At 35.3% G+C, this 62,841-nt stretch overlaps 3 protein-coding genes across 8 annotated transcripts in view; 2 read left to right on the forward strand and 1 right to left on the reverse strand.

Moving 5' to 3' along the window:
• Nucleotides 1–350: 350 nt before the first annotated feature.
• exoc5 (exocyst complex component 5) lies at nt 351–27,320 on the reverse strand. The gene is given in 18 exon segments (NM_001113796.1): nt 351–766; nt 4,623–4,838; nt 6,764–6,872; nt 6,955–7,041; nt 7,133–7,253; nt 9,010–9,118; nt 9,199–9,346; nt 9,432–9,641; nt 9,780–9,862; nt 12,251–12,391; nt 12,504–12,548; nt 12,653–12,762; nt 12,857–12,885; nt 14,842–14,906; nt 17,071–17,265; nt 19,573–19,720; nt 26,791–26,885; nt 27,260–27,320. Coding segments are annotated over 18 exon segments (2,127 nt in total). The 5' UTR covers nt 27,287–27,320; the 3' UTR covers nt 351–577.
• A 295-nt stretch (nt 27,321–27,615) lies between these two features.
• Nucleotides 27,616–45,995, forward strand: ap5m1 (adaptor related protein complex 5 subunit mu 1). 5 transcript variants are annotated; one of them, XM_073927286.1, is made up of 9 exons: nt 27,616–27,902; nt 30,328–30,991; nt 32,928–33,155; nt 35,245–35,384; nt 37,069–37,154; nt 37,610–37,722; nt 37,812–37,908; nt 40,303–40,428; nt 45,095–45,995. In XM_073927286.1, exons 1-8 carry the CDS (start codon nt 27,835–27,837, stop codon nt 40,383–40,385), a joined length of 1,479 nt encoding a protein of 492 aa, XP_073783387.1. In that variant the 5' UTR covers nt 27,616–27,834; the 3' UTR covers nt 40,386–40,428; nt 45,095–45,995.
• Nucleotides 45,996–49,771: 3,776 nt separating this feature from the next.
• Nucleotides 49,772–62,841, forward strand: part of naa30 (N-alpha-acetyltransferase 30, NatC catalytic subunit) — a 13,517-nt gene continuing 447 nt past the window's right edge. Inside the window, exons 1-4 of one of the 2 annotated variants that reach the window (NM_001136249.2) lie at nt 49,772–50,738; nt 55,319–55,442; nt 55,703–55,758; nt 60,383–62,841. The exon at nt 60,383–62,841 is cut by the window's right edge and continues 447 nt beyond it. In NM_001136249.2, coding sequence (NP_001129721.2) covers nt 49,965–50,738; nt 55,319–55,442; nt 55,703–55,758; nt 60,383–60,520 — 1,092 coding nt within the window. In that variant the 5' untranslated portion in view covers nt 49,772–49,964 and the 3' untranslated portion in view covers nt 60,521–62,841. Of the gene's footprint in view, nt 50,931–53,167; nt 54,069–55,318; nt 55,443–55,702; nt 55,759–60,382 lie in introns of those variants that run through there. The other variant, XR_012392616.1, reaches the window with a different exon arrangement.

The raw sequence follows: 62,841 nt of genomic DNA on the forward strand, positions 1-62,841 counted from the left end.
AAATGAATAAAGGACAAAAGTTTCTTCTACAGCATGGCAACATTTGTTAAACACCTGCACTGTTCAGCTGCAAACAGTAACTGTCCTCTCTGTAAAGCCCTGTGTGCACAAGAGCCTGAGTAAGACGAGCTGGACAAACCCATTTTTATCCCAGAAGAGCCACACAGGATGAATTTGGCACCAACAAAATCAAAGTATATAAGTCTCTTGACCACCCAACCCCTTTCAAGTGGTCTACCTCAGTTCATCTAATATCATCCTCTCTATATTAGAAGACAAAAACATAGGGGAAATGTACAAAACACCTCTCAATCCTACGCTGTATCTTCTTTCCAGAAAAAAGGAGTAAATTGAGATAGAACACAATGCTTGTATTAAAATGTGCACGTTGAACAAAATGAGTAATTTAAAATGGAGCAATTTGAGAAGTGTTGCTCTTTTGTTCTTTAAACACAAAGTGTAATTTCCACACTGAATCATAGACAAAGACAGTTCAAACGCCACTCCAGATTGGCCTCTTGTGATTCTTGCAGCTCTGAATGGACGGCAGTGCGGCAGGCGGGGAATTGGGCGGTCATTAGCTGAAATGCCGGCCGAGTCGGGCTGAGCGATAGTCTACTCTGAGCTGAACGAAAGCGTGGAGGAGGTTCCGGTCCAGGTTGGTGAGCTGCTCTCCAGAGCACACCTGTTTGAGGTTGTCTGGTGCAACGACCAGAAGGTTACAGAGAGCGTGAAGTGTGTCGAAGAGTTGGAGTACCAGTGGAACCTGTGGAGGATTTTAATGCAGCTGTTAGTATAACAATTTAGTGCATTGATGTGGGAAAAAAACTGTTGAATTTATTTAAAGCAACACTATGCAAGTTTCTCTCACGGTTCCCCTTGTGGTTGTTCAATGCAATTGCCTGTTTTCAGTGTTGTAAAAATTGTTCCTGTGCATTTGTTGGCTATCCTGAGAGAACTGACATAAGCCGACTCAATCTCGTTTGGAAATCATCTCCACCAACCAGGTACTGTAAAACAGTCTGGCTGTGTCTGAAACTGCCTACTAATAGGGAGCTTTCACACTAGCACTTTTGGTCCACACTCAGGTTCGTTTAACATCAGAGTATACATTTAGCTAGTGTGAATGTGTCTTCTGAACTTGGGTGCGCACCCGTGATTCGTACCCAAGTCTGCCTGAAAGAGGTGGTCTGGGGTACCGTTTACGCAAACTCTGGTCCGGTTCACTTCTAGTATGAATGCAATCATACCAAGTAACGGAAGTGAACTGCCAACAGTACAACAAACTATCGTTTTCACAACGTTCATATTTGTGTGTGTGTGTGTCTCTGTATCACGTACTGTACCAGGGGAAGCACAGTGATAATGTCTGCTTGCCTCCTCCAAAAAAAGCTTCTGCAGACATTGCGTGATGTTCTGAACATTTATAATATTTTTGTGGCAGACGGATACAAGTCGCTTTCTAGATGTCCAAAACCAAACGATTCAGTAAAAGCAGAATGACCAGGATGTGCTTATGTTTTTCCATTTTGGCGCTTTGCTTTCAGGACCGTCACCTAGCAGCAGCCATAAACAAAACAGCAGCTCAATGACGCAAGCATACCGGGATATAGAAGGAAAAAAGAGTGTGAACACAAACCAACCGAGAAGGTGGCAAGGAGGGACAATCGAATGTGGGTATGGTCTAGACAATTAAACCAAGTGTAAAAGCACCCTTAGTGTAGGCACTACCTTTGACTTTGAATTTACCACAAAACCTTTAGAAAAGTATGTTCTATACCAGGTATGTCCAAATTTTAGCTCCAACTTGCCCCAAAAAACCCTCAAGAATGTTTCTAGAAAGCCTGGTAAGAGCTTGATTAGCCAGCACAGGTGTGTCTAATTGGGGTTGGAACTAAACTTTGCAGGACACTGGCCTTCCAGGACCAAGTTTGGGCACCCATGTTCTATAAAGTGTGAATAGAAATTTGGATGAACTACATCCACCATTTGTCATTATCACATGACCTATCCGCGTCATTTGCCTCACTTCATGAGATGGTGTAACATCGATTGAATTATCACTTTAGAATCTTCCTGGAAGTATTTGGTCATTCTTGTATACTTTTTTTAGGCATACTACTCGGCTTGTATAAGGTGCATGCCAAATCTCATACTCATGTCGTACTTTTATCCATTTTGTAGTATGAATAGTATGAGCAGTGCATTCACATTGAACAAGACAAAAATGGAATGCATCTATACTGCTTTTTACATAAATAGTAGGGAAGTATGCCATTTCGGACACAGCTTCTATGTTACACAAATGGCAGCCAGTTGCCTCTACGTTCAAGCCATCAAATGTAAGCCTGTGGGTGTTCAGCTCAGCCCAATCAGTCTCTCTATAAATGGCTGTGTGTACCGGGTCGCTCATCCAAAGTTGAATGCATGATTTCAGGTGTCAGGCAGATTTTTTTATTTAATTAATCTAGTCACTTTAGGGCCAAAAACTTGCACAGTGCTGCTTTAAAGGAGCTTTGTGAACAGAAAATGTTTCAGAAAATGTTCAGAAAACATTGTTATCATGATTGACACTGATGGTTGTTAAGTGAACTGCAGCCAGCAACGTCTGCTACCACAGGTATGCATATTACTTATGAGATACCATATTTACCACATTTAACGTACACTTTTCGAATTCACCAGCACCATGTTGAAAGATGAGGCAAAAAGTCCATCACAGAAATCAGTAATGTAATTATAATTATGTACGTTTCATCACAAGCAAGGGCAATAAAAAAAGATATTACATTTTTACATACAGACCCTTTAAAGACATTGATAACCATGAAAATAATTTAATTTACAATATAGCTGTTTACAATCGTCACACATTTCTGTGCTTGGAAGTTTAATTTAGCTCTGTTTGCTAATGAAGTAGTGAATAGGGGAGAACCATTTTAAACTTTAAATTCTTAGCCTATTTATATCTTCTTAAAAAAACTAATTTCCAGCTTGTTTCGATCACACTTAGCAGATATAAAAGACTGTAATTATTACAACTTACAGTAAATTAGTAATATTATTCAATTGTATTACGACAAAAAGAAAATACTATTTTAAATGCAATTTATTTTGAGGAGCCAGAAAATCAGCAAATTGGAATGATTTGTGAAGGACCATGTGTCACTGAAGACTGGAGTGATGATGATGATAAAAACTCTATTACAAGAATAAGCAACAATTTTAAATATACTAAACCAGAAAGCTCCTAAAAGTGAGAAATCTGGTGAGACATCTTTTTCAAGTAAAACCTTCCCAGAAATGACTTGGTTGTACCCTGATCTCACGAGGAAACTGAACTATTTTATGTTTTGTCAGTTTAGTGACTAATTTGTTCGAATTCAGTTGTACAAAAATGTAAGATTTTAAAAAGAAGGTGTGGCACCCAAACCCCACCTCTTAACCCAACCGTCATTGGGGATGTGAAAATCATACTAAATAGTACTAATAAGATTGTATGAATTCATAAGAATCAGCCACTACATCAAAATGTTATGAATTGTCGTGAGATTGTCTTACAGGTTCTGATTCAATCTCTTCTCTCAAGTTAAAACATATACAGTTGAAGTCAGAATTATAACCCCCCCTGAACTATTACTCCCCTGTTTATTTTTTTCCCCAATTTCTATTTAACAGAGATAAAAATAAAATAAAAATCCAACACATTTCTAAACATAATAGTTTTATATAATAACTCCTTTCTAATTGATTTACTTTAACTTTGCCATGATGACAGTAAATTATATTTTACTCAATATTTTTCAAGACACTTCTATACAGCTTAAAGTGACATTTAAAGGCTTAACTAGGTTAATTAGGTTAACTAGGGAGGTTAGGGTAATTAAGCAAGTTATTGTATAACAATGGTTTGTTCTGTAGACTATCGAAAACAAATTGAGCTTAAAGGGGCCAATTATTTTGACCTTAAATTGTTTTTTTAAAAATTAAAAACTGCTTTTATTGAAGCCGAAATAAAACAAACAAGACTTTCTCCAGAAGAAAAAATATTATCAGACATAATGTGAAAATTTCCTTGCTCTGTTAAACATCATTTGGCAAATATTTAAAAAATTGTAAATTATTTTTATTAAATTTTGGGTAATAATTCTGACTTCAACTTTACGTAGCTCTACAAAATATAGTCTTTACAGTATGGATCATTTTTGAATGTTTATTAGATCTTACTTTTAGTGAATAAATCTTCTTTATTGGCATTAATGGTCCAGAACACGCTCTACAATTCAAAGGACTCCACAAAATTTATTTAAAAAATTCTATATTCTATATGTTCTTAACACTAAAAAAATGATAATTTCAAAAAATGTTCTGAAATGTTCTGTGGGGCCACAAATGTGGTTCTTCTAAGAGTCTATTTAAAGAGTCAAAGTTTAGAAGGAACTTCTTTCAATTCAAATAATTAAAAATGTAATCATTCTTGTTTTAAAGATTAGCAAAAGTCTTATAAACCAACATAAGATTAAGTTAATAATGACTGAATTAATATTTTGGGGTAAACTCATTATTTAAAATCATAAAAGGGTCAAATTTACACAATGGCATGACCTTTGACCGGTCCTTACCCGGAAATCTTTGGCAGAGCGGCGGTATTCTGCCACATCACAGATGGCCAGCATGCCACCCATGGAGCTGTAGCTGAACTGCTGCAGGTGCTCATGGATGAGCCTGTGGAAGCGCACTCCCAGCTCCGTCAAAACAGTGTCTACATTCTTACCATCCATGGACCTCCGCACACGCTCCACCTGCTTCCCCACATAGGCGCACACCTTTGAGCATGCCTTGAAAAAGAGCACAGAAAAGATGGTGTATTAAACACAGGATAATCAGGCATGACCTTCATCCCTAGGTCTGAACAATTTTCTCAGCCCTGATTTCATATTTTTAAAATGGTTTTGTACAGAAATATTAATCAAACATTATAATTAGACATGTTGTTGACAATACACCAAAATGAGGTTATGTGACACCAGTTTAACCTTTTTTTAACATGTAGTTTTAGTTATTTTGACACACAGGATTTGCAATTTATAGTTATGCGTTTGAGTAAAATCTAATTTTTGCATTTATTTGCAATTCAAAAGAAATCGATGAAAAACATTTACACATGTTTGTATTTATTTTTAGACCAATTCTTTAACTGCACAAGTGTTAGGAAAGTACTATTTGATGGAACAGATCCTTTGGTGGAAAAAAAATAATAAAAACATGTAGTTTTTCAAGCTCTAAAATGGCCATTATGATTTATTTTAATTTTAAATTTGTGACCTGACCTTTACAGAATAAAATATTGGCATTTTAATACATGTCAGATTGTCTCTTCTTTTTATTTATTTTTTTTAAATAAATTCAATAAAGGTTTATTGACCTTCTTTTAAGTGTGCTCGTTTTTGCTATTGTTTTAGAACTTCTGATTTAGTTTCATTTGGGAGAGATGACTACGAATAATAAACGGCTGAAAACAGTCAAACTAATTACTCTACAAACAAGTGTTTGCATGACTATACCGACAGAATAATATGATAGGAAATTATCAGTTTGCAACATCAAGTAGTATAACGAGCAGTTTTCAACAAATAAAATGAATGGAAGTGATTGAGACCGGAAGTCTCAAGAAAAAAAAGATTCAAATGGCTGCACTCACTCATATGCAAAGAATAAGGTGAATAGCTTGTCCCTCAAATACTCTACCATGTTATATCAAAATGTCCACCCTGTTAAGTAAGAAAATTATATAATAATAATAATATTAATAATAATAATAATAATAAAAGTTATTTGCAATCATTCATAATACAATAGAAAATTTATAAGGAGTCTAACAGTATTCAGATACAGAAATAATTAGTTTTTACAGCAAAAATGTTATAATTCCCAAATGCTTTCAAACAAATGCTCACGCCTTCCCAGGTCTTAAAAACACACACAATTGATAGACTTTCACTTTTTATGGGTTAACTGAAATGACTCCACATTTTACGTTGTGCAATGTGACTATTGTGGATTCACACATTGAGATATTGATGCTAAAATGATCAACTGTACAGCCCTGGGACAGAATAATTGAATTTGGTTCAGAAACGCTTCAATTTAAGGACCCAAGTTTTATTTAACTTTGTGTTAATAAATACACACAAAGTGCATTCCTTCCTAAGGAAATTCAAAAATGTTGCTTGATTAAGTCAACAAACATTATGCAGATACTATATAAATAATCCAATTCCATATCGCTCAGCTCTGAACAATAATCTGAAAGGGTTAGTTCACCCAACTATGAAAAATGACTCTGTTTGAAACAAAGCACAGACGCTGACATGAACGTGCACAATAAACCGACACCAAAGAGAAAAAAAACATCTACTACAGTAATTATTTTTTTTGTTTTATGTGCACAAAAAAGTATTCTTGTAGCTTGATAATATTCTGATTGAAACACCAAAGTCATATGATCTGTCTTTAGGATGTTTTTGATATTTTTCTGGAGTCTGAATGAGTCCTGCCATCTATGGAAGATTAGAGAGCTCAGATTTCACCTAAAATATCTTCATTTGTGTTCTGAAGATAAATAAAGGTCTCAGGGGTTTGGAAAGACATGAAGGTAAGCAATAATAACATGATTTTTGGTTGAACCGTCCCTTTAAGTCTTAATTTCCCTGCCTGTTCTTCAGAGTAAATTACTATACAGAACAAGATTTTAAGATCTTACTGTAGTGTACTGTATCATGACATTGTTCTCATCTTCTGGCTTGAAGTCGGTTTTCTTCTGTTCAGTGGTCAGGATGTACTTCATTTGGCCAATCATGCAATTCAGTGTCCTGAAAGCAAAGAAACTTGAGTAAAATTCACTAAAATTTCATTCAGTGCCACCAATGAAGTCAAGGATTACTCTGAACCAACCGATCAATCCCAGTGTCCAGCTTGACTTCCATTTGTTCGATCACCTCTTTCTTCTTATGCAAGCACTCCGTCAACTTAGGAGAGGAGCTATAGGAGTCAAAGTTCAGACAAATGTCAAAAAGAAAGTCACAGGGAAAAAAATGATAGAAGCTAGTGAAACAAAGAGGGACAAACTGACCTAATAAGAGGCATAAGATGATCGTTAAACTGCTTATCGAAGAGGTGAAAGATTGTGTTGGCCTGCTGAACCACATCCAGAAAGTAGAGGTTGGCATTTTTGGCATCTGCAGATGGGATGGCTGTGCAAGTCAGAACACAAATCACACAGAATAATAAGTCCACTTTAAATATGTTCTTCTGATTTGTTGGTTAAGAAAAAAGAAAATAGGTCAGGTAAAGTAAACTGGTGAAGTACTATTGAAGTACTTTTAGCGAAAATTATTATGAGGCTGAAGAAGTTTGCAAATATGTATAAAATAAACAGGTTGTGGATACATTTGGAGGGTGACGTAGTGGCACAGTAGGTAGTGCTGTCGCCTCACAGCAAGAAGGTCGCTGGTTCGAGCTTCAGCTGGGTCAGTTGGCATTTCTGTGTGGAGTTTGCATGTTCTCCTCCGGGTGCTCCGGTTTCCCCCACAAGTCCAAAGACATGTGGTATAGATGAATTGGGTAAGCTGGGTTGTCTATAGTTTATGTGTGTGAGTGTTTCCCAGTAATGGGTTGCAGCTGGACAGGCATTCACTGTGTAAAACATATGCTGGATAAGTTGGTGGTTCATTCTGCTGTGGCGACCCCAGATTAATACAGAGACTAAGCCGAAAAGAAAATGAATGAATGAATACATTTGCAAGACACTCATGGATATGTTTGCATTTAGAAGAAGTAAAGTTCTTTTTAAAAATGCATTGCACACTGCCCGACGAAATGAATTCATATTTGGTGCAAGTCTTATTTGGTTGAACTTGTGGATACATCAAGTTTAAAATCAAGCTTGGTGGCATAAAAGGTTAATTAGGTTGGCGTATCCATTTCACTCCAATGGTTATAATTTGACATTTTTGATTGAAATTTTTATTAAAGCATCATTTTTACAATAACCCTTGGTTTTTAGCTTTGTTCATTATATTTGCGAGAATAGAATTACTTTAGTTTTTAGGATTTTAGACATTTTAATTGAGGTTGATATTAATGATCAAATGGATTACGATGCCAAATGTATTGTCTACTGTATACAGTATTTAATTAAGTTTCAGAGTTATGCCATGAAAATCACTAAAAGTCTTGACCCAAAAAAATAAAAATATATAAATAATAATAATAATAATAAAATACCAGATGTAATATGCGCAAAAAAACATTTTTTTTTCTACAGAAAGAAAACAAAAAATAAGGAAGTCAGACAACACAATACTTGTTAGTATGGAAGTATGGAGACATGACTGCATTGTAATTTAAAAGAAGCAGGACTGACTGCTATTTCAAGTACATGCGATTATGACCGTTTCCCTGGTCATTGTTTGTATGCATCACTTCAAACAAACTACACTTTCAAGCCACATCTTATCACAATCAAACCACTCCAGAGTTTGTTTTAAAGAGTATCGAGACCACCTCTTCTAGCAGGTCTCAGTACACTTGTTTGGTCTGCTTTTAGCGCACACTTGAATGCGATTGCTGCATTCCCGCCTGTATCCTTATCCTGAAATGTTCGTTAAAATGTATATTATGCTGAAATGTTTGGCTTAGTAAACAGGTACAGTCTGCTCACTGCATTTAATCTAAGTGGATATATGTTGATTAACATAAAATTAATAAAATGGAGCTGAAAAATAGCTTTAACAACCATAATCAACCATAACAATAGGTCTGAAATAACAAAAAAAAAAAACCACAATTATTAATAAATGTAAACTAAAATTTGACACAAAAATCCCATATTTCATGACTTAGACAAAAAATCCTGATTTTAAATCCCTGCAATAGATCTTTTAAAATTCCATGATAATCCAGAAAATCCATGGTTGTGTGAACCCTGCAATAAACATTATACTGTACCTGACAGCCCAATCTCAAGGGCGTAGTCTATATGGTCCACACACAGGTACTCCACCAAAATCAGGAAAATGGAGAAGGCATTCTTTGGCAGATCTGCTGGGTCTGACAACTGCAACAAAGACAGTCCAATGTTTAAGGCCCACAACTTCTAAATTCAGGTATCATAAGCAGTGATGAAAATTCCTATACCTTGTTGCATCTCTCAAAGGCATGCCTTGTTTCTTGCAAAAGGTTGACCACAACTTCTTGTGAGAGCAAAGTCTCTCCATGTGTGTCAATACTGGGTCCCAGAGGCAAGTTCGTGCGTTGTCTGATTCTCTCTTTTAGCTCCTGGATACTGTTGACATGAGAAGAGAAGATGGAAAATAAAGGTAAGAGAAATATAAGAAAAAAAGAAACCAAAGAAACCAACAATTCCTCACCTTCCAGTGCCTACAGGTCGTTTTTGGTGGTTCTTGGAATCATAATAGCGCTGAAGAATCATGCCGCTGCGGTTCTGCAGATATTGCCGCTCCATGTCTATATAGCTCTCCAGATAACAGGAGAAGATATTCTTTATCAGCTTAGATAGAAATGTGTGCTTGTCTGAGCCCAAGTTATAGTCTGTGAGTTTAGCAGCCAGTGCTGTCGTCCTAAAAAAAAAAAAAAACGGTTCAAAACGGGTTAAGCAAATAAATGACACATTAAAGCTTTCTAGGCAGAGGAAGCTGATGATAGCAGACTGAACAATTGCAGTAATTGTGAAATTAAAAAGAAATATACATTGATACCTTGTGTAGAGGTCATAGAGGTTCTTGAGGTATTGCTCCACATCAGAGTTGCGCGTCTCATCTAGTCTTTCTTTCACATGAGCCTGAAGTTATGAAATATGTTAATAGGGTTATTTAAATAACAGATAAATAACAGTTCAAGCATGGGTAATCTATTTCTTCATAATGGAATTTCAGCTGTCAGAAAGGCAGCCAGCCCTCAGCAGTAGTTGGTTTTTGCTCTGTGAGCGTTAACTAGAGCAGGGGTCACCAATCTTAGTCCTGGAGGGCCGGTGTCCCTGTAGGGTTTAGCTCCAACTTGCCTCAACTCACCTGCCTGGGTGTTTCAAGTATACCTAGTAGGACCTTGATTAGCTTGTTCAGGTGTGTTTGATTAGGGTTGGAGCGAAAAACTGCAGGACACCGGTCCTACAGGAACAAGTTTGGTGACCACTGAACTAGAGCATCTGAAAGCTGCGTCAATTAGTGGATTATTCATATATGCACGGTCCAGCTGATAAGACATTGCTTTTAAAGATTGCATCTGTGTCACTCAACAGAGAGCATGAATCAATGATCATTTTAGTCAATCACAGACATTTCTTTAGAGCGAGTGAACTCAACAGTCAACTCATCACTTGTTCTTTGACAGCTGACCGGTCCAGATATTTGCCATTCTAGACATTTGTTTTTTGCGTCAGTGAGCCTCTTTGATACGTCATTAGGTGGTTCACACATAGACAGCAGAGGGCTGACTATTCTCTGATTTTTCAAATCAAACCTAAAATTCTGTAGTTGAAACTAGCCGTAAGGTGGGATGTTGTTTCCTATTAAGATTTATAAATAATTTGCTTATGAAGAAAAAAAAAAAAAAACGTATGTAAAAAAAGTATGATTTTCAGTGGGGTTTCTAATTGGCCAAAGTCAAAAGAGCCTGCCCTGACTCTTTAGAATGTTCTGATTCCTAGATATGGCTAATTTGCCTCTTATAAATCCAGCATGAAATGAAAATTCTCACCAGGAGTTTATTAAAGTTTCACTGCATATTAAATATCTGCATATTCAATCCATATTAAAGTCCATGGCCTACATTTTTTTCATTTGAAATAATCTGCTACACTCAGATCAGATATACGTCACAATATGGAAGAAAATGTTCTTGCTAATTCAGTTTCATGGTGGTTTTACTTTTTTTTTTTTTAAATTGGCCACCAGGCAAAACTAATTTGTTAAGTGATACCATCATTTCTGGTAACACTTTATAATAACTACACACTATGAATCATTTACTAAGCATTAGCATCTAGTGAATTCATAATTTGTTAAGCATTAACTCTACATTAATAAACGTCACTAAGCAGTTTATAACTGCAGCTACAAATGCTGTGTTCTTGACTTATAAGCATCTATATAAAGTGCTTAATAATTGTATTTTCATACTTAATTTAGTAATGAAATGGAAATCCTTAACTAAGTATTGCATTATTCACAAACCAGCTGTATTTACGAGTAGTTGAGGGTTTTTAGGATAATTCAAAATGAGTTAGTAAATGGTTAATAAACTATTGAAATCAACATTTATAAATCTTATTATTCAGGCATACACTAATAGTTAACTAATTTGTTAATAAATGCTTTATTAACTCAACCTCATGCAGTTTTGTGACCCAATCTGTGGTGAGGACTATTTGTGCTTTATAAATACCTTATAAATGACTATTAAAGGCTCAGAAGCAATTGAACAATAATCTTTGCAATCTTATCTAAAAAACTAAAAATTACTGTAAAGTTTAAACATTGCTAAATAAACAGGAGTGTCAAAATATGACATAAAACTGGATAAAACAACATCAATATAATAATTTAATAATAATATAAGATGCAATGTTTAAACTCTACAGTGTTTTTATTTTAATAAGGTTGCAAAGATTTATTTTTCATTTGAAGTACAGTTTCATTTGTGTATCTTTAAATGAATAGAAATGAATAATTTCATTTGTCCTGTTTAGAATTTAACTGAGCCTTTATTTGTCATTTATAAGGAATTTATAAAGCATAAATAGTCCTCACTTTAGATTAGGTCCCAAAACTAGATGAAGTTGAATTAATAAAGCATTTATTAACATACATAGCAACCATTAATATATGCCTGAATAATAAGACATATAAACGTTGATTTCAATAGTTTATTAATCATTTACTAACTCATTCTGAAAGATCCTAAAAAACCTCAACTACTCTTAAATACAAATGGTTTGTAAATAATGCAATGCTTAATTTAGTAATGAAAAATAAATCATTAACAAACTATGGAACTAAAATTATTAGTTATAAAGTTATAAAATGCTTACAAACGCTTATTATTGTAGCGTTAATGCATAACAGATAATGAATTCACTATTTGCTAATGCTTAATAAATGATTTATAGTTTGTTGTTATTATAAAGTGTTACCTCATTTCTTAATAGGTTAATTTATCTGACTGTACATACCTGTATCTTATTCTCAAAGATGCTTTGAATGAGTTTAGCCATGACCGTTTCTGGACTGCAGAAGACTTCTCCAACCTGCTTATTAACCCGTTGACACAGAATAGCAATGTCTTCAAACACATCATTCCGCATGTATGCTCCCTACAAACCAAAACACAATAGAGATGCAATAAATCAAATATCAGACCTAAAACGTAATTCTCTTGATAGATGAGAAGCAGCAAAACACAGCATAGTTGCAGTTAAAACACACCTCTTGACACTGCTTGATGTAGACATCAACACAGTGGGCATATCCCTGTGACAAATCAAATAAGAAATGTTCATTTTTGATTATACTAGCAACAAATTTCCAATGAAACTATAAGGATAATGAGGGCGCTCACTATATTCCCAACAAACCTTAAAATGTAGCAGGACTGCTGCTACTTCACGCATGCGTCCAATCTCTCCTCTTCTCTGAGCTGCTGTGAATTCCTGAATCAACTGACGCTCAAGGTCATGATATTTACCTTTCAAACAATCACAGGGATTATGTTAAACACTGCATATTTTGCAGATCGGTAAATAACAAATATCTTTCTTGTTTAGTCTATAACTGCTTACTTGCTATCTTGGCTTTGACATCAGAAAATCTGAGTATGGATGTAACAAGGAAAATAAACATTGGAAAGAGAGAAGAAAAGAAAATTTAGAACAAAGGTTCATGAGAGTCAAAATAATATTCATGAACACTGAGAGAACACAATAAACATGTTTGATCTTTTGCTTGGATCCCAGACGCAGTCACAATAAACAATGTGCACGGAGCATGTTTTATTTTGGCCAAAGCATTTTCACTCTTTGAAGTGTGTTCTGTTATATTTCCTTAAAAGGAAAATTAAGGAGACTTTTAACAACTCTTTAATTAGAACAGTTCAAAAACTGTATTTAATTGTAAAACAATTTCAGCTAATTACAAAAAAATGTATATACACACAAAAAAAATAATAATCAATAACACACAAAATAAATAATAATAAAACAATGATAAAAAAAAACTAATACCACCAAATTTACAGCAATATATCACAACCTCCTACTTCATTAGGTTGACATAAAATATTTTCAACACCCCATACAAGAAAGAAAGAATCAACATCATTTACCAATTCATAATATTTATACTCCATTACTAGCCTGCTTTTTACCAAAGTTCTGAACAAGTTCAAAGCATCAGTGTTGCTGTCAAACAGCATTTTATTTTTTCTTGTCAACCATACTGCCAGTTTTGCCTTACCTAATAGAAAATGTGTTAAAACAATTTTTTTCTTATTTAAAGCATTGTATTTTGGTCCAAAGATAAAAAGACTATTTGTAAAAATGAATCCAAATTTCTGACACAAGTCTCTCAACATGTCAAACAATCTAAAAAGCCTTGAACATCCAATAAATAGGTGAGCCATTGTTTCTGAAAGGCCACAAAATATACATTCATCTCCTTGTACCGGATTTAAATGATTCTTATAACGATTTGTTGCCAATACCCAATCAGATATCCGCCATTGTAAATCTCCGCTTCTTTTTTCAATTGGTACTTTATATAATGACCTCCAACATCCATTTGGAGTGGTGCTAATTTCGACAAAATATCTCAAAGATTTTAAATTAAAAAATTTAACACAAAGACAATAGAATGACTTTTTAGGTATTTCGTCAAAGAAACCAAGTTGCGGTGTTTTAAATGAAAGTAATCTAGCATCATCCTCCTGCCAATCTTCTAAATTTACTTTTACACTAATCCTGGGATATTGCAGTCTTAATTAATTCTGTTTGCAATGGTACTACAGGAAACAATTTTTGAAGAGAGAGAGGGAGAGAGAAAAAAATCAAGTAAAAAAATACTGATAGGAACTATTTTGACATTGGCAAGTGACAATGCTAACTGCACAGAATTTACAAGTGAAAAACTTTACATGTATGCAATAGCATTAATGTAGAGCAGTGTTTCTGAACCATGTTCCTAGAGGACCACCAGCTCTGCACATTTTCAATGTCTCCTAAACTAAACACCCCTAATTCACATCATTAGCCGAAACTGGAAAAGGTGTAATGGGTGTGACAGACAAAGGAGACATCCAAAACATGCAGTGATGGTGGTCCACCAGAAACGTGGTTGAGAAACACAGATGTTGAGCATGGCATGACATAAATTTTGTTGTACTTAGCCCAATTTTTATACTCTACATGCTCAGTTTACACACACTGATTTTTTTCCATCACTTTTTTCACAAGCTACTGAAGATACAGTAGCAACACTAGCCCAGACCATTGATTCACAGTTAAAACAGACTGAAATTATACTGAAATCTGCAACAATAAATACCCAACAATATTTTAGTGCTTTCATACGCACATACACTAACCATATAGTGTATACTTTGAAAAATAAATATTGCTTAAAGCTGCACAAATATGCTAATCAGCATGTGTATTAAAAACTGAGTTATACTTTGGCCATAAACATGTGTTGACAGTCACTGATGACTTCTTATGTGATAACTTTAACAACACACCAATCCTCCAATAAGGCCCATCTGCAGGTGACTTGCCTGTCAAATGGCAGCTCCTGAGCGATCAGGTGCAACTTCTGAATGATGTCTGCAGCTTCTTTTATCTGTGTAGGATGAGAACAGACTGTGGTGAGAGACAGAAAATGGTCACTACAGGACAGACATCTCAAAATATAAACAGGAGCCAGAGGCAGCACCCTTAAATCTGGCGATCAGCTTACGGTAAATCTGTCCCTCACCCTTCTCGTCCACTACAAGGATGATAAGAGTTCGGCTCAGCCTGGCACACCTGAACCTCATCAAACCTTAACTCCTGTCAGTCAGTCGCGGCCCAGCCAACACCTTACGCTCACTCTTGACTATTAAGAATTGACTATAGATAATCCCTCAGTAAATCACCTCCCATAATCTGTCCCCATAGGCAGGTAGGAGGTCTAGGCCAAAACAGAACCCCGACAAGATCCCCCCCAACCTCTCCCTTCAAGCCAGATGGACGAAGAGAAGAAAAAGGTGATGCGAAAGGCCCTGCCGTCCACATATCCTCTGTTCCCACTCTCCTTTTCCTGCCTGCCTCAGCTAACATCATTATTGTGCTCCCGTGAGGTGGATCCATCCCTTTTCCACTCTTCTCGCCGAGGTTTTCTAAGTATCTGTCCCCCAGCTAAGATTAGCTAAATCCCATGTAAGTGATGTAGCCGTCTCCCAGCAGTAGGGGGTTTTACCGGCGCTTGTCTCCTCGCTGCCTGGGCCCGGCCCTCCCTTTCACAGGGATTAACCCAGCCTTCGTTCCTTCCATTTCCCTTCCCTCCATTCCCCCCTCTCAGCTATTCACCGGCAGCTCCTCTCACTTCCCCTCTTTTCTCTTCTGGAGGCGTGCGCGTCTTGAGAAATATTGAAAAGTCTGGCGGGTATATTCCCACATGGCTCTCTGGAAGCATGTTGGTGGCCTTGTGCTAATAGCATCAGAAGATGTAAGACTTGCCACCCAGGGTTGGCCACATCATTACCGAGTAACTTGAGAGATTAACTTATAAAGTGGCATTTCCAATTAAGTTGGCGTACATCAACATCTAAGCAGGGCACATATATTAGCCTAAGGCATCCATTATATCACTGCTGCAAACTAAATTTCAGTAGCTTTGGCGGCAACTGTCGCACCCTTTACAACTTCACATTGGACAGCTGCCGGTAAAGTCCTGCTTTCACAAAATATCTGAACCCTGTGGATACATAGTCACAGTTACTCAACCGGATCTGGCCTATAATGTAATGTTTACTCGAGGTGCTTGATAACAAATAGTTGGTTACTGAACTAGTAAAGCTGCATTCACACTTCATAGGTGCCTATTGACTGGGGGCAAAACTGAAGTGGCTAGTGGGCTTTCTAATGGAACTGCTTGGGTAACGTTTGTGTGATAAACACTGTTTTCTTGATGCTAAAAATAAAAATTGTGGATGGGAAAGCACTAAATATGAATGGAATTACTACATAAAATGTTCAATTACAAATGTGAGCAAAAAACAGGTGCTCTGTAATTTCGCCTATTTATTTGCAGATCTAGTGATTGCTCCTACTGTATTAGCTGTTGCTCAAGAAAGTCGCTCTTCATTTGCATAAAATTAAGAGATTCTCAACGTTGTGTTGCCAACAGATGCTATAGCGTATGCAGCTGGAGATCGCCAGGAGTCACTAGCTGTCCACTGAAATGAATGGTAGCTGCTTTTTCACTGCATGTTGCTGGTAGTTTGAATGAGGCTTAAGGCAGATCATACCTAGTCAATTGTAAACTCTTTCTAAAAGTATTCAATAGTTGCAGTGTTGTTTTCAATTATATATTATTATAATGCATAAATTATGCTACAACAGGCCTCAAATGCACCATCACAAACATTCATGCTAAACAGCCACTAACAAGTCATTTTTTCACAATTTGCTGAATGTTAAATATGTATGCACATAGGTGTCAGCATCATCTGTCAGCAAATCTATCAGGTAAAGCATTAGCAATATGACACATTATCTTCAATCTCTTAATCAATACATCAGAGGTCTCTGTAAATATATATTCATGATATACAGAGTTTCATTTAAAGATTTTAACCTTAATCATGCAAATAGTTAGTACAGAATAGAATGTTTAACATTGTGTCCTTGCCCCCGTTTTTGAAATTAAACTGACTGCAACACTTTTTTTTTAACAAAAAAGGTTTTTTTGAATGTGTTTCTTGTTTGATATAGTAAAACTAGGCAGTCTGTCTGAATCTGACCTTTTCAGGATTGTTGAATACATCACTGCGCAGCTCTCCATCCAGGAACTCGTTAAAGTATGTCATAAGTCTCTGAGCCTCCACTGCCCTCTGTCTCGGGGTATTGACTCCTTCTAGCTGATCTCCCAGATGGCACACCTTAGTAGCCACATAGCTGATATGCTCATCCAACTCCTGGAAGTGCTGGAAGGCTACCTTTGAATCACAAGAAAGTGGAGGTTATACAGTGTACATGTACAGACACATTTACCTTTAGCCCTTTCACTTTCCCCTACACCTCAATACACACGTTCACTTGAAGGAGTGTCCAAATATCTCTTTTGCTTGGATGTATAGGGGTAGGGGTATGTGATATATAGCCCTGCAAATTGAGATTTCTCAGAACCGCATTACAAGCTACACCAGAAAAACATGCTGGAAAAGAGAGCAAGGAGACCAATAAATGTAAAAAGAAATTTTCAAAATGTCAAGTTATTTTTACTGCAAACAAGTATCTGACACACAACATATACAGTCATAATGGTGTTAATGTGCTACGGTCATGATCTTATGTAAAAAAAAAAAAAAAACAACAAAATTAAAAAGGGATCGACTCTTTTAATAACTGTTGCAATTTTAAAATGCATTTAGCAGATGCTTTTATCCAAAGCGACTTACACCCATAAACACATACCAGGGGAGCAGTTGGGGGTTCGGTGCCTTGCTCAAAGGGAATCCCCTCAACCATGGTATTGAGGTGGAGTTTAACACCAACAATCCCTGCTGGTACCGGGACTTGAACCTGCGACTTTTGAATCGCAAGTCCAACTCTCTAACCATTAGACCATGGCTGCCCAGAAAAGTCTGGTGGCAGGAAATTAGCTTTTCTACAGCATGTACGGTACAACATTAATGTTGGTTTTTTTTTGTGGTTAGATCCATACGAGCACTGTGACAATACACACAATACAGTTTTGTGCTTCTTCCAACACGACCCAAGTAACAGGAAAGCCTGAAGTAACCCTGAGGCTCATACACTTTAGAGCTGAAAATGAACAGCTTACTTCCAAACACAATGCAAAAAACTTTTAAGAAAGTCATCTCTTAAACATTACTGTGCTTACACTTCTAAAATGACTACTGCAGACAATAGCTCATGTGATGTATGAGCTAGTGAAGACATACATGTGTGTGTAGTAATAGTAGTAGTAATAGTCGTGTCCCATTTTGTATGGCCCATTTCCACTCAGTGGTGTGGTACGGTACACTATTTCCACAGTCAAAAGGTACCTAAAAGCAAACCGTACCACTTTTTGGGTATTTTTTCAGAAGGGTACCTAGCACAACAAAAGGATCCAGTAGGAGGAACAAGACGTGCACTACCTCGTGGACAAGCAGAAGAATGAAAACAAAGGAAACAAAATTTTTAAATACACAGCTGAGATAATACACCGTAATAATAAAATACATATAATCATGAGCCATGGTTGACCCGAGCTCAAACAAACCTTGTCATCATCTTGATAAACAGCGACATAGCTAAAAGAGCAGAATCCACCCTTTGCCCTGTGGTCGTTTACAAGGCCGTCTAAAATGCGATCGGTTTTGCTTTCTCGATTATTAAAGTGCTTCTGACACCCAATCCTTTCAGGAACAGACAAACGTAAGAGTGATGTGCGAAAAAACAGGAGAAGCCAGAAAAAAATACAAAGAAGCAAATGCTTCTTTCAGCGAACTAAAACATAAACAAACTGCCATGTTTAACTATTATCATCGGCTTTTGGACTATTATGAACTGGAAATGACGAAATTAAATGTGCTGGTAAAGAATAAAGATACAGATGAGAGGTTTGCACTGACTGTGGGCTGTATGTTGTGTGTTGTTTTTGAACCCAAATGAGGACTAAACAATTGTGTGTAGCTTTTCTGTATTTGGTAATATACTGTATCAGAGATTATAAGTGGCTGTATGTGTTCAAATATGTTGCATTTATTTAAATTTTTTTTAATAATTGCAGACATTAAAGTAGGCTATTTTGCCTTATCATTGATATGCAGTTATAATCAAATCATATTCATATTAAGGTTAAGTAATGAACATTTCTACACAAGTATTTATCTGTATAAAGCATCTGTTTTGTGAGATGTGTTTCTTGTATGATATGTGAATGACCCGTACAGCTTTAGTTTGAAATCTCCTAGAGCGAGAATGACATTGAAACTTTCTGTCTTACACCATACCCACCAAATTGGTATTGGTACCCTTTTGGCAGTGGATATGCAAGCCTAATTAAGATGACTGGTCCCATACCATACTGTACCACTCAGTGGAAACGAACCATTAGGGGAATATTTTCATCCCAACCCTTTTACATTCTATTTTAAGGGCCAAGGGGAAGGCGTAGAGGTATAAATCTGAATTAGGCCTTAACGTCATTCATGATAACGTAACACATAGTTACTCAAACACCTATTGACAGGTTAAAAAATAAACAAATGCAAACAAATGTAAAGACGACTGACTTGGTTGCTCCTTTGAAGGTCTTGAACCTTGTGAGCAAACTCCTTGGCTTCACGGTGGCACTGCTGTTCTAACTTCTCCACTTTCCTCTGGATCCTTTCATCCAGCAGTTTTAGTTCCTCAATGTGGTTCACAAACTCTTCCAGCAACCTGGAACAAAAGATTTGACATTAAAGAGCTGCAGGCAGCAAAAGACAATTTCTGACTTAACAAGCATTTATATTACTTTAAACACTTTAAAGCAAATATGAACCTACAGTTCAATTTGTGGCATTACGTTTTTTCCCCTGAAGTCCATTTACAATGTCATATTTGCAGCAAAAACCTAATTATGTGTCACAACACTTCTATATTCTAAAACGTAAAAGTGTGCCAACAGACACAAAGTACATGAATGCAATATTACCACTATCATTTATTATTACATACATGTCCCATAAGCCTTACAAGTTGGCTTAAACATAACATTTAGGTTTGCTTTGTAACTAATGAACATGGGTGAAAAGGGATTTAGTAAATCTGGTTGGTCAGTGCAATTTTTTTTGGAACATTTTTTGTGGTTTAGACTCATGATGTAAAAGAAGAATGTTTTGGAAGGTTTAGTAAGATTTTGTTAAGAAATAATTATATTTAAACAAGACACATTAAATAAAGTCTTTGATAAACAAAATACTATTAAATACTATATGGATTTGGTCACACTATTAATAGGATGAGCAAAATGTAACATTATTAATTTGAGACAATACAAAAAACATTTAATTGATTTAAACAGTCAGATTTTCTTTAAGAAAATGTACACTTTTTTCAAAATTTTAAACAGTTTTAGTAACCAATTACAAAATGCATTTCTTCAGTTGTTACAATGATGATAGTAGATAATATTTTACTATACATGTTGCAAGACATTAGTATACTGCAGAGATGCCCCAAGTAGGGCCCGCAGAACAAAGTTGGCCCATGCTATCTTTTTTTTTTTATACTTTAATTTTATTTCTTTTAAGGAGATACAAAAAGTAGGTTAAAAAATAAAAATAAAATTAAGTAAATAATACAATAAAGCACCAGAACTTAAATGAACGGTTGACAGGTCACATATTTCCTTACAGGTCACATGAACAAATACATATATAAATCAGATTATACTGTGTAAAGGCATAAGTACAATCCATTTCTCCCAATATTGCAGGTATTTATCCATTTGTAGTTTTAAAGAAAAAGTAATCCGTTCCATATTTTGAACAATAGATATGGTATCCAACCATTCAGATTTTGTAGGGGGTTCCAATTGTAGCCACTTTCGAGTCACAGTTTTCTTACTGGTTGCTAGGAGTATTTTTAATAAGTACTTGTCTTTTGGCCCATGCTATCATTTGATTTGACCCACCGTCCCATCTGAGAAGAGAGGGAGAATGATGGAGAGGTGGTCGGGGCAAATATTTTGAACAGAGATCATCATTTTAAATTTAATGCAACCTTCTGTTTGTTCTGTAATCTGTTTTGTTTCTGATTTTTTTAATGTAAATACGGTCACTCGATGGAAGGTGGAAATTGCACAAGATATCGTCAAAAAACTCAAGGCAAAGGCATGTGCAGCTTAGTTTATTCAGTGTTATAATTGGGATTGTTGATGTTTTTACTGTAATAAATTCATTATAATTGATTTTTATGACACTGTATTAGTTAATACAATTTTAAAGCAATGTTTTCTAGTTATTTTTAAAAACTAGGAAATTACTCATGAAAACTTTGATGTAATACAGTTTGGTATATTTACCTTCGGACCACAGACCTCTGTCAAGTTCAGTTTTTGGCCTTTTATAAGAAAAAAGTTTGGGCACTCCTGGTATAGAGCTTTAAGTGCAATTTAAAGGCTTAACCACGTTAATTAATTTAATTTAACTAGGCAAGTTCAGGTAATTAGGAAGTCAATAGATTACAGCAGTTTGTTCTGTAGCCAAACAAACTTTGCCGACTTTGATCAGACTTTGAAGAAGGAAATATTATAGGAAATACTGTGAGAAATTGCATTGCTCTTTTAAACTTCACTTGGCAAATATTTTTTTAAAGAATTAAAACTTTATAGGAGTGCTAATCACATTGTCTTTAGCTGTATGTGGTGTCAAATGCATTTCCAAATAAGTATAAAATTATAATATTGTAATAGCTAATGAAACTTCAAGCAAACTGCAAGTAGAAAAACACATAATCATAAAAACTATGTATTTTCACAGTGTTCAGATACTTTTAGATGCCTCTATAAGCTGAAAATGGCTCAGATGGGCTATAGGGATAGCTATAGCCAAAATAAAAGGAGAACTGCTGACAAAGTAGATTTGAACCAGAACTCTGAAGTCATTTTTATACATGAGTGGAGGCTACGGCGAGCGTTCCAAAGAACACTCTTTGTGCCCACAGAACACTGAAAAAGGATCCATTTCACAGTTTGATTTGCGAGATGTAGGCTTACGTCCCAAATTAAGTTAGCTTGGCTAGCATGTAATCTGTGAGGAAACGTTCTATAAAACCTGACCAATCACATGAAAACGCCTGAAGCTGTTCCCAGCTCCTGAAACCAGCTCAACGGCAGGGATCAGAATATACTGGGCTGAGATTCATTTATCTTTCATGAATACTTCTCCAAATAGACTCTGAAAAAATCTGAGACTGATCTCAAACTGTGAAGTGAAAAAAAGCATCCAGGGAGAGCATCTTGTTTGTCGAGATCGCATAAGCACTTACCTCGGCAGCAAATCAGCTAATGGCCTGTTACTATAAATTGTGGTTCTTCATAAAAAAGCGGTGCTGTGCGCGTATATTTAGGAAACCTCACGCATACAACCAAAAGCTTCGTCAGCTGCATTTCAAAGAACTTGTAGGACAGCAAAGTAAAAAGCTCCAACTCAGCAAGTTTGGATTCTCTGGGTGGTAGCAAAACATTCTGAAGTGATGAGTATATAATCTCATATCACCGTAATTCCCTAAACGCTGCTGGCAGCTTAAGTTCTTTTTCCTCTCCATCTTTTCCCCTCAAATTTGTTCTCTTCCATCATTTGTAAGTCAATGGTTTGCCCAGCTCACAACAGCCTCTTCATGGTCGGTTATTTGAGAGCTGGGTGTAAAATTTGGGGCGATGTTTCTGCTCTGGCAGTCAAAAGCACTTTCGCTGTGTCTGTGTGTGTTGAAGTAAACTTCTTGTCTTTTTAATGTTTTTTTTTTTTCTGAAATTGACTCGTCAAACTTAAAAAATATATTAAATATTTTGCAGATTACAAGATTGACAATTGTTCTAAAATGCATTGAGAGTCATCTTTCATATTTTTAATGTTTACTCGCCCTCAATTTTTCCAAAACTTTGAATTTAATTACCCTGTTAACAGAGTATATACATTAATCAGAACCCTATAGATTTTAAGACCTTACAACCACTTTAGGTTTCAACCAGAAACACTAGCGAGATTTTAACTTACAGTATATTAACTAAACTTTATTGTAAGAAACTAATACAAAACTAAAACATTATTCATATACTGAATAAAAATCTATTAAATCTAGTTAATTCAGCAGGGTGGCACCTATAGAGCTGCAGAAATAACAGTGTTCCCTTGGTTACTGCAGTAAACAAAGCAGCATGATGTCAAATCTGGCATGATTTTAATGATTTTATAAAATACACAGCATATTAATATTCGCAGTTTTAATTCAGGCAAACTATACCATTCAACCATTCATTGCATAATCAAAAATTATATCAAAATTAATACCTTGCAAAATAGCATTTAAGACTTTTTAAAAACTAAATCATATGGTAATAAATATATCATTGAAGAACTATATCATGCATGCCAGGGCAGTAAGGTCTCTCTCTATTTTTTTTTAAAGAAACACTAATCATGTTTGACCAGGACTACACTGTTAAACCCAAATAGTTAAGGTGACTCGAACTGTTTGAGGAAACCGATTGCAACAAATCATTTAAGTTTAAAAACTAATCCTAATGAGTTCTGTGAACTTAATCCATTTGAGTAAACAAAGCAATTTGAGCACAATAAATGAGGAAAACTCAAATCACCCAAATACTGGAAAACCCAATAAGTTAAGGCAACTCAAACCGTTTGAGGAAACCGATTGCAACAAACCATTTGAGTTAAACTAATCTATATAAGTGAACTTAATCCATTTAAGTTGAGGTAATGAAGTATTTAATGAACTCATTAACTTCAACACTGAGTTTAAAAACTTCTTTCAAATAAGTAAGATTAACTTTCAGTAAATTGTTGTAAACTGTTGGGTTTTAGTGTCATTATTTTTTTAAATTGAGATTTATACAACATCAAAAATGAAATAAATATGCTTTTCATTGATGAGATGAAACTATTTGGCCACTGATGGTTAAACAAAAATGAAATATTGGGAAACTGCCCTTAAAGTTCTAAGTAATGCATATTGCTAATCAAGTATCATTCATTCATTCATTCATTTTCTTGTCGGCTTAGTCCCTTTATTAATCCGGGGTCGCCACAGCGGAATGAACCGCCAACTTTTCCAGCAAGTTTTACGCAGCAGATGCCCTTCCAGCCGCAACCCATCTCTGGGAAACATCCACACACACACTCATACACTACGGACAATTTAGCCTACCCAATTCACCTGTACCACATGTCTTTGAACTGTGGGGGAAATCGGAGCACCCGGAGGAAACCCACGCGAAGGCAGGGAGAACATGCAAACTCCACACAGAAACACCAACTGAGCCGAAGTTCGAACCAGCGACCCAGTGACCTTCTTACTGTAAGGCGACAGCTCTACCTACTGCGCCACTGCATCGCCCTAATCAAGTATCAAGACTGATATATTTATAGTTCGAAATTAACAAAATGTCTAAAAAAAACATGATCTTTACCTGGTAATGATTATTGGCATAAAAGAAAGTCAAAAAGTTTTTTTATTTTTTTTATTTTAATATTTTTTAATTAAAGGGATAATTCAGCAAAAAAAGAGGGCAAGTAAATTATGACTGAATTTTCGTTTTTTTTATCCTTTTCTCCCCAAACTAACAATAGCAGACAAGGCAAAGCCACCTGAAGGCAGCTCTGCAAGGCAAAAGATAAAAAAAGTTTAGATGTGTGTGTACCACAGGTAAGTCTTCTTTAGATGTTGTTATTTCAATATCTTTATGTTCACAAATCTGTCCAAGCATTGTGGAAGTTTATAAACTTTAAGTGCTATTAGTTGTTAAATGTTCAAAAACACAAAGAACAGTCTTTCTGCAGTTTAAAGTTCACGCAAAAACGTAAATTCAGTTAATAATTACTCACCCTATTGTAGTTCCAATTAAGGTTACGCGATTCAGGCATAATATCAAACTGCAATTTTTGGCGAAAGATATTGCAATTGCGACTAGATTTACTATTAAATTTTGTAAAAATGAATCTCGAGTTCAGTATTACAGCACAACTTTAAATAAAGCAATACAACACGCTTTATGTATATGTTAATAGAGTCAGCAGCATAAAATGTTTTTGTTTTTTGGCACATAAATGTGCTCTTGGAGCTTTGTATAATTACAGTTGTACCACTAAAGTCACATGAAATGTTTTGACAATGGATTTTCTGGATTTTGAACATCTAAGGACAATTGCTGTATATGGGGGATAAGGGAACTCTCAGATTTAATCTAAAATATCTTATTTTGTGGTCTGAAAATAAAGGTGACTGAAAAGATACAGGGCTTAATAATTAATAGCAGAAGATTCCTTTTGGTGAACTATCCCTTTGACTATCCTAAATAGACATGGGGTGATAATCAATTTCAAGGTATACTACGGTTTGAAAAAGTCAAGGTATTAAAACCACCTAAATTTTCTGCTATACAGTTCCTAAAGTATGTGCATGATAGGCATAGGCCTGTATAAGGCTCTGCAGGTATGATAACCTTGGATAAAAACATCCCAGTTTCACGGTATTGCAATTGATGCTAATTATATAAACAATAAATATATTAAATTTTTTTTTAAATGTCTGGGTAAAAAACTAAAACTTTTTTCCAATGTGAACCCAATATAATTTATTTTGGGAAACATTTAAAATATTTTGGAGCAGTACACAAGTCAGGCTAAATAATTCAAATGAATTGTTGACTTCTGCTGTCTTTATTAGTTTCAAAAACATAGATTTATTTACAATTTAAAACAGCATCTTTGCATATCTTTTCTGCTGGAGATACTGCTGTCCTAAAAAACTAAAAATTTAGTTTTAAAAACCTCCAAATATTTAGTTTTAAATTGTACATAAATCTGTGTTTTTGGAACAAATGAAGAGAGCAGAATGATTGAATGATTCATTTGAATTATTTACTGACATACCAGCAGGCACATAACATCATAAGACGCTAATAATAGGTTTAATGTTGGTTGTGACGTCAGGTGACCAAAATTCAATATCTAGCCAGCATCTAAGTACAAGGTTAAATTGATGTCCAATGACAACGTCAAATGAAATTGATATTTGATTGATTTTAGGTTGTGTAGGAAAGCAGCCAAAATCCAACGTCGAGTCAACATTTTAACGTCATATTAACGTCAAATACTGACATTTATTCGTTAAGTATGGCAACCAAAATCCAACATCTACTAGATGTCATAGTGGTAATGTCCATACAACATCGAGTTGTATGTATCATTAGACATTGATATTTGGTTGATTTTGGGTTGGATGTTGGATATTGACGTCAACACGATTTTAAATTCCAAACAAAATGCAATGTCCCACGATGTTGGGTACAACATCAATCTGATATCATGTTGACATCCTGCTGGGATGTTTTGCTGTCCCAAAATATTTTAAAATGTTTCTCAAAATGAGATGTAATAAATTCAAAGGGGAAAAATTTTTTGTTTATTACACAGACATTTAAAAAGAATAGATTTTACAGTAGTAATCACAATACTGTGAAACTGTGTTATTTTTAACCAAGGTTATCATATCATCAGAAACTCATACCGCCCCATGCCTAACCCTTAACACGTATCAACTTTAAGAAAGAAATTGTACATAAGGAAATCTATGTTTGTTCTCAAAACTACTATCAAACAACTAGGTATAAGGCTTTATGTTATTAGGTTTTCAACTTCACAAGAAACAAATAGCAAGTCAGGAATGCTTTGACGTTTTACAGCTCGAGTACGTTTATGACAATCATAAAATATTCTGTAACTCACTTCTTAGGGTCAAATGCCTCAGCACCTCCTTTGGAACCTCCTCCAGGTGTTCTCCATGCCAGTCTCTCAATATACTCATCAGCATCAAATGGCTCCTGGTAAAACAAATATATGATAAAAATAAATATATATGCAATTATAAATCGCATGATAATGAAGAAGAATACGCAAAATGACAAGCACAAATAAATAATGACAATGACTGTTTATACGGCGGAAATGAGCATTGGGTTTATAATTTTGGTAAACACAGATGATGACAACACAAAACAGAACAGCTAACATTTGAAGACTAGTGTTTACTACTACATGCATCATTCATTATGTCACAACTAAACGTTGACGTTAAATATAACACGTTAATAAAAAACAGCACGTGACGCACATTTATAAGCCATAAACCGTTTTCTGCAAGCTGTAATGCAGACCGTGACAGTTTTCGGGACATCTTTGACTAAAATAGACCCACCTCGAATAATTGAGCTGTCGTAGCCATGTTTCAAGCAGCCAAAAACCAACAGTAAATCCGCAAACCCTCCTTAAAACCACGTAATTTCGAGTTTGCTCCTTATTGTTTATATCTATTCTGAAAACATTTGCTTCCTGCGTCCAGCTGCCATGACCGGGCCGGAAATAGAAAGACAGGATACAGGGTGAGGATGCGTAGGCTATGCTCTTGAGGGCAGGTCTGGGATCAGTTTTGATGCTCTGCTACAATGGAGCCGAACACTGTTCAGTTTGTTACCGCTGATCCCATGTCAGCTCCGTAGCCCGGAACGATTTTTTTCGACCACGCCCCAAGATGTCACGTGATCAATAACAAACAGGAAGCAGAAGCTGTCATATGGCAGTAACATGACAGGAGAGATCTTCTGTTTCTGTTTCTTTTCACAAACATGTTTTTAAGAGCTTACGTTATCGGTCAGTCAGTGTTGTTATAGTGAATATTTTTTTTCAAATATATCTTACTGATTAGGTTAATAATTGAATAGTATTTGACATGTTAGATTAGCCCCAATCCTGCACAGGGACAGACACAGCAGCATGAGTATTCGAGCACTATGGGTTGTCTCACACGAAAAGGGTGAATCTGGAAAAGTACGGTTTTCCAGGTAAGGACCTTGTATATAATTGACTATTAGCATAGCTGATAGCTTTTGCTAAAATGCTATAATATTGTACTATTTTTAGAATAGCAGAATTATCTATCTATCTTATCTGTTCGACCAAATAATTATATTTAAACCAACAATATGTTAAAATAATATTCATTCACTAACGTTACTCCCTTTATTGATTCCAATCCTTTATGACTTTTTTTTTTTCTGGGGAACACAAAAGAAGATAAATTGGAGGAAAAACAAACACTATGAAAGTTAATAATTACTGGTTTCCACCATTTTAAAAAATCTTAATTTATGTTCAACAGAAAAAAAAAAATTGGGAACCAACGTTAGCACCAAAAGAAGGTAAAAAGTGTGCCACCTACAGGTGGTTTGTAAAGCCCACTCACCTGAAAGAAGCAGACTATAATTGCAAGACAAAACGGTTTTGGTCCCAAGTTTCCTTACTACTTTTTGAAGTGTATTATAAATTTATCAATATAACTGATCAAATGTTTTTATTTATGGATTGCAACTCTGGATTATTGGAAATGGACAAAAAAAAAAAAAAAAAAAAATCTTGTTTTATTTGGAAAGTACCACATCCACAAAATAAAATGTATGCTTAATTGACCAAATTGTAAACTATTGTTCATTGTTCTAAACACTTTGTATGATTCCCTGACTTCTTCTATAAAGAGTATTACCAAAGCTATTAAGACAGCTAAACTGCTGGACAAATACTTAATGTACATAATTAATTTTTTGCTGTTAGTAATTGCAAGATGTTTTCAAGAAAGATGTAGAGTTGATAAGACTGTCTGGTGCATAAAGCGAAGAGAGAATGAATCACTTACAGGTAGTTTGTAAAGCACACTCACTTTTAAAAACTGTTTTGTATTATTGTAAAATAATATATCATATATAAAATGACACTGCATAGTCTTCACTGTTTGAATTTTTATGCTGTCTGTAGTGGCACACCTTTTGTGCACATCCTTATGTACCACCTTTTGCAGCTAGTCCAACAACCAGTATTTGAAAAATCGCGAGTAAGACCGAATCTTCTTTTAAAAAGGGTTTATTGAAGAAATGCAAAACAAAAATACAAAGTTACAATAGACTCTATAGCTAGGTCAAAAAACTGTGTTGCTTCCAACATCCATAACTGCAATCTGACCTAAATGTACAAACTAACGACATCATGACATATTACTGTCGGAAGCCAAAAATATCATAGTAAAAGTTTTTAAATTGTATTCATTATTAAACTATGCATTTGATATAATACAATCATTATGAATTCTTATTATATATATATATATATATATATATATATATATATATATATATATATATATATAAATTTTCACAATGTTTTAACATTTTCAACTAAATTATCATCACTAATGTATTACGCATAACTGACTTTTACACAGCCAATGTTTGTTAAAGCTGGTTGCATTTTGTACCCCTGGATTATTTAAACTTATGTCATGTGGAATATATACACAGTAACTGGCCATAAAACACAAGCAAATACATTTTTTGCAATAAATGGAAAAAACTTTAAACAATTAATCCACAAATTGTGTAGCTTAGTCAAGAACAATAGGGTACATGCGTTTTTTTTTGTGTGTTTTTTTTTCCCATACTGTTAACTTCCGGTGAACGGTTAATGTGACTGTTTTCCTTTTTATACAATTCCTTTTACAGCATCGATGTTATAATGTAATTAAAATATAATCAGTTAAATAGAATTTGGCATTCAAATTGAATTTGGCATTCATTTAGTTGCTCAAGCGTAAAACAAGGCCAAAAGCCTTTACTCGCACGCGCCCTTCAAAATTGGCAGGCTAGAGCAGAAGCTCCATTGAATAGACTAGGGTAAAATAAATGTTCATATTTTAAAGACATGACAGGGAAAAATATAATTTAATGCAGTGCTTCTTGTACAATCTGAGACCCACATCGCATATCACTCAGCCAGTGGAGATTGCTGATTTTTTAAGAAAACAGACCTTAAACGCACCAATTTTGTAATAGGATACAGTCCAATGGAAGTGCTTTACCCAGGTTACTGACAAATTAAAAGTCCTTTAGCATACTTCCACATATACCCAATTTCAACTTGACATCACACACCCTGCAATGTAAATTGTTTTTGTAAAGTTCTTGTATGTCCATAGAAATAAAGTTGACACAGAATGTGTGCAATGTGTCAGTGTCTTTGCTGAAACAATGCTTGCAACCAAGATTATAACTAGATGAATGGCTCTCTGAAGAGGTCATGTGACCACAGTTTAAAAGAAGGTTTATGCTGTTTCATTCATACCTAAGACACAACACAATTGATAAAAGTTATAAAAAGGAGTTGCAAAATACATGTGCAACACTCTACATCATCAAAATATTTTTTCTTTGCCTCCTTCAGGCGATTCCCCACAGTTGAGTTCCGTGCTAAATCCTTGGCTGGGTCTCATTATGTGGCCGTTCCAGAGGACCGAGTCATTCCTCAGCTTCTGTTGACAGAGTTGGGCTTAGTGGATGCTGATAAACCCTACGTAGATATACGGGATGACTGTGCCCATCAGCACCGTTCACCGGCTGTGGAACTCCTTATAGATGGACAGGGTGGGAAAACCCTCTGGCCTGTGCTCACGGTCACTCAGGGAACGCTAATCCTAGCCTGCCTTCCTCTTGTTGAAGCTCCCCCTGAGCCACGGCCACCTCTTCCCAGCCTGGCCTCGGTCTCTCAGGGCTTAGCTTTTTTGTCCGGCCTACAGGATTTCCTCTGTGGGTCTGGAGGTAAACCAGAGCCTGATGTGCTGGCCTCCCGCTTGGGGGCCCTTCCATCAGTACTCCTGCAGGTTTGCCCTTTGGGGCGGCCACTGGACATACCTCCTCCATCTGGATTGGTGCCTTCTGCTGTAGCTCCAAGCCCTGGGGGGGCTCAGAAACAACCAGCCTGGAAGGCAGGGGTCCACCGAGGAAGGGCGGTTGTGAGTGTTGCCCTTACCGAGAAGGTGAGGTCCATGCAGTACGGCAAGAGTAGTCGACAGGATATCTGGGATGTCTACGGCGTGGTCATGTGTAAGGTTAGTTCTCATCCTATTTACAGTCAAACTAACAACTATTCAGTCAGCAGATTTCATTTTATAGTGTGCAGATACAGAAAAACGATGTAAGCGAAGATAGCAAAGTAAGGTGACAAATTATACCCTCAAGAAAAATTTGCCTTTATTTAGCCAGGAGATCACATAGAGTTACCGTCTCTTCTTCCAGTGAGACCTGGTCAAAATGGCGGGCAGCACATAAAGTTTCACATAAAAATCACAGAAAACAATACCACAAAATTACAAGATCTCTATTCGTAAAAAGGTCAGATCATAAAAAACAATTACAAGTATGCTTTAAGACATTGTACAGAAGATGTTTAAAAGTACTCACAGTCAGAAGTGTGTCAAGATTAAGCTGATTTTGCAGGTCATTACAAGCCCTAGGGGCATAGAATGAAAAAGCATATTTGCACCCTTGGGACTTTCAAACGAATACAGGAACCAGATCTTGTGTGTTGGTTATTTATGTCAAATGTTAGCAAATCAGAAAGATACATAAGAGGTGGTTCTGTGATTAGCACATTTGCCTCACGGCAAGAAGGTTCAAGTTCAGACTGAGCCAGAATGCCTTTATGTGTGGAGTTTGCATTTTATCCCCATGTTTGCATGTATTTTTTTGCTTCACTTTCCTACAAGACATTTGGTATAGGTGAAAGTAAAATTGGCTGTAGTGAGTGAGTGTGTACGAGAGAGTGTTTCACTGGGAGCTGCACACTTTGAAAACACCTGAAAGCAGGGAGGAAGCTGAAGGAAAGTGAATAAGTGAGGTTTGCATGCACCTGGTTGCCTGCAAGACAACAGGCTGTCATACCAAGCTGTAGCCAATTATCAGGTATTAATAATGTTTAATTTTACAGTGTATATAAGTTTTGTCAAACTTTTTTGATATCATCAAAATTAATTTGTTCTCACAGTTTAACTGACTAAAACTGAATTGCCTGATTTAAAAAAAACACAAGCCAATTGTACTGTCCTTCCTTCCTCATTTGCCTCTTAGAAGTTTGACAGCAAGTTAAACTCCATCCATTATAAGTCCAGAGATGCAAGCTTTGTATAATTCAGCTTTTATTGCTCCTCAGATAAACTTTACAATGGACCAGAGTGGAACTAAAAAGAAAAAAAAAATTACAATTCTTAGTAATAGCTAAAACACATCAAATACATAAATTATAATAGGCCATAAGAATGTTGATAATTTGACACACATTTGTATTTTTGCTTTAGAGTTCTGTGTATTTTATGCATTTGTAACTAGAATTAAAATTCTTGAGGCACAAGCTATGTATACAAAACACATCTGGTCTACTTTACACATTACTGTCAAAAATATAAATATCATCCAAATTAAATGTAAACAAAACGTACCGCTATTGCTCTTCAAACTCTTTACAGCAATAAAAATGACGAGGATTACCCACATCTGCATCTGTGGTCAACTTCTCACTTCCTGAATGTTTCATCATTTGCAGTTTCTTAAAGTACCACAATAAATTCACTAAGGTACTTCTAAACAGGGCACAGAACACCAATAAATCACTTTTATGGACAGTAAAATTTTATTGACCATGAACAAGTTGAGCGGCATCAGGTAAGTATGTGCGTAAATGCATAGATAAGTATATGTATTCGTGAGCAGAATATCTACAGAGCAGCAAACCACTCTTGCACGGCACAATTCATTGAAAAGAATGGGTTTCATAGCGCAGTGTTTTCCATGTCCAGTTTGAAAGCCTGTTTACTCTGCCCAGTGACTACAGCTACAGTTTTTCTTTTGTCAAAAAAAAGTTACTATTTTTGGCTTATAATTTTTGGCAGAGAAAATTAGGCGCATCCCTTGTTCTTCTACTGCATATTTAGATGTGTGTTAGGTTTGATTATGAACTGGTATTAAATGAACGCTTTCATGTTTTTTTAGTGTGAGGTTGAAGGCGTTCTACCCAATGTGACTGTCACCCTCACACTCCCTCCTAACGGGTCACCACTGCAGGACATTCTTGTCCATCCCTGTGTGACGTCTCTGGATGCAAGCATTCTCACCGCCTGCAGTGTGGACGAGAATGACGGTTCTGCCTTTTCAGGACCGTACAAGTTCCCTTTCTCTCCACCTCTGGAGCTTTTCAGACTCTGCAGTTACACCTCACAGGTAACTCTTGTTCTGACATTAGTGTGTCCTATGCTGGATTTGCATCTCGAAAATGTTTAAGGTCCGTATTTCAAGATTTTTCTGAAATTTATATTTTTTGAGGGAAACTGATATTTATTACATGATATGAGGTTACAGAAGAGCTTCATGCAGTATGGAAACTTCAGGGCCTTCTAGGCCAGGAGTGACCAGTCCTGTTTCTGGAGGGCCAGTATATGCTGCAAATTTCACCTCCAACCAGCTTCAACTCACTGGCCTAGAATTTTCTAATGACACAACCTTCCATTTAGAAGCATTCATTCCTATAAGCATTCATTCCTAAAATAATGCCTTCGAATACCCCCCAGAGTGACTGATTTGAGGAGATTAGGGTATTGGATTGAACCCTTCTGAATAGAAAGCAATATGCATTACCACACACATTCTCTAAACAATGGATAATGGGTGCCCAAAGTGTTCATCTGGTTGTACCATTTAAGCCGGGCATACATTGTGAGATTTTTGTGTCTGATTATGAGCGGAATTTGAACTTGTGCGACTTTTCTATGATTCGGGCCAAAATTCAGCATTATTTTGCTATGTTCATCAAGTGTACAAGGGGAAAGGAGAGGTGATTAAACTCTCCCTATCTGCAAGATGATTTCCTGATATTTTGGTCGGCCATTGTGAGAAAAATCACACAGTTGAATCAGAGCTTGAATCAGTTGAGTTAAACTCTTTGTATCATTATTCTACAAGCGCAAAAACAGAAATAGACACACACAACTTTCGAGTTTACAGGGGTACTATGGTGCAATATTAATGAATATATTCCAGAGCGTACAGAAATAATTAAAAGTGTGTGTAATTTTCGTTACACATTTGAGAGATACAGGTTTATGCTACTTCCCATAACATGGCGTAAATACATCATATGCTCGTTTGTCAACCACCATTAAACAGGGTGATGCGTCGATTTCATATGCAGTGTGAACAGTCGAATCTCTGCTGACCAGTCAGACTATATAGTGTGAGCACATGAATTCTGACTTTGTGATCTTTCTGTGCAGTATGAGTTGGTACATTCTAAAATCGCATTAAAATCGCAAAGAAGTCGCACAGTGTACTTTAAGTCCCATCTAAGAAATCCCTTATTTCGAAAGACCCTTTAAATTGGCCAATTTTGAGCACTTGGTTTTAGAACAATAATTTTATATAGTGGCTATGATTGAAGGGTGATGATCCCATTGACAACACACCATGAGTCTTAAGTTCTTAAGGAGCAAGTTTGGACATTCTGTTCTCGGCCTTCTGAGCCTATTTTACAAACAGTATTTTAAAATGTTTAGTTGTTTTTACAGTAGTTTAGGTCATCTCTGAGGCCCTAGAGCAGGAATGACCAAACTTAGGTTGCACTTTAAGACATGCACTTGCACACCTCCCATCCCTTGTTTTCTCTGGGGAAAACCCACCGCCATTTTAAAGTATGTTCCACTTTCTCAATGAAGGAGGGAAGTTTACATTGACGTACCCTAGATCCCTGGATTTGACCTAGAAAGCAAGTTGGCTTCATATGTCCACTCCAGCAAAAGTCCCAGAAAGACACCACAACAGTCTAGTTCCCAGTGCTCAAGGGTTTGGGGCATTCCTTTGAAACCAATTCAGATGTTCCACCAGTAGTAGACACTTGCGTCATGTAATCAGTGATGTACATCCAAGTGAACGAGACAAATGGAAGTTAGTGAAGGGCATAAAATAATGGACTGGAATGCAGCCTTGGAGGTTCATTTTTCCTCAAAACTTTCATGTTTTTATGCTTGCATGGAAGTTTCATTTTGTAAAACCACGACTAGCTTGTTCAGGTTCTTACTCCAATAAACTCTGCAGGACACCAGCCTTCAAGGACTGAATTTGATGACTCCTGCCCTAGACAGTTTCCTCAATGGGTTCATGACTGAAATAGATTTGTTTTGTAAAGCCACTTTTAATTTTTTTAATTTTCTTTTATTCCATCTTGCTCAATAAAAATATTCATAACTTACTGACCCTAAACATTTTGATGATAATTTAAATATTTTCCTAATAATGTAGTATTTAAAACTTTTTTTAGGTGCCTGTGCCACCAATTCTTGGCTCCTACCAGTTAAAGGCAGAGGAGAATCATCTGAAGGTTAATGTTGTCCTGAAGCTTCATGAAAGTGTCAAAAACAGCTTTGAGTACTGTGAGGCACACATTCCATTCTTCAACCAGTAAGTACAAATTTGTAGTTTCAATCATTCTTATTGCATTTTACAGCGACCTCGCTCAGATATCCTAGAGTGCTTTTCCAAACAATGATGTAACTTGCTGATGAGCTACCAAACTATGATGTATTGTTTCCCAAATTCTGTCAGAGATCCATAGTTCTGTATGGATCCATAGTTATTATGTTAGTTAAAGCATAAAACTTCCATAATGATGCTCTTCAAGGGAGTGGAGTAACTTTTTCTAATACAATATGCAACAGGTTTTTGTATAGATTGCATATCCATACAGCGAAGATAAGCTTACTTTTAAAATCTAAATTACTGTACAACCATGTTTATAAGCTTATATCATATTTTAAACGGTTACATTTCCCAATCTTTTGAAATGTAACAGATTTTCGCTTGTAATGTAAATCATAAAAGTTACTTTTCTTCACAGGCCACAGCTGTGTTAAAACTTGCATAAATGTATTCGCAGTACATTAAGAAGGGACCATTGGAAGTAAAAATAAAATGTATTTAAAAATAATAACTTTTTATAATAAAATGTGACAATTTTAATAATTTTAAATCATTTAAAGTTAATAGTGAAGTGTTTGAAAGGAATAGCATAGGGTTGATAGCTCAGAATTGAACACAGCCAGGAACTCTGCTTTTAACCCACAAGATTGTGATCTTACGATGGATTTTGGAAACACAGATTGCAAAACTATAATTTATTGTAATCATAACAATTGTTTATTAGTTGATTAATGATGGTTTTGGGAAACGCACCCCTGTACTATTGTACTTCTAAAAAAAGTAGATGGCTGCTATTCACCCTATTCTTGATGTACAAGTGGGCTCAGTTATTGGAATCTTCTTGGCTTGAGACTTTCCGTTTCATTCACTTCCATTCATTTTTAGACATTCGTTTTGCTGCTTGATGTTGCAAACTGATATTTTCTTATTATATTATTCTACTTTTTATGTATAGTCGTGAACACGTTTGTTTGTGGAGCAAGTAGTTTGACCGTTTTCTGCCATTTGTTATTCAGTTTTCTATTGTAGAAATGACTAAGAAGTATGACTTAGAAGTTCTAAAACAATATTGCCAATAGTGTCCTATTTAATGATTTAAAATCTATTTAAAATTAGTATGATTACTTTGATTATATTAATTATTGTATGATTTTATTGTTTTATAAGACACTGAATAAGAATGGAACATTATTTTTACTTTTATATTTTGACATTTTACTCTCAAAAAATTCAATAAAACATTCAAACAGAAACTTGAATAAATTTTTTTTGTTCATAAAAATTAATAATTTTGATATTTTGCTGTCACAAAAGCTCAATAAAACATTAAAACCAAAACTTAAAATAAATATTTTCTTTATTAAAATTATGGTTTTAATATTTTACTCTCACAAAAGCTCGACAAAACATTAAAACAAAGTTGAATTCAATATTTTCTTTATGAAATTATAATTTTTGATATCTTACTTTTACAAAAGCTCAATAAAACTGTAAAACAGAAACTTGAAATGAATATTTTCTTTATGAAAGGATACTTTTGATATTTTACCTTGACAAACGTTCAATAAAACATTAAAACAGAAACTTGAATTTATTATTTATAAAAGTGAATTGGAAGTTCTAAAACAATGCTGTCAATAGTGTCCTCCTGCATGTTTCTCCATAGGAATCTAATGGGCAGTGTGGAGGTCAAAGTGAGCTCAGGGCAGCTTGAGGTGTCCAAAGAGAAGAACCTACTGGTTTGGGTTCTAGGTATAGTACATGCATTCCTAATATTCCATGATGTTTTTATTATATGATTATATTTCTATGATTATATTATATGATTATATTATTATATTTCTAATTGTATAATATACAGTTGAATTCAGGGTCCTCAATTTCTGTTTAATGCAAAGAAGATTTTTTTTAACACAATTTTAAACATAATAGTTTTATTAACTCATTTCTAATAACTGATTTATTTTATCTTTGCCATGATGACAGTAAATAGTATTTGACTTGATGTTTTTAAAGATACAAGTATTCAGCTTGAAGTGACATTTAAAGGTTAAAAGACTTTTCCCAGAGGAAAGAATATTATAGGAAATACTGTCAATTTGTGAAATTTCTTGCTCCGTTAAACATAATTTGGGAAATCATTGAAAAAAAGTAGGGCTAATAATTTTGACTTCAACTGAATGTGTTTTTTGTTTTTTTATCCCCAGGTCAGAAGTTTCCAAAGTCTCGTGAAGCAACTCTAGAGGGGTCTGTTCATTTTTCAGGCACTGTTACAGGACCGTCAGACCCTCTATGCACAGGACTCACTGCCTATGTAAAAGTGAGGGTGAATTGATTGATTCATTTTGTGATTATGATACTGTAACTCAGTTAATGTAGTTAACTTATTTTTTACTGTTATCTTTCTAGCTTTATTTCCGTGTGCCAGATTTGACTCTGTCTGGTTGTTGTGTGGACCAACACTCAGTGCAGGTTTACTCCTCTGCTAAACCACGGATTGTTACAAGTGAGTGTTTTTGTGACCTATGAATAAAGCTGAAATAAAATAACACACAAATATTAGATGAATATTAGATGCTGCATTGGCATATAACTGAAAAGATAATGAAGAAAACTAATTCTAAAGCTAAAAATGAAGCTAAATAGAAATGCTAAATAACCAAATGAATTAAAATGACAAAAGCACATTACAAAATTACAAAAAAAATATGGAAAAAAGTACATTAGATTGTGTCATTTTGTTTCATGAATGTTTTTGTGCAAAAAAAAAAAAAAAAGATTGACTGTCATGAAGTTGACTATTGTGATTTTTAAAAAATATAATATATAAGATCTTTTTTACAATATAATTTGACAACATAGTAAAGCCTATTTAATGATTTAGAATCTATTTAAATTAGTTTGATTACTTTGATTATATTAATTATTGTATGATTTCATTGTTTTTAAGACAATAAATGAGAATGGAACATTATTTTTACAATATAAATATATATATATATATATATATATATATATATATATATATATATATATATATATATATATATATATATATAAAGGATTTTACAGAACAGAACATTTAGTGACAGTAGCGATTCTAAAAACACAAACTGCAGAAAAAAGTAACCCAAGGTGTAAATAAAAACAAAGTACAAAAAAAACATACATCATTTTCAGTTTCAAAGGAGCTGGAAATACTGTGTCCTGTTCACATACAAAGTAACAGGTGAACAGTGTTTAAAAGTATCCAGTTTCAATTGAAGTTGAGTAGTCATATACTCCATTCTATATATAGATTCAAGTTTTCTATCCACTGCACTATTGTTGGAGGGTGTGGCTTCATCTAATTCATTGTTATAGTCTTTCTTGCACTTAGTAAAAGTATACGTAGTATATATCTCTGGTTTTTATTACATAAATCCTAGGGTATCCCTTCAAGCAAGAAAAACAGGGAAATAAAATGTAGATCTAACTGCGTAATTTTCATTATCTTGATCTTTACCCCTTGCCAAAATGCAAGTATTTTCAGATATTCCCAAAATATATGTGCGTGATTACCACATTCCCGCAACCCCTCCAGCATTTCTCTGACTGTGGACTGACTGATAGCATATTTTGAAACCATCAATGGTGTTCTAATAAAAACAAATTTTTGTTTTCCAGTCAAACTCATTCCAATCATGGCTATTGATCCCCTTATGACATTCTGAACATATGTTTTCCCAAATATCAGTTTTTTTCACTTTTATATTTTGACATTTTTACTCTCACAAAATTTGATAAAACATTCAAACAGAAACTTTTTCATTTAAAAAAATACGATTTTGATACTTTACTGTCACAAAAGCTCAAAAAAACATTAAAAGCAAAACTTAAAATTAATATTTTCTTTAATAAAATTATGGATTTGATAAAACCTGATAAAACATAAAGTTCAATTCAATATTTTCTGTATGAAATGATAATTTTGGATATTTTACTTTCACAAAAGCTCAATAAAACATTAAACCAGAAACTTAAAATGAATATTTTCTTTATAAAAGGATACTTTGGATATTTTACCTTGACAAACGTTTAATAAAACATTAAAACAGAAACTTGAATTTAATATTTTCTTCATAAAATTAACACTTTAAATTTTAATTTTCACAAAAGCTTGATTAAAACATTAAAACAGAAGCTTAAATTTAATATCTTCTTTATAGAATTGTAATAGGGTATACGCACTGTTACTGCTTTTTCCCACACCGATACACTTCCAATGAACTGTTATTGTGACTTTTTAAAAATTTTATATGGTTCCTTTTACAGCATCAATGTTGTAATGTATTTAAAATACAATCCGTTAAATAGACTTCAGTATTCAATTAGTTGTTCAAGTGGAAACCGAGATGAAATCCCATTTACACACACGTGCCTGTCAGGATCAGCAGGTGAGCGCAGAAACACCATTGAAATTACTTTAGTAAAATAAATGTTCAAATTTTGAAGACATGGCACAGGAAAATTTAATTTAATGGAGTGTTTCTTGGACATTCTGAGACCCACACTATATCATTTCAAACAGGCAGAGAAGATTGTTGATTTTTGAAGAAAACAGACCGTAAACGCACTGATTTTGTAACTGCATACAGTTCACAGGAAAGTGCTTGACCCGGGGTTACTGCAAAATTAAAAGTCCTTCTGCACATGCATATACCCAATTTTGATATTTTACTCTCCTGAAATTTTGATGAAACATTAAAACATTTTTATATTTTACTTTCACGTATTTTATGAAACATTAAAACTTAATATTTTTTTTTTATAAAAGGATAATTTTTATATTTTACTCTCACAAAAGGTTGATAAAACACTAAAACAGAAAGTTGCATTTTCTTTATTTATTTCCCTCTAGCACGAGAGCTGGTCTCCTCAGAATATTACATTTGGAACTCCACAGGCGATGCTCCTGTCTCTTCTGGATACACTGTTCTGTGATGTGATAATAATGATGCACATCGACCCTAATAAATCACTGCAGGTATTAAAGAAATATCACAAATAAAAAAATATATATTAATGATATTTTTAACAGAGTTGTGGTCTGTAATAAATTTTCTGTTATACAGTGTTAGCTTTCATTTTTGGTCCGACTTTCATATGTAAACTTTTTAAAATCTGTCAAAATAAAATATTAAATGTTTAGTCAGTGGATCATGGTATTTGTTATGTGTGCATATGACTTGTTTGTTTGGCTGAAAATGTAATGAATGCCTGGTATATAATGAAAACCCAATACACATTTAATATTGTATGATAAAATTTTATCAGGACTTAAAAGTAAAACTCAAGTAAAAAAAAAAACATTGTTATTGTCCTTAAATATTAGTGTGTAATTAGAATTTATAAAATAGTATTATTCTTATTAAAAAATATTTCTAATAGTACTTATTTAAATATAAAAATAAATCTAAATAGAAAAACAAAATGACAAAAGCTTAGGAAAAAAAAATTGAAAAAGGATTTTGAGCAGAAAAGTTTGTTTGTAATAATTTTTTACTAAACTAAAATGCCTTTCATTGAAAAACCATTGATCAATCAGACTATTCAGGCATATTTACAACATATGTATAGTTTTTTAAATCTGAAAAAATTAAATAATAAATGTTTACAGTGTTTGATTTTGTGGATATAACTTGTATTATAGGCTAAAAATTTGCCTGATATATAATGAAATCCTGATAAAAATATATTATAATATAATCAGATCCTAAAATTAACACTCATTCAAGTGAATTCAAGTAAAAAAAAAAACATTTTTATTATCAATAAATATTCCCTTTGTAATTAGATTTAATGATAAAAATATTAGATTTAATAATAATACATTTATAAGTAAATAAACAATAAATATAATAATAATAAAAATAACAATAATTAATAATAATAATAATAACAATGGCATAATTTGTTTATTTATATTTTTTTAATGGCTATTTTATTTTGACGCTCATGTAAAGTAATATATTTATCCATCCACTAAATATAATATAATATAATATAACATAACATAACATAACATAACATAATATAATATAATATAACATAATATAATATCATATAATTGTGGGATCACATCACAGCAAGAAGGTTGCTGGTTCGAGTGCCGTCTAAGCCAGTTGGAATTTGCATGTTCTCCCTGTGTTTGTGTGGGTTTCCTCTGGGTGCTCCAGTTTGCCCAAAAGTCCAAAGAACTAAATTGGCCTTAGTGTGTGTTTGTGTGTGTGTGAATTACAGTGTGTATGGGTGTTTCCCAGTTGGTTGCGGCTGGAAGGATCGCAGCATCGATCACAGCATCGGCTGTGTAAAACATATGCTGGAATAGTTGGCGGTTCTTTCTGCCGTGGCGACCTTTGAAATAGAGACTAAGCGAAAGGAAAGTGAATTCATGAATAATATAATTGTCAGTAATATTCAAATCTGCGGCATTGCTTCCCAAATACTCCTTCATCCGTTCCAATAAGAAATAATGAAGACTTAAGATTCAGTTAACAGTTCTTTCATTCAGCCTCAGCCCGAGTCCTGAGTGTTTACTGCTGTTCAGTCTTTGCTTTTCTCCATTAGCCGTTCAGCTGCTTCATACAGAGACTCCTTGAGTTCACTCACAAGAGGACTTTGGCCCAGTGTTTGTTTGATGAGGCTGAAAAGAGTGTATTTTGATGGCAGAGCAGGAGAGAAGGCAATTGTGAGACAGAAATACCAAACTGGTATCCAAAGAGGTTCTTAATTAGTTTCCAAAGTGACCCACAGACGTCCCACTTAAGCCTCCCTCCTGCCCAACAAAATAGTTCATGGAGACTTCCAAATACTATTCATCCAGCCTGCAAAAAAAAGCACACATTCATTCATTCATTTTCTTGTTGGCTTAGTCCCTTTATTAATCCGGGGTCGCCACAGCGGAATGAACCGCCAACTTATCCAGCAAGTTTTTACACAGCGGATGCCCTTCTAGCTGCAACCCATCTCTGGGAAACATCCACACACACATTCACATACAAACTACGGACAATTTAGCCTACCCAATTCACCTGTACCACATGTCTTTGGACTGTGGGGAAAACCGGAGCACTCGCGAAGGCAGGGAGAACATGCAAACTCCACACAGAAACGCCAACTGAGACGAGGTTTGAACCAGTGACCCAGCAACCTTCTTGCTGTGAGGCGACAGCACTACCTACTGCGCCACTGCCTCGCCTAGCACACGTTCAGTCTTTCTATTTTTATATGAAATCAGTTAAGGATCCTACAGTTGAAGTCAAAATTATTTGTCATGTGATTTTTTTTTATTTATATTTCCCAAATGATGAAAGCAAGGAATTTTTCACAGCATTTCCTTTATCCTCCTGAGAGCCCGTCCATTGACTTGTGTCCTCTGTAGTGGATATTGTGTTTCATGAATTTTCTTTGAAATTTTTTAGAGCTACTCTATCAAGTCCTGCTGTTGAACTGTTCAGAAGACACCCTGGGCTTTCTAGTGATATGTCATTTGATTGGCTAGCATTCTAGGAACCACTTCTTACACAGCATCCAAAATGGCAGACATACAAAAAAGCACATTTTATGGGAAGGAGAGAGGCATGCAAAATTTAGCTTTTTAAATGTTATTTGACAATTATTGTTACATATATATTTGTTTAATAAAGTGTCAGGAACAATAAATTTAGCTTTCAAAGCTGTAAACTTGTTTGTGTTTCAAAATATCATCCTTTTTTAAATATCCACTATAGTGGACACCAGGACCATCTTAATGTAATTAATGACTGCAAGTTGTAGTGGCCAGAACTGAAGCAGAGAGGATTCTTTAGAAGATAGTTAAGGGAGACTCTGACTTAGAGTCTGACAATCAGACAATTGAAGAATTAGAGACAATTAGAGAATGACAATCAGTTTTGAATTGCTTTTATGTTAAATTTGTTTTGGATTAACTTCTTTTTTTTTTTTTTTTTTTTGAGTTAATATCACAGTATCATGGTATTGAGATTACACAATTGAACACAATATATTTTATTTTAAGAAACATTTAAAATATTTTGGACCAGTAGCTTTTGATGTGGTGGTTCCTTTTCTGCTGGAGATACGGTTGCCCTGAAAAACTAAATAAAATAATTATGAAGAACATGTAAAAAAAAAAAAAAAAAGTACATATACGAAAACGTTGGTGGTTTTAAAATCTTTTCCAAACCAGTAAACCTTGAAGCTGGTTATCATACCATACACACACAGAAAATACTGGTCATTTTATGACTGGACAATATCTATTTTTTTCGACTGATTTTAAACAATTTTTTATCAAATACCAGTTGCCAGTACTTTACCGTTAAAACCAAGGTACAAACCGTAAAAGTAATTTCTAATTTTTACGGTAAACTACCGTATTTATTAATTTATAGAGGTAATATGTCTGTATTTTGAATGACCAACATCTACACATCTTTTGTTACACAGACACGTTAGCACACCCACATGCAGGTGATGAGGAAGTAACATAATTAGCCGATGCTCATCACAATCAACTTTTCCAACAAGCAGAAAAGAGAATCAGCATATAGAAGGTGCTCAGTGTCATTCACACAGCTACTAAAAACCAGTATGGTAACACGCATAAAATTAAAGTCATGAAATAAACATTGTTTATCAACATTAGATGTAACATAAATCTATAATGTACATAACCAATGGGGAAACAACAAAAAAATCCATAATAATGTCAACAAAATGCGTAAAAAGTGATGTGCCATGCAGGGAATTCTGGGAAAGTCAATTTACGGTTATTCGCCGTATATATTAAGGAAACATACCGTTAACCAGATTACAGATTTGTACTGTAGCATTTTTACAGTTTTTTACCGTTGAAATCACGGCCATTTTTTACAGTGTAGGTAAAAGGGTGGTTAAAAAGGCTAAACATGCGGTTTTGAGCAGCAGTAGCCGTTTTTATCTATGTACAGCTGCTGGGTTGCATTTTGCTGTCAATTAACGGCTGTGAACTCCTATGGAGAAGATGATGATAGTTCTGCTGGAGCCGCATAAGAGCCCTTTATACTGAAGTAAAGCATTGTCTGAGAGATTAATCGTCTGCCATGTTTGCTGATTGCCTTGCGGTGTCTCTGTAAGAACAAGGCAAGTCTGCATTCTCACAGGGATTTCCTCTTTAGGGCTCTGAGCGTGGTCAATCTTATAAGTGAAGCAAGTCTCCAATAAGGTCCTCTTCATTCCCTTTATGCTTGTCTGAGGATTCTCCATGTGTTATAGTCAGTCTGGCTCCTCCAGTCATTTAGCAGATACCATGTCAGATGCTTTCTAATTGGTCTTTTTTCTAAAGGAATGAATCTAAGCATGTGTTCCTATTAGAGGTTATAATTAGGAATCAAGTCTTTGTGAAAAAAAAAAAATAGTTTTAGGTTGTTTTATTTAAGCGGCATGGTGGCTGAGTGGTTAGTACTGTTGCTCACTGCAAAAAAGTTGCTGATTCAAGTCCTGGCTGGGCCAGTTGGCATTTCTGTGTGGAGTTTGCATGTTCTCCCTGTGTTCGATTAGGTTTCCTCCGGGTGCTCCGGTTTCACCCACAGTCCAAAGACATGAGCTATAGGTGAATTAAATGTACTAAATTGGCCTTTTGTGAATGAATGTGTGTGTGTGTTTCCTAGTACTGGGCTGCAGCTGGGTTCCACTGCGTGAAACATATGCTGGATAAGTGGGCAGTTCATTCCACTGTGGTGACGCCTGATTAATAAAGGGACTAAGCCGAAGGAAAATTAATGAAAGAATGTTTTATTTGATTATCTTGTCCTTTTGGATATTATGTGCACTGCAAAGAAATCTGTTGAATAACTGTTGCCTTTAGTTTGTAATTCATGGGTGTATTGAAATGCATTATGGGTCCTTGATCTCTGCTCTGACCAATTTTGATGTAAGACATTTTAATAAAATCACTCTTTACATTTTGTATTGGTTTGAATTAATATGGGCTTGAGCATCTGGATTTATCTCTATATATTTTATTTCTCTCTATCTCTCTCAAAATCATGTTTATGATGAAAAAATACATGAATAAATTACAAATATTAATAAAAAAAAACTATAATAGCATCACAACTAATATCCTGCTAAAACATAGGGCTCTATTTAACAATCTAGGTGCAAAGTGTTACAAATACACTCTAAAAAATAACTCAGAAGGTGTTACCACTACATAGTTCAATACATTATTGTAACTTAAAAATCTTGAAATGCTGATTAGATTAAAAGGTTTAAGTTGCCAGAATAATTTTATTAGGTTTTCAAAACAGGAAAATATTGATAATTACATAAATTTAAAAATGCAGCTAATTTAAAGGTAAATATATTTGTCAGTTGCTTTAAAGCAGTACTTAACTTGTAGCAACCCAAAGAAATTGGGTTGATAACTCACACTAATGGAGTTGTTTTGTATTTTTAAGTCCACTAATGTTTTTTTGTTATTCTTTACACTAATAATATGGGACAGTACATGTTTTTGTTTTGTAAATCAATGAAAACCTGTGGTTTAACACAAATAAAAAACTCCTGAAAAACAAAAATGTTGTTAAATGTTTTTCTTACAAGCATGAACAGTAACTTTGAAAACAAACAAATAGAATGTAACATTTTCGGCTACTTACTTATTTGGGGTTCTAAACTGGAAAATGTGCATGTAATTAAGTACATAAAATTGGATTTTAGAATAAAAAACTAATTGAAACAACATTTTTTTGAGTACTCAACTTATAGATTTGAGTCTCTGATTGAAGAAGAAAATATTAGGCTAACATATTAAAGTTTGTTGACTGAACTTCGTTTTGTTAGATGTTTTCGTAACTTCAATATATTAATGCAAACTGTTGCGTTATTTTTTTTGTTTTGTCTAAACAATATTTTTAAAAGTGAAGGGCGCAAAAGCATTACGGGCGTTGTCCAAATCCACCTTTTGCTATTTTAAGGATGGAAAAATATGCTCTGTGCTGTGGCACATGGTCTAACAGGGTTGAAGTTATTCTACTAATGAGTGTATTTTAAGAACAAACCAATCAGAGTCTCATCTCCAATTCCTATTAAGAGTCAATTTTTGCGCCATGGTGTGTTTGTTATTTACTTGGCGGACTTTGTAAGTGTGAAACTGACCACTTCACTAGTGAAAAAACTGTTAAACAGAGCCTCTACGGATAAAGAAGGAACCTCCTTCATTCGGCCTCTTTACTTTCTCTTTCACTTTTTCTCTTTTGTGGATAAGGAAATGGTGCTGTACACGCAGCTGAAGACGTCCATTAGACTACATCATTATTTTTGTTTATTAAGTGCTAAGATTTGTTTCTAAGCTATTTCTAAATGCAGTTCTAATTTCCAGCAATTGAATAAATGAACAAATGAGTTATATCCAAACACACGTCCTATTCCCATGGTCCAAAACACAGGTGGACAAATCTAAGCTTGTTTTTAATGAATGAAATATAAATATGCATATATTAAATACTACTACTAATGATAATAACATTAAATGCAAATTGTCATGAATAAACTGAAAAAGCTCTCTAATATAAAGGCATGGAGGCTGTGGTTTTTATATTTATGTTGAAAGTAATCATTCATTCATTCATTCATTTTCTTGTCTGCTTAGTCCCTTTATTAATCCGGGGTCGCCACAGCGGAATGAACCGCCATAGAAAGTAATCATTTTTGTAATATTTTAATCCTTTAATTCTTTTTCATTTGTAAAGATATTTGTGTATTGCTGTACATCCTGTGTGTATTCAGCAAAGTGTACGCGTTAAAGGCGCACAACTTATGTGCTCTGCGCTGGACTTTAGACCTGCTTTCAGCTGGCCTATTGCACAATCTAATTTAGTTTCTCAAAATAGCAATGCACCAACAATGCATGTTAACATCTCTTAGACCCATAAAGGTCTATAAAGTGGCACAAATGGATTTGCTATTTAAACAACTTGGAGCAAATTAGGAAAATTACTGTTAAGCTAGTCTGGAATAGGAACACATCGTGGCAAACACATCTTGCACCTTATTGAGCCGAGTGTATGATAGGGCCTATAGTGTTTTGATTTACATAAGCATTAAAATTCAGCAAGAACAGTGTTTAATACAAATGCTTAAGAACTGAATATACTAATTTGAAATTTGAAAATACTTTCAATTTCATGAAATATTTTCAAAATTTTCACACTAAAGTCAAATATTGCTCCTTCAATTGAATTGGCACACTGAATGGGCTATACTAACAGGCTATTTTAGCACGCTAGCCATAATTATTAGGGAGTATTATTGCATTAAGTCAACACTATTTGCAAGGCAACGGAAGTAACAAGTCACTTTCAGGCCCAGGGCCAGCCTGGTGAAAGGGGTGTTTCTTTTTTTATTACAAAAAAATGAATCTTTTTTGGGTTATTCGCCTCATTTTTTATTTAATTATAAGATTTAAATACTGCATTTTTGTGACAGTTTACACACTCCTTTTAGCTGGATTAGCTTGTTGGGTGGTCATCATAACCATGTTTTGATCTACCAAAAACATTTCCTAAAGACTTAGATTAAATAAACATGAAATTTAAAAAAATATACATTTATCATATTACATTATTATAAAAGCAATCTGTTAAAGTTTTAAATAAAAACTTTAGCATATAATCATTTAACAGGCAAATCATAAACTAGCCCATTTAACTGTCCCCATTCAGAATTTAGCCATCTGAATAATAAAAATTAAAACATAATAATAATAGTAGCCTAATAATAATATAGAGCTTCGCAATTTTTCTAGCCTCTCTTGAAAAAAAAAAGTACAATTGAATATTCATGGATAACAACATTAGGCCTAGCCAAATTAATATTTAAATTATTTTAATATGGGACGCTTTTGGTGCCTCACACCTTTTTACTGGTCAGTTTTTTTTTTTTTTTTCAGTAGGTCCCAGATTTAAAACAAAAGTTACTTGCTAAATGCTATTTAAAAATAATACAGCAGAGAAAGATGACTTCACTTACGTCAAATCGTGTTCTCTTGCACAGCTGCATTTTGGAATGATAGTTAGCACTTTGTATTAATCAAAACTGATTAGCTGAAGTCACACTGAAACAACAGCCAAGGATTCCACTTGGTTTTAAAGCCATTTTCGATGGGTTATTTTCACTATTATTTATGATGGCATAGCAGTCAAAATAGTACAAATGAGGACATCTATGAGACAAATTTTGGACAGTTGCCAGTGAGAGGTGGGTCTTTCGAACAACCCGAAGCCTTTGGCTACGGGCCTGCATTTGGTTTTGATACTCCACATGGATGTACTTCATGGTACATCCATGAACACCCACGGTGGGACCCCGGGGAAACGTCTCACATAATTGGATGTCTGGGTCCATCTAGTGGCTCTTCTTGGAAAACGTATTTAGCATTGTCATCTAAAACGATAAAAGCAAATGAGAACTGTCTGTAGCCAAGTGACTTTGCGAAGGTCATGGTTTGAAATCATGGTTTAAATGGTTTTTAAGTTAATTAAATTCCACGTTTCTTTAAAAAGTATTACTTGTTTGGATGTAATTAAAATGTAGCCTACATATATTTGTGCAGTCAGCTGTTGTTTCTAAACCAGTTACAAGGACAGATCTTGTGACGTCAAAATAGCATTGGCCAGAAAATTTTAAAGAAAACTTTATTATGATTAACAACAGAAAGGCTGTCATATAACAACATTTACTAAGACAGCTTAATTAAGCATAATTAGCCTACATATGACCTTCTAATAAATTAAACCAATACTCAATGAACAAAACAAACATACAAAAACGTTTAACTAACAAACAGTTGCAAACTGTATGACTTATATCCATCTCCTTGTCTAAAATATCTATTCCTCTTAAAAAAATCATGTATCCGGATGGATAAAAATACAATTTGCAACTTTAATAAAACTAACAGAATATTTACAGCATGCATTTTGTCTTTGCTTTAACAAATGTAAATCTAACATCCCATTTAAACTTTCAGTTAAGCAGCAGGTGCAATACGTATCCATGTTCATCTCAATCGAATATACGTGATACATGAATTATGATACATTCAGTGATATTTGATATTTCACGTGACATTTAATGAAAATTGTTGTTAAGAATTTATTCATGAGAACGACGTATTAATATACTAAATAAAAAATGCATCGTGCGCCGTGAAACCCTAACGTAACCCACTAAACCCCAAAGTCATCCAGGAAGTACAGTGTGATACATCAACAACTCAATTTCCCGGCAACCTTTACGCCGAAGCGCCGACATAGTGTCGTAAATCATCCACCCTGCTTTACGGCAGATAATAGGCCAGTGTGGAGTGAATTGAGTAATGGCAGGAACAGACACGAGATAGTCCACGAACTTTGAGTGATTCCTAAATTTATCAGGTACCAGCAGCCGGACGGACGCCTGTCTTCGTCGCCGTTGGCTGAGAGAGGCTGATTCCCACCCCGTTTTTCTGTCAACATAGCAACTGTATGCAGTGGAATGGCTGAAGTGCCGCCTGGGCCTAACGCACTGCCTTCATCCCCGAGCGAGATCACACCGCTGCCCGTGGACGGGTGCACCTTACTGGGTAAAGATGACGGACGGGACATCATCGGCCCCGGCCCGGGACACCAGCACGCCAGCGAGCATAAAACGATAGCCAAATCCAACCAGAACAACGTGCATCCCAACGCAACAGCCGCCCAGTTTCACACAGCCCAGCTGAACGGGGTCCAGTGCAACCACACTCACCTCCAGAATCACGTCCAGCAACACCGGCCGTCAGACAATCAAAACGCCGCTTCCGATCACCACGGCGAACCGGAGGGCGATCACACGGAAAACAACAACTGCACGCGAAATAAAAGATGTAGTGATCTAATATCCCAGAGTCAACCGCCGCCGAACAACGGACTAAACTGCACGGACGGCATGGCGATCACGGAGAGCAGCTCTTGCCGACCAGAGAACGATGTAAGTAGTAGGACTGGTGCGGCGGATGCGGCGACGCTGGTGCTGGACGGGGCTGGATCAGAATCAGGCCCGGGCCCGCAGGCCGCTGGAGTTGAGCAGGCAGCGGCTGACAGCGCTCCGGTTGCGGAGATGTCGAGACTGGCGCTGGAGGAGCACGACGAGTCTATCCGATACGTGAGATACGAGTCCGAGCTCCAGATGCCCGATATCATCCGACTCATAACGAAAGACTTATCTGAGCCCTACTCCATATACACCTATAGGTACTTTATTCACAACTGGCCTCAGCTCTGCTTTCTGGTATGTATCATGACATTCGCTTATTCTTGATGGGACTGAAGAGCTCAGTACTGCTGTACGTTAGCTTTCAAAACCATCTCTGATACAACAACGTGTGAGTTGTGTGTGATGTTGTCATGGTTAACGTTAACAAAAGATTATTTCCTGTTGTTATTACTCTGGTAATTACTATTAATGTTTATATTATTGTAAGTCAAGAAATTAACATGAAACAGAATGTGTTAAAAACACGACATGATCATGTTAGCATCTTAGCCTGACTGGAATGAGCATGACATTACGCTACATTTCACCATGGTTTTTGTCAAAAACAAAACATGACCATTTAGAAATGTAGTCGCAAAACTTACCATTTCATTGTAGGTGATATGTTTGTTTATTTGTTTTTATATGCCCCGTTTGTTAAAGGGATAGTTTACAACAAAATGACAATAATGTTACTGTAATCATTGAAATTATCTATTAAATTCATCTATCTATTAACCGCAAAAGATATTCTGGAGAATGATTGAGGTAAAGTTAGATTTAAATTCGCACATTCATTCATTTAACGGCCCCTATATTGTTTAACTGTGCTACTTTTAATATATTGGTCTGAATTAGCATGCAAGAACATGAAAACAACATTAGCACCATTTAGTTATCTGTGAGCAATGTTGTACTTTAATAGTCATTGGCTATTAATATGATTTCCCTCTTAAAAATTGGCAAATAATACTTTTTTGAAATCACATTATCAAGGTAAATGTCTGAATGTCCGAATATAAAACCAACTTTACCTCTATTGAAGAATGTTGAAAGTTTGTAACCATTGACTTAGTAGTCAATTGATACATGTGTCCACCATTCTTCTCCAATATAACTTATTTTATGTTCAAAAGAACAACAAAAAAAAAACTTTAACTGTTTTGTAACAAGTAAAAGGTTAGAAAATGGTAACAGAATTGTCATTCCTGGGTAAACTCTCCCTTTAAAGTGATATCAAAGTTTAGTTTATGTACATGTTTTACCACATTAGACCCCTTCTCTGATATTTACCTTGTTTTCCTCCTTGATAGATACATTGTCTTTATAAGATATTGTTTTTATGCAAAAAAAAATAATATTTAGAAGGAAAAAGATAATATCAAGTGTTATGTGCATATCACCGTGGTATGACGTTGCACCTGTTAAACAATGCTACTAAGATCATCTGAACATGTATAAATGTATATGATTTATACAAAAAAAAAACATGGATCCAAAGGTTTATCATATAGTGAAGTTTTGATTAATTTCATCTTGTGAAGTCATTTGAATTACTCTTTTAGCAGGGATTTTTCATGTGAAAAATATGCTATCAAAAAGTATTCTGCTGCTGAATGTTAAGTGACAAAATTTAACCTCCATTGACATATCCATTATAGAAGTTTGGTTGTTACTCATTTGATGTATAAAATGCTATTGATTGATTAGTAATTTCCTAACTTTTATAATTTATAAGTGGATGTTAAAGTGTAGAACATGGTATTTCTCAAAAACACAACATGACTATATGTCATCCTTAAAGACCTATTCCTTTCCAGTAGCATCTTTAAAAACTAGTAGTTTTTTTTATTATTATTTTTTTAATGTAACTTGGTCTCTAATCTATGTTGACATGCATCATAATTCTGCACTGACTGGAGTCACTCCAATGATTGTACATGCTCAGTGAGTAGTGGTGCGAGTGCAGGGTGTTGAACTCTTAAGCATTACAGTAACAAGCTAAACTTAAAGGGTTGTACTGTAAATTGTTGACTTCATTTTCTTTCTCCTCAGTTTTTTTTTAAACTTGCTTGCAAATTCCCTGGCTTCTGTGTGAAATATAGTTAATATTCATTTTAGTGGTCTTTAAGGAAATTCACTTTTTTTTTAATAACCTCATTTAACAAGTCCCCTAGAGTTAAACAGTTGAGTTTTATAATTTTTTTTAAATCCATGCAGTCGATCTCTGGGTCTCGAGGGGAAACTTTTAGCTTAGCTTAGCATAGATTATTAAATCAGGTTAGAACATTAGCGTCCTGCTCAAAAATGGCTAGAGTTTCGATAATTGTCCTATTTAAAGCTTGACTCTTCTATAATAACATTGTGTACTAAGATGACTGAAAATAAAAAGTTGCTATTTTTTAGGCCGATATGGCCAGGAACTGTAATGTTATGGTGCAGCGCTTAAAATTTATTTTGAATTGTCTCTCACAAATGTGATATTGATAGAAATATGCTGATTTTTAGCTGCTGTGTGAAATATTGTGGCTGCCTGCACCAGCCATGATATAGCAACAAAGTTCCTTCATTATTACATCTGAATTAAAGTATAGCCAAATTATTAGCCAAATTGGTCTATAAAATAGCAATTTTTCATTTTAGTTAACATTTCATGTTAGTCCTACACAATGTAGCTACAAAAGAGTCAAGCTTTAAATAGGAAAATTATCAAAACTTCTTTTCATTTTTGAGTTAGCTGCAGTCTCATCTGATTCAATGATCTATGCTAAGCTAACTAAGCTAAAAGTGTTCTCGCCAAACCCCAGATCTGTTGAATATATTTTAAAATGGTGTTGAAATGTTGAGTACTTGTTAAAAGAAAAAAAGGGTTTCTTTATTATTTACCTTTGTTTGGTAGTGTGTTGCTTGTGTTCTTGTAATTGTTGTTTTGCACACTAGGGTCAGTTCATTACCATGATTGCTTCATACTGGAATCAGATATTGACCAAATTTAAAAAAATAAGCCAAATAATTTGAAAAAGCCATACAAAAATATAGCTTTTGAGATGTAAATTGAGCACTAAAACTTGTACTATGAAGATAGTATAGATCTAGCAATGAACATAGCAATGTCATAGTATTGGAGTACCAATAATAGGGTAGAATAATAACTCAATATCATGTAATTTAGTCTCACTGTACCATCAAAATGCTATAGTGCATTTTTGTAAGGGTCTTTTTACATTGAACTGGGGTCATAACTTTATAACAAAAACATTTATTTGTTCTATAGAAGCCATAGGATCAAACCACGTTAATGTGGTGTAGTCCAGTGGTTCCCAACCTTTTGCCTGAGACCTCCTTTTTCCCTGGAAAATATTGTAAGGCCCCCCTCCACATTTAATGATATCATCACTTATATAAGCTTGTAGTAATGATGACAAAAATCTTTTCAAACAAACAGTATGTTTATTACTATATATAGACATGTTTATGCACAAATAATAGCCAGCAATAATAGCGTAAGCCTTTGGCCTTTAAATTTGCCCTATTTCAAATTCAATAACCAAAAAAAAAATCAGTATTCACACTAGTGTATAAAGGAAAAAAAATTTTATAGGCAAGTTTAATATTTGCGTGTTATTTTTTATGCTCTATCGATTAGTGTGGGGATTGCTGTGAGGCGGATCAGTGAGACTGTGTTTTTTGCGGTGGACGAATTACAAAATTGTTCATTTTTGGTGAGCTAGGGCAGTGGTCCTCAACTTTCAACGCTTGACAATTTTACCACGGGGAGGAGGGGGGATGTTTCTGTGTTTCGTAGGTTGTAGGTTGCTAGGCGATCATCAACCGTTTTCTCAGAGGATGTCAAGCTGACAAAACATTGCTGACATTCTGATACAAGTTTTATTTATGGAGAAAATTACAAAGCACTGCAGTGTTTGTGTGTTCTGTGTTTGTCTGGGATAATTAGTCTTACCGAAATGTGAATATTCCATACTAGCTAAAGCTGATCGGTCAATTCTTGTCACGTGACGTGGGATTCATTGGCGTGAACGCATAACGCCGCTGGTGCACACAAGCCGCGCACCTCCGAAATACGCGATATGAGAACGACCCCTAAAATGCTGCCGTCATTTGCGATCTCCATCAGTTGATCTTACCGCAGAGCCATGGTGGATTCACCTGATTTGTTGACAAATGGGTTGCGAATCCATTCCTTGCCAATTCACAGGTTCTTCACTGGGCCTTTTCCCCTTAGCAAAGAAACTTTCCGTAGACATCTGTTTCTTACTTATTTTGCTGCTTGGGGGTAAATTTGGGTGATAAAGTGACCGAGATGTAAGTGAGAGAATACTGTAATTTTTCAAAATAAAATGCTTTTTTTTTTTTAAATAAAAGATCGTTCAGACTCAGAAAATAAATAAAACCGAAATAATTAATGATTTGTTGTGCGGCCCTGTACCAATTGATCCAGGGACCAGTGATTGAGGACTAGGGCATAAAATGAACTAAGACAACATGATCGTTATTCTAATTGTCTACTGCTAAGTAATTTTTTAAACATGACCACAGACCTCGCTGAGGCAACCTTGTGGGCCGGGACCCCCTGTTGGGAACTGCTGGTGTAGTCCATACGAAGCTATATTAAAAAACACAGTTTAGCTATGGTTTCCAAAACTGTGGTACATTCAAAGTCATTAAAGCATATTAATAGCTTTATGAACACAAGGCGGTGTTACTCTCACAAATTTAACCTAATAATAAAGATATTTGTCATTGTTTTGGTCCTGTTTCACTGCACAGAAGAGTAATTGCAGTCTGGATGACTCTTTCTTTCTGATGTGTCACAGGCAATGGTTGAGAAGGACTGTGTTGGTGCCATCGTGTGTAAACTAGACATGCATAAGAAGATGTTTCGTCGCGGGTACATTGCCATGCTTGCAGTGGACTCCAAATTCCGCAGGAAAGGCATCGGTAAGTACTGTGGTAGTGCGGTAACGCTCACCTCAGAATGGCAACAGAAACAGATCTTTTTATAGGACACGCATCTGCTTCAGTGTCGGCTCACATTTAGTGTCTTTGAATCTTGTGAACTGCTATGAATTCAGTGTGTCAAAGAAGCCACATATTTCCTCGTGCTCTCCATTCATATTTTATTTTACTTGTTGAACGGGTTTATAATTATTACAAAAGTGTTTCGAATGTGTAAAAGCTGTATTTTTTTTCATTGTTAGGCACCAACCTTGTGAAAAAGGCCATTTATGCTATGGTGGAGGGGGACTGTGATGAGGTGAGAGATTAATATTTTTAAAATGTCATGCTCTGGGTGTGTTTGGAATGAAATACTACTACATACTTAACATTAAACATTAGAGGCAGACGCATGGATTCTCCCGGGTGAGATTGAAGATAGTTTTGTCTAAATATTATTAGTAATCAAATTATTATTAATATATAACTGTAAAATTGTTTTGAGTAATTAAATGTAATAAATTTAAATGTAATTTTTAAAAATGTTATGATGATTTGAACTCAACTATAAATACCTAAGGAAACAATTATTTTATTTTATTTCTTTTTTTGGGAAAAATAAAGTAATCTTCAAAATATGAGGGATTTTTTTTTCGTCGTGACTTAACCACAACACTAGTAGATTAGTGTTTTACAAAATAACCCCAAATCCCTTTGTAGAAAAGACAGTGATGGAAATTCAAAAGCAGTAAAAATTGTAGCAAGAAGAAAGATTTCCATTTATATAAAAATATACAGTAGGAAGTATAAAGGCCCTTGCTTTGAATGACTTCACTGTGGTCACAGGACATCCCAAGTTTCTTTGCTTAAATCATCATCCACACTCTTCCAAAGCTTTGTGTGACTAGTGTTTTTTTTTTTTTGTAGCCATAACATTGTCACTAATGATTTTCCAGATATTTTCAATCAGGTTTAGCTCAGGTCTTTGGGTTGGCCATTTCATTATTTAAATATTTTAGCTTCAGATATCTTTTTAGCCATTTTGCTGTCTTATGGGGCTAATTGTCCTCCATGAAAATTGTTTATTGGGTGAAGAAAACTGCAAGCTGCAAAAAGAGCTTCTGATTTACATTTACAGTTCTGATTAACTCCCCGTCATCACTAAAGTTAACTTTTGAGTAGTACTCTGTCCAAATAACATGCTCCTCAGCGAATGTTAATCTAGTCTATAGATTTATTTCTGCTAATGAATATTTGGTCACTACAGGGTAAACTTTCAGTTCAATTTTTTTTAAATGTCGAGAACGGATCCTTTACCCTGTTCAGAGCTGAACAGTTAAGCAGTTCCCGCTGCAGTGTTGTTGGTATAGTTATTTCCCTCTTTTATACTGTAAATATAAAAACACCATAAATGTATGTAACTTATATAAAATATTGTTAAGAATTGCCATTTTGCCCCTGTTAGAATAACTTACATTATTGTCTAACTTTAAACTTTTCACAAATTATAAATTAATTTTCATTTATAAAAACATTTCCTGAAAAAATAAATGGATAAGTAAATAAAAAAAAGAATAAATGATGCAATCCAGCTGTACCCCGAAGTAGTTGAAATAATTTTCCTGTTATTTTAAAAGTTTTTTTTCGATTGTACCACCTATCAATTGAAGCATATAAACATACTAAATATTGTTTTTGTCACATACAATCATAATAAAAAATTATTCTTTGTGTTTTTTAATTATTTAATTATTTCTTTCTTTTTATTACCCCAATATCATATTCCTCGTTCATAAGCCTCGTTCAGATTGCGTTACCCTGCTCCACTGCGCCACTGCGTTGCCCTGATTTTTTATTCCCACTGTCCACCATAATTTCTGTTACATGGGGAGCATCGACCAATAGATGTACAGAATCTCTTCCCCTTTACACAGCTTTTAAAATGGCAAAAAGAAAGAGAGAGGACTGTGCTGCTCTGAAATGGAAGATTAGTGGAGTTAATGCAACAGTATGCTTGTTAGGGGTGTCAAAATTAATCGTTTCTTTGGTGCACCGCGATGCAGACGCGGACAATTCGGTATCGGTTTAGTAATAATCATAACCAGTTATTACTGACGTCATTTACCTTATATGCGCTCTGTCGCGAGGGAGGCGATCGCTAGTATTTACAACGCTCTAACTACTTAAAACTTATAAACTGTGCACAATTACACTGTGTGTGTTTGCTGGATCAGTCTTTCACTGACATATACAACAAAAGAGATCACTGAGATTGAGAGAATGAAAGTACTCCATTTTTCTCTCTCTCTCTCTCTCTCTCTCTCTCTCTTTCTTTCTCTCGCTCTCGCTCATATACACACACACACACAGTGGCCCATTTGACCTGCTGGCGTGGCTTTTCTTCTCCTCTCGGCTGTTTTACAGCGTTACTTTTGGATAAAGAAACGAGCGCATGTCTGCTGAGTTTTCTCCAACGTGTCTATCATACATCAGCTGTGAGATCGCCGCTGTCGCCTGCCGCTTATCAGTGTCACTCATCTGTGAAGAGCGCAGCGCGCAAGAGCCAATCGCAACCGTTTTTGTTGAGGGTGTGACCAATCAAAGAGGTGTAAGAGAACTAGACAAGAATCAGAAATTGAGCTGGATATTTATATTTGTTTATATTATTTGCTAAATGCTCGTTTTGTTTAAAGTTACAGTTTATATATCTGACTGTTTGTATTAAATGACAAAATTGTATTACAAATAATATATAAATATAAATATATCCATACATTTTAATACAAGATCTGCTGCTGTGAAGAAAATATAAAACTGTGTATGAAAAGCACCGTCAATGCACCGTGATGCACTGAAATATCGAATTGAACCGAATTGATGGCATGATAATCGTAACTGAACCAAGAGACTAGTGTAGGTTCACACCTCTAATGCTTGTATGAGTATCATAATTGATCTACCATGGCAGAATAAAAAAAAATTATGTTGGTGATCGATAGTCAAGGTATTTCTGCTGCGTTCAAATATTTCCTAAACAATGTTTAACAGAGCATAATATTTTTACTAAATACATTTTAAACAAAAAATGGGGGTGAAATTATTCAGGAGGGCTTATAATTCTGACTTGCTGTTTGCTACGGTGGCCGGGAAGTGCAAAACAACATTACAAAGTGTGAAACACTTTTACAAAACCCGAGATAAATTTACATTTTGAAAAACATTTTTACCTATCATCAGACACAATTACAAAAAAAAAAACAATTTTACCAAAGGTAAAACAAATGTACATTTTTGAAAAAAATTAACAAGACGCAAAACACTTTTACAGTCCTGAAACACATTTACAATTACAGACTCCTTATGGAAAGGGAATGTACCAAACACCAGAAGTGACGTGGAATGTACCACACCGGGAGTGACGCGGGGGAAAATTGTTATTGTTGGTGAGAGTGGTAAATTTGTGCTGTGGTTTACATGGCGTAAACAAAGTTTATGTTGACCGAACATGGACAGCGGTCGAGGGTTGTTTTGCCAGTTTTTTAGGCAAACACATGAGCAGCTTAACACAGTTTTGCTTTTTGTGTGGTCGGTGTTTGGAGTTTATAAAGGACACGAGCAGACGGAAACACCAGACATACTGCAGCAATGTGTTTAATATTTTAACGAGGGCCTCTCGTACTCTGTAATCGTGGACATGATGTCAATTCTACACGGCGTAAACATCATCTTGAGGACTCTTAACAGTAAACTGAATAAAGCCGGTGTTACGGTTTAACTAGTGTCTGTGTTAACTGATGCCCCTTTCCAGATGTAAACTATTAACGTTTACTGATTGGCAGATTCGTCACTGTTTCATAGCAACTAAACATGCACATACCGAATAAAGATTCTTATTACTTGGTGTCAGTGTAAACATTATTGATTTTAATATCTGTGCAGCAGAACAGTATAAACCAAAATTAATGTAAAGAAATAATTTTAATTGACATGTCATCAACGGGATTCGAACCCAAGTCAAAAGGTTCTGCACAAGTATCAACCGTCCCATCTAACTGAGCTACTCGGGTCTACACATTAGGATAGGTTTTGATATCTTTATCAGTCAACATGTGCCGTGCTTTGATGGTTTCCATGTGCTTGCGTTTACATGTTTCTACATACTGTCACACTGATATTTTCTCAGAATAACTCTAATATGTTTTAATCGCAGTTGGTCAAACCATGATTTTTATAGTTGTAGACTTGTGGAAACCTGTGTCTACAAAGTCACACACGAGCTGATGTTTTCCGGTGTGTGGGGTACATTCCGGGTCACTCCCGGTGCAGTGTGTGGTACATTCCACATCACTTCCAGTGTGTGGTACATTCCCTTTCCGTAAGGAGTCTGTAATTGTAAATGTGTTTCAGGACTGTAAGTGTTTTGCGTCTTGTTAATTTTTTTCAAAAATGTAAATTTGTTTTAATCTTTGGTAAAATAGTTTTTCCTATGTAATTGTGTCTGATGATAGGTAAAAATGTTTTTCAAAATTTAAATTGGTCTCGAGCTTTGTAAAAGTGTTTCACACTTTGTAATGTTGTTTTGCACTTCCCAGCCACTGTAATTTGCAGCTTTTTGATGATAGAATGCGCATCATAGATATCACATGATGATTGATTGTTAAGCAACATCCACACGCAAATGTGGTGTCCACGACACATCAAGAGTTTATTTGAACAAAATCTCACACACACACTGTTTTAACTGACAATAAAAATTGTGTAATTTGAGAGGCGCTTTAAGCCATGACCTGCATTGTCCGGTGTTAGCTTCATTTAAAAACAAAGCAAGCGATATGTGATAATTTGCCATTCCAAATATGTTGTATACCCCCCCCTCTTAGATTGTATTACAAAAACTAGACTATGCATGCACAATGACCATATTTCTTTGTTTTCATCCTCAGGTTGTGCTAGAAACGGAAATCACCAACAAATCAGCCCTGAAACTCTACGAGAACCTGGGCTTTGTCAGGGACAAGCGGCTGTTTAGATATTATTTAAACGGAGTGGACGCACTTCGACTCAAACTCTGGCTTCGCTAAATCAAACTTCGGGGTCCCTCAACTCTTTCTTCATCCCTCTGGCCTCCTCCACCTCCCCCCAGCCCTCCGGCCTCAGATCACCCGACTTCCCATCCATAGAAAGATACTCGACCTATGCTGAGCCACAAAGGGGAAGCTCTGAGGGAAAAATTCAACCAATCATAATAAAGTGTTTTAAGAACTTTTTTGTGTGAAAGAAAGAAAGGTCATTGCAAAAAAGAAAATAATATACAAAGTCGGCTACTAATAGGACTTTGACACCCAAAAGGAAAATGTGCTGACGTCTCTGCTCAGGTGTCAATAGCCGGACTTTAAGAACTCTGTGTATTTGTGTCGGGGAGTGGAGACGGGTGGAACGAATGTGTCAACGGCATCGGCGATACGAATCAAGCCGAAAGCTAACAATGCGCCACACCTCTGTTGTTTATTTTTATTTTTTACTTCAAATGCAATCACAACCCGAAGGATGGAAATGTCTTTAAACCAACTCGAAACTACTCAAATCATTTTTTTGTTTTTCTAAAAGAGGGTGCACGGGAGCATCGCAGGTTGCGATTGTGTTGGAGCCTGCTGCTTTGCGTTGTTTTTTTTTTGTGCGTACGGGGGTCTGTGGTTTATTTTACGTGTTTCTTTTATGTTTTTTTTTTTTTGTTTTTTTTTGGAAAACACTGAGCAGAGCTTTTGTCGGCTTAGAAGTTTGAGCTATGACAAACTAACATACAGAAACACTTTAACATGGATGCTGCAAAAATGGGGCAGATGGGCATCTCTGCTCTTTTAAGCTGGTTATATTAGTTCACATTTTACCATATTGGTTTATGTGGCTTGTGATTCTGACACGAATATCATCTCACTGAACAAGATGACTTCTCTGTGAGTGTTTTGTACAATTAGATTGAGAATTATTTACTAAATGGGTCTAAAAGGAGAGTATTCTAATTTTTTTATGACTGTCTTCTTCATAGAGTCCCCCCCCCCCCCCCCCCCCCCCCTTCCATATTTGGATATTCAAAAAAGACGCACTTCTCATTTTTGCACTGATTAGAAAGGGAGTTTGTACTCTGTATAATTCCCATATCCGCCACTGCCTTTGTGGACCAGTAGGGTGCAGAATACAGATTTCACCAGCCCAGTCGTTCCATTGGACTCATGCAAATAGTTGCTTTAAAGTCACGAAACGGATCGGTTATATGCAAGACGACATTGTTTAGAGGTGTTTTAAAATTTAACGATGAAATTTCCGAAGGTTAGTGCTTTTATCGGTTTGTGTTTAACAGTAGTGTGCTGTGACGGCCTGTACCATCATCACCCATGTTGTATGTGTTTCTATCATTGCCAATAGACCCCATTTTGCTTTGCTGCTGGCTCATGAGCTGTTGTCGGAAAAAAAAGTGTTTTGTTTTTTAAGTTTGAAGTGGGAAACAAGTTTTTTTGATTTGCTAATTGTACATATGGAGGTTTGATTTGTTGTTTTGGATTGTCAGTGGAAAAGTTCCCTATAGAGCTGCTGCTGCTCAATTGTTGAGAAGACGAATAAGTTGCTTTATAAATTTGCGCTGAAATACACTGATATTGCTGATTGATTTATGGGACGAGGAATTTTTGCCTTTTTTTTCAATTTGAAGCCCAAATTGTAGTCCATCTCCAGGAAATGTAATGGTCCCATCAGTCCCCTTTGATGCATCAAACCGTGTGCTGTCTCTCAGTTAGGCTCAGGTGTTTCGTTACTTTTCAATTCTTATTTCAATTGTCAGGGGCTCTTTTCAAGGATCTGGTGATTATTAATTGGCAACTTGTCTTTGTAAGAATTGGATTCTTTTTGATTTGCAAGTTAGGCAATTTTCAAAAGAAAATCCGAGAGCCCTTGAGTGGTTTTCTTCCCAATGGACCATCAAAGTCAGCTTTTAGATTGCAAATGTAAATTTATTTGGAGACATTGGATAGCTTACATTAACATCCATTTATTCACCCTTATGCTGTTCCAAACCTGCGCATTTCTCTGGAACACAGAAGATATTTATGTTTTGTTTCTATGTGAGTTTAAAACAGCATTGACTTTAAATTGACCATTGTATGGACAACATTTTTTCTTTGTGCGCTAGTTATGCTAAACAAACAAAAATAAAGAACAAATGTTTGGAATGATATAAGGGTACAAAAGTTCTCTAGCATTAAAATAAAATTCAGATCTTGTAAGAACTTGGATGTATTGGATTTCCAGCTCTCAGTGCCATTCTATGCTGCACATATTTTCATATCGAATATTGTTTAAAATTGTGGTTGGCACGATGATGTTTTTTGCACTGCCTATATCTGACTTT

The sequence above is a fragment of the Danio rerio genome, chromosome 17 (assembly GCF_049306965.1).
Source record: "Danio rerio strain Tuebingen ecotype United States chromosome 17, GRCz12tu, whole genome shotgun sequence".
Lineage (NCBI taxonomy): Eukaryota > Metazoa > Chordata > Actinopteri > Cypriniformes > Danionidae > Danio > Danio rerio.

What these genes read in the sequence shown, in the direction of transcription:
- ap5m1 (XM_073927286.1), top strand. Translation starts at nt 27,835, where the DNA reads ATGAGTATTCGAGCACTATGGGTTGTCTCACACGAAAAGGGTGAATCT. An exon ending in CCTACTGGTTTGGGTTCTAG is followed by an intron (nt 37,155 to 37,609) that starts GTATAGTACATG and finishes TTTTATCCCCAG; the next exon opens with GTCAGAAGTTTCCAAAGTCT. An exon ending in GACTCACTGCCTATGTAAAA is followed by an intron (nt 37,723 to 37,811) that starts GTGAGGGTGAAT and finishes TTATCTTTCTAG; the next exon opens with CTTTATTTCCGTGTGCCAGA.